Here is a 71,388-nt window from a genome sequence, read left to right on the forward strand (position 1 = left end):
AAACCTCACTTCTCTGGGCCATTCCTTTGGGCACAGGCAGCCTTTGCACACTTGTAGGTTCCACTTGTTCCGCCTTCCCGGGGCTGGAGGTCCCTGGGGGTGTTGGAAAAAAATGAAATTTAGTAAAATGTGTAATTATAGTTTAGTTATGAGTTGTGTGTGAATTGGTTTGTTAAAAGCAGTTTTGCAGTTTTGTAGCCATTGATAGTGTGTGTGTGGGGTTTGTGCGTAACCTAGCAGGTAGTCATAGGAATTTAATAAATAATTAAACTAGTGCAGGAAAGTAAGAATGCTAACCTGTCTGGAGGCAGCATACAATGCTCTTAGAATAAGATAAGCAGAAGATTTATGATCTTGCTTGTGAACTAAGGAATGTATTACAAGAGGACCATGACTAGGCAAGGGGAACTATTTCTTGGAGACTTTGTTATGAATCGCATGTATAAGAGGGAAGCACCCATATGTGAAATTGGGGGCCCGGGGCTTTTTTGGGATGTGAGTCCCCCCAGCTCCCCGGGCCCTTAATAAAGCACCCACAAAACTTATTCGAGTTTTGTGTCTTTTATCAATCAGGCAACAGGGGTGCTGGCACGGCGACCCCGGGGCTGGGGGTCCCTGTGCACAGGGGCTCCCACTGACACCACTCCTGGCACTGGGCACTGCTGCTCTTCCTGGCCTGGGGCACAGCGCTGTCCCCAAGAGCTCAGCTCTCACCAGCTCTCACACAGGGGGCTCTCCCAGCACTGGCCCCTGCAGCCATGTCACCAAAGCAGGCAGCAAACCTTCAGCCACCCTTCCTGCTGCAGCCACAGGCACTCCTGGGCCCAGAGCCACCATCAGGCCACAGCCATGCAAAATCCACCTGCACACTCTCAAGGCCACCACAGCCTTGGCAACTGGGCCGCCTGCCTCTGGGCTGCTGCAGGGACTGATCTTTAGGCTTTGAAACCTCCAAAGGCTTTGGACTCTGCTTCCCAGCCTGCTCTGCACTGCCCTGAGCCCGCTTTGTTCCAGAAACAAAAGCCAAGGAAGGGCATCCTCACCCTGCCCGCATTCCTGCTGCTTCCAGCGGCCACTGGCCCCTGGGCCCCACTCAGGTGACAGCTGCAGGGACAGTGCAGCCTTTGCTGGGCAGGGGGAATGGAGCTTTGGGCCAAGGGGATGCTGCTGCTGCTGGGGGCCATGGGCCCAAGAGGGCCCCGAGCTCAACCCCTTCCTGGGCTGCTGCCCCCAAAGCCCCACACTCCCCGAGCATCCCCATGACATCTGCCAGAGGGAAATCCCACGGGCTTCAGGAAAGAAATTCCCCATAGTGACTAAACCAAGGGGTCCAAGGGGAAAGTCAGCACCAGCTGATGTTTACAGCACCTTGACAATGGTGGCTGCCGGGTAGGTGAGATCTCCAGGGCCTCTGGCAGTGCCTGCTCTGCACGTGAGGCTGTGGGGCTGCTCCCAGTGGGACACAGCACTGGGCTCAGGACAGCCCTCAGCCCCTCACAGCTGATCCCAAGGAGCAGGCTCAGAAAGCAGTTTCAGACCACTGCCTGCAGATATTTCAAAGGACTAAATGTCATTCAAAAACCCAAAATGCCGATTTATTTTTGGTGTCGTGGCATGAGAAGCCATGAAGGTGCGTCTAAATGTGCACTCAGGGCATTTCTACTGCCATTCCAAACGGATCACAAAGGATAGGCCTGTGCTTTCAGCACTGATGAGTTCCTCACCCAGCAAAGAAATCTCAGGAAGATGCAGGAACAAAGTTCACCAGAGAACCTGGCCTCTAATAAAAGGCATGAATCCCGTTGCCCACCCAAACCAATGCCTTACGTTTTCCTATATTTTCCGTCTTCTCTCATCTCTCGTGTCACTTTCCCCATTTTCTCTGACTGGGAACTTGGCTTCCCTGTCCTGTCTGCAGGTCCAGCCACACGTGTGACCCTGCAGGAACAGCCTGACCCACAGGGAAGTGGAAGAGGACTCTTGGTCAGGAACTGTTGAGACAGGATAAGGGGGAATGGGATCAAACTGCAAGAGGTGGAAGAGATTTGATGATGGGAAGAAGTTCTTTACTCTCAAGGTGATTGCCCCCGACACAGGGACCAGTGCAGAGAGGCTGTGGATGCCCCATCCCCAGCAACATCCAAGGCCAGGTGTGACAGGGGACGCAGCAACCTGCTGTGCTGGGAGCTTGCTCAGCTTGGAACCAGATCATCTTCAGGGTCCCTTCCAAGCCAAACCATTCAAGGATTTGATCAATCTGACATCCCCATCTCCCACTGCACAGCAGCCCTGAAACTTCAGTGACATCACAGCTCCAAGAGGGTTCCAGGTGGAATGTCCAGGACCTGGAAACGAGCACAGCAGACACTTCACCGGCTGCCAAGGGTCAGTTGCTGCCCGCCCTGCGCTCTGACCCTCAGCGCTGAGGTGCTGCTGCTGCCTGGGCTTTTCCTGCCGCCTGCTCTGGAGTGCCAATGCCAGCACAATGTGCTCTGCTGTGCCCGTGGAGGTACAGTGCCAAGCCAGGCAGGGGGCACCCGGCTTGGGCAGGCTGCAGCCATGTGGGAATGGATGGTGTGGGACAGAAAGCCCACTGGGAGATTGTGCTGCCCCTTGCAGAATGACAGAGACACTGTGAAGGAAATGGATGTGGACCAGGGGCTGGATAAGGAAGAAATGATGGAGGTGGACTCCTCCTCTACTTCCATGTCCAACCTGGTTGAGGACATGGAAGTAGAGGAGGACGACAACATTGACAAGATGGAGGTCGATGAGGAGGATAACATCAAGGACATGGAAGTAGATGAGGAGGATGAAAACGAGCCCATGGTCCTTGGATGAAGATGCAGCCCCAGAGGTAAGACAGGCAGATGCTTCCCACACCCTGCCCACACACACACTGGGTGCCCTGGCGCCAGGCTGGGGCTGGGCTGGATGGCCCCGCTCAGGGACACGGTGCCCGCAGGGGGCCTGGATTGTGCTGCCACAAGCACCAGCCCCGGCCTGCCCTACGCTTGCCTGGGGCCACGCCAGCCCTGCCAGCCCCGGCCCAGCCCCTGGGGCCCAGCTCCCAGCCCTGGTGGTCCCAGTGCTTCCAGCTAAGTCCAGCTCCGCTGCTTCCTTTCTTCCAAAACTCATGCTTATTATGGCACAGATGCAACGCCTTTGTAAATACATTTTAAAGTTTTGAAGATTTCTGTAAACATGTTTGAAAGTTTAGAAGATTTCTGTAAATACGTTCACTACTTTTGAAGGTCTCTGTAAATACGTTTTGAAGATTGTTAGCCCATCGGATCCCATGTAAATATGTTCTGTACATTGTTGTTCTTGTTGTTGTTATAACAATTCTTATAATGACACATATTCTGTAAATCCTAGATTTGCCAATCTTTGGCAAATATATCCTGTTACTGTTTAAAATCTGACTTTTCTCGGTCATTCCTTTGGGCACAAGCAGCCTTTGCACACTTGTGGGTTCCACTTCTTCCATGTTCCTGCGGCTGGAGGTCCCTGGGGGTGCTGGCACGGCCACCCCGGGGCTGGGGTCCCTGTGCACAGGGGCTCCCACTGACACCACTCCTGCCACTGGGCACTGCTGCTCTTCCTGGCCTGGGGCACAGCGCTGTCCCCAAGAGCTCAGCTCTCACCAGCTCTCACACAGGGGGCTCTCCCAGCACTGGCCCCTGCAGCCATGCCACCAAAGCAGGCAGCAAACCTTCAGCCACCCTTCCTGCTGCAGCCACAGGCACTCCTGGGCCCAGAGCCACCAGCAGGCCACAGCCATGCAAAATCCACCTGCACACTCTCAAGGCCACCACAGCCTTGGCAACTGGGCAACCTGCATCTGGGCTGCTGCAGGGACTGATCTTTAAGGCTTGCAGCCTCCAAAGGCCCTGGGCTCTGCTTCCCAGCCTGCTCTGCACTGCCCTGTGCCTGCATTGTTCCAGAGACAAAAGCCAAGGAAGGGCATCCTCACCCTGCCCGCATTCCTGCTGCTTCCAGCGGCCACTCATCCCTGGGCCCCACTCAGGTGACAGCTGCAGGGACAGGGCAGCCTGTGCTGGGCAGGGGCCACAGGGCTTTGGGCCCTGGGGCGGCTGCTGCTGCTGCTGCTGCTGCTGCTGCTGCTGGGCCATGGGCACAACAGGGCCCCGAGCTCAGCCCCGACCCGGCCAGCTGCCCCCAAAGCCCCACACTCCCCGAGCATCCCCATGACATCTGCCAGGGGCAAATACCATGGGCTTCAGGAACAAAATTCCCCATAGGAACTAAACCAAGAAATTCTCCATGGGGAAAGTCAGCACCAGCTGATGTTTACAGCACCTTGACAATGGTGGCTGCAGGGCAGGTGAAATCTCCAGGGCCTTTGGCAGTGCCTGCTCTGCACGTGAGCCTGTAGGGCTCCTTCCAGTGGGACACAGCACTAGGCTCTGGCCAGCCCTCTGCCCTTCCCAGCTGATCCCAAGGAGCAGGCTCACAAAGCAGTTTCAGACCACTTCCTGCAGATATTTCAAAGGACTAAATGTCATTCAAAAACCCAAACTGCCAATTTAGTTTTGGTGTCGTGGCATGAGAAGCCATGAAGGTTCCTGTTAATGTGCACTCAGGGCTGCTCCCATGCCATCCCAAACGGATCACAAAGGACAGGCCTCAGCTTTCAGCACTGCTGAGCTCCTCACACAGCAATGAAGTCTGAGGCAGAGGCAATGTTCTGCAGGCCGGGGGGCCTACCACTGGAATAGTAATACCTGATGACAATGATATAGAATTAAAGTAAGGTGAATAACCCCTCTGAATACTATGATCTTGCTCATTGTCTTTTGTGGGATCATGCAGATTCCGCACATTTCCTTGTTATCATGAACTTCCTTTCCTTATATATACTCCCCTAGGATGTTCTCCCCTCTCCTAACCCCTGTTAGTCCTGAATTACTGCGTACAAGGTCCTTTTTTCCCCCATGGAAATCCTTGTGTGCCCACCCCTACTTTTTCTCCTTCCCTGGACCCTCTCCAGTGCAATCCACAGTATTTGCAGTTCCACACATAGATCCCTCTCTTGCCTCATCCATCATGCATTCTAGCAAGTCTGCTCCTAGATCTGGGAGTGCAGGTCTCTCACAGTGTCTGGCTGTGGACATGCCACAAGGGCTGCCCAAATAGGGACCTTCTTTGAGAATTCCTGAGAGCCACTCCAGTGAGAAGCCAGCTCTTCCACCGTCATGGGACAGAAGACGCCTCGGGTCAGCCACCGCCTTGGAGTGGGACCTGAGTTTTATCAGGGCTTGCTGAAGGAAGCATTGGAACCCTGCAGCAGCAACAGGGCCAGCTCAGCTGGTGAAGCCCAGGGGACATTTTGAAACATCTGCATCCAGAGGAACCAGAGCAGTGAGCTGGGGGACAGCCACCTGCAGTGCAGGATCCTTGGGAGATATTTTAGTCCTGTGGGTGGGCCACCCTTTACATCAGGGGCAGCTCTGGGTAACAAATTATCCAATCCTTAGAGAGATAAATATCTTCCAGGTAGGTAGTCTCTCTTTTCAGAGTGGAAGACTTTTACTAAGGGAAGTTGAAAGTCATTTGTTCATTGGCTTTTAAAGGAGTTCCCAGACATGTCTGTTGATTCAGTTTGTCATGTAGCATTTTGGGACTGAGTAAGGGAAAGACTCTATCATTTGCAAACTCAGAGAGTGATAAGAGTGGCAACATTTTACCCAATTTTTCATATGATTTATGGAATTTTCTCAAGGGTTCAAAGTTCTAATACTCAATCCAGTCTTTGAGTTCTGCCCCCGCATTCCGAAACCGTCTGACACCAATAGGATGAGAGACAGAAACTGCTGTAAAGCACAGACAAGCAACTGCTGTCTGACATCTCCCCTCCTTCTCCACCCCCTGCCCACGTCTGTAGTGATCACACCGGCCTGGATTCTACCCTAACCCATTCTCCAGTACCTCTCCTCACTGGATCCCCCTCAGATAGCTCACAAAATGGAGTCCCTCCTTTGGAGGGGGTTGTCAATGTCAAACTCCCTCCCACCCCCAGCTCTCTCATCGGGTCTTCCCCATGTTGGGTCCTACCCCTGCATCAGGAAACACCTCTGCATTGGGATCCAGCGCTTCCTTGCCTACTCCCATTGGCCTACCCCCTCATACACAGCCCCTTGCGGATCCCACACTGTCAGAGCTGGAAGTGTGAGGGGCGGTAACCGGAAGGCCGCCATCTTGGCTACCAAAGGCCCACAACACCGGGCCTGGCCAGTCACCCCAAGGCCCCGCTCCTCTGCCAAAGAACAAGTTCCCTCTTCTGGAGAGGAGAGGGAAGGTTCATCTGACGTTCAGCATGAGCCTGAGGATTCTTGGCAGAGGATGCGGAAGCTGGCGGCTGAAGAGGGGGACTGGGAATTGGTAGCTAAAATTCAAGCAGCACCGGTGCAGTACCAGAGTGGGGCTAACCCTGGATGGGAAGCTGTCACACACGGGAGATGAAAGATCTTTCTAAAGCAGCGAAAGACCATGGGAGGGGCTCACCGTATTTCAATAATTCGTTAAATGCCATCTTCACTGCACATGTTATGGTGCCTCACGATCTGCTCCATTTATGAACATCCTACTTTCTCCCACTGAAATTATTCTGTGGGAAGAAATGGGGAAAAAACCAATAAAACAATTATTAAAAGACTATACTAGGGAAGACAGGTGGACACACCTAACACTAGTCCATCTAGCCTGGGAGGAAGACTTCACAAAACCTCATTCAATAGACCTTCCCAGAGCTCTGTTAGAAGAGATAGAAGTGCTGCAAAGACAGCTCTCATGCAGACACCCAATGGAACAACACCTACTCTAGATTTCACAGACATTCTGCAGGGACCTGGGCAATCCTCTCTAAAATGTATTGACCACCTTACACAAGCAATAGAGAAGCAAGGTGAACATCCAAAAGCCAGGAAGGTACTCCATATTAAACTTGCTGAAACAAATGCTAATAACACCTGTAAAGACATTTTACCTTCTCTACCAGTCACCACAAAGCCTACCATTGCACAAATGGTCGAGGCATGCACGCTTAGGGCATCCTTACACTGTGATGCCAGCCTAGCTAAGGCTACCAGTCAGGGTGTAGTATAGGTCCTAGTAGCCTCCCAAGTTATTCTCTGACATACACATGAAAAAGGACCTGGCTTTAAGTGTAGGGAGATGAGGCATTTTCAACAGAATTGTGAACATAAAGCCTATTACCAGGGACCTTCTAGCTGTTGCAGCCACTGTCCTCACTGCCCCCCTCATCCACATGCTTTCCAACACCAGCAAAACCGGTGGCCTGCGGGAAACCCTAAGCAGACACAGAAAGGCCCTGCGCAATGACACCAAACGCGAGGCTGTTCCGCCCTACTCTCCCCAACATCTTGGAAAACCAGCAGAGTGACCTTCTCAGATGCAGCGGGACAGCTCGATCGCTGCAGAAAACTCGACAGAAGACAGCTCTGCCCTGGAACCCAAAGGCAGCTGGTAAGAGCCTTTTCAATTCCAATCCACGATATTTATGTTCACCATATTCCAACAGGCAAATACAGGCCTGAAGAACAGGCCAGAGACATTTTGGTTTTAACCAACACCAGGGAAGGGATGGAGACACTCAGTACCTGAGGTACTCGCCTTGACATCTTTGCAGGAGATAACTGTCCAGGCTCTATGCTTAGACTCTCCCCTTTTCATTCCAAAAGGAACAGTTACAGTCAGAGCCTACCTCCTAAGGGACATGATCACCACACCAGCTGATCCAATGGCGATGTGGGCACAGACAACATGCAGAAATAGACCTGTTCTAAAGTGTGCTTGGTCATTTAAAGTGAGAAAGAGATGTCTTTCAGGACTATTAGATACAGGAGATGACATCACCATAATTTCCCACTCTGATTGGCTAAAACAATGGCCCCTGGACCCAGCTGCTGGGGTAATTATTAGCTACCAGGGGAGCCACTACCAGCATCTGGAGTCAAGGTACCATCTGCATGGAAGGTCCTGAGTCCACAGTGGTACAGGAAGATCATTCGTCACCCAGGCACCAATAACAATTTGAGGAAAAGACCTCTTGTCCCAAAGGGGGACAAGGCTAGAGATCCTATCAACACCTCAGGATTTCTAGACGGGGCCACCCAGCAGCGTGCCACACTTCAGTCAACCTGGTAGACCAACGACCCCATATGGGTGGATCAGTTGCCCCTCCCAGGCAGAAAGTTAAAGGCCCTGCAATCCCTCGTGCAGGAGCAGCTGTCTGTGGGACACATTGTACCATCTACTAGCCCCTGCAATGCGCCTTTGCTTGAAATACGAAAGCCTGGCAAAGAAAAGTGGCAGCTCCTGAGGTCCTCAGGAAAATCAACGAGGTCATTGAGGACATTGGTGCCCTCCAGTCCAGCCAGCCCTCAGCCTCCATGTTACATCGAGTTTGGCAGATGGTTGTTATACATCTAAATTACTGCTTTTTTGACACCCCCGTGCACCCCAATGAAAGCCTCTTGCTCGCCTTTTAATCCATAAGTGGACAAGCACCTTTCACAGAGGTACGAGTAGACCGTATGGCCTCAAAGAATGAAGAAGAACCCAAATACTGATCAATACCTTGGAGCCCAAATTCTCTTGCCCCACTGGAAAAGACAGTCTAATGCTATAATTTTTCATTACATGGACAATACAGTTATTTGTGCAGAAGCTCAAATAGTTTTGGATGTTGCAGTACAAGATGTCATCACGGTGGTACAGGAGAAAGGTTTTAAGATTACAGCAGATAAAGTCCAAAGACAGCGCCCTGGAAGTAGCAAGGCCTAAAAAGCACAGAGAAAACCATCACACCCTAAACACTGCACATCAAGGACAACCCAAAGACTCTGCAGAGACTCCACCAGCTCTGTGGAAGCATCAGTTGTGTACGTTCACTGCTGGGAATCACCAGAGAAGATCTCACGCCACTATTCCTGCTTCTCCTTAGAGGCCATGAAGGACTCGATTCCTGTGATCACTGACACCGGAGGCCGAAGCAGCTGTACAAAAGGTATCCTGGGTGATTCAAACTAAACAGGTACACAGATACCACCCTAATTTTCCTTTCTCCCTGGCAATCCTTGGTGTAAGTCCAAAATTCCATGCATTATTGTTTCAGTGGGACTATACTATCTCAGATCCTGATAATATTTGAATGCGTTTTCAGAGCACACCAACCTACTAAAACGATAACAACCCAACAGAAAGTTATTGCAGAACTGTTGCAGGAAACCTAGAGCGCATCTGTGCTCTCTTGCAGGAATAGACCTTGTGAATATTTACTTACTTCTCACTCCAGAGCACCACAATTGCCTACTTCAAACATCTGAACCACTGCAATACGCCTCAAATCAAATTTACACAGACTAGGATCAGCCACCAATTCTACCACAAAAAATATTCCTGCGCTGCTCAGGATGTTCAAAATTACCTGAGACCAGGCAAGGTCCATTGTAGCCACCTGCCCAAATTGTCAGGAACATGGCCTTGCTTCTGTCAGAGCAGGAGTCAGTCCAAGAGGATTAGAGAGTCTCCACATCTGGCAATCAGACATCACACCCTAAGCCCCTTTCGGCACACTAAAATACATCCACGTCTCATTCGACACCTTTTACTGTGTAGTTTTCGCCTCTGCCCATGCTGTTGAAAAATCAGAAGATGCTATAAAACATTACTTTTTAGTTTTTTCCACCTTAGCAATCCCACAGGAAATTAAAACTGATAATGCTCTTGCTTATACCTTGCACTGATTCCAACAAGCTTCTGACCAGTGGAGTATAAAACATGTGACAGACATACCACACTGTGCCACAGGACAGTCCATAGCCGAGAGGGCAAACTGATCCATCAAAAGGATCCTTGATCAGCTGAGCAGGGGAGTCCAGATATTATCTTCCATTGAGAGACTGGCCAAGGCCTTTTACGTATTCAACTTTTTGGACAACCCATTTATGGAGCCAACTCCCCCAGTCATCAGGCAGTTTACTAATTCAACTGCAGCCCAATTACAACACCAGCAACCTGTGCTGAGCAAAGACCCTGAATCTAAACAATTTATGGGCCCTTTTCCATTAATTACTTGGGGAAGCAAAGATGCCCTTGTCTCTGCAGCAACACTCTTAAAATGGATCCCAGCAAAATATATAAAAACTCTTTCTGGGAACGGTGAGGCAAACACCAAGGCTACCATCAGAAGAACAGAATGAAAGCCTGAGAGAGACAGCAGCAGTGTGGAAGAGAAGGAGAAGGACAGAAGAAGATCTCCTAAGCAGCGTTGACCACACACACCAAGACCAAGATAGCTCAGACACCACTAACCAGGATATATGTCTTAACATTTGTAAAAACTATATTTTACCATTGATACATGATTCTTCTAATAAGCTGTGTTCACGCCCTTGCCTTACAGAAGAGAAAGTTTAGTGGGAACACAACTTACGTTTCACTTTCTACTCGCTTTATCTGTTTACTTTTAGGCCATCAATGCCTCCAGATAACAAATTATCAAAGTCAGAGGATGCTGGCATTGGTAGCTGCTGCAGCAGGAATCTGGATGCTCCTCACTGAGCCGCATGCTTTCAACTGGTTGCTTGCACAGACAAGCCACAATTTCTTGTCCATGGCCATGCCTGTCAGGCTTTTGATGGCATGTGTTTTTTCTACCTGCTATCATATAGGGAGTCAGTATACCAGGGCATCCAGCTGCTAAAAGATCAAGGAAAAAAGATCCAGGTGGAAGGCAACAACGACTGGTTCACCTGACTTTTAAAATATTGGGGGATGAAAGGCTGGCTTTCATCTTTAGTTAAGACCGTTTTGTGGACTTGGTTTATTGTATTCATTGTGTTGGTTATTTTATCCTTTTTTGCTAAATGCCTGCAAAATTCTATGGCAGAAGACTTGTCTATAGACAACAAAAAGGGGGGAGTTGTTAGGGCCCCGTGGCCTACCATTGGAGCTGTAATACCTCAGGGCAAAGTGACCATGGTAAAAGAGAGACACCGCTCTGAATGCAATGGTGTTGCCCATGGGCATTTGCAGGTTCATGTTGATGCAGCACGTTTTCTCCATATCACCCAGTTCAACTGCTGTATTTTCCATATATGTGTTCCCCTAGACTGTTCCAACTCTCTTTACCGTTTTGCTCCTGGCTTACTGTAATGATCCTGCGCTGTTCACCCCCATATTGTGTGCCCAGCCCCATTTTGGTCTCCCTCCCAGGACCCTCCTAATTGCAATCCACAGTGGTTAGAGTTCCACAAAAATCCCACACTCACCTCGTTAACAAGCAGTTAAACAAGCGTGCTCCCAGCTCTGGGAGTGCAGGTCCCTCACACAGGCTGGCTGTGGACAGGCTGCAACACAAGAACTGAGTGCACAGGGGAACGTGGCCTCTAATGAAAGGCATTAATCCCACATCCCACGCAACCCAAACCAATGCTTGCATGTCTCTACTTTTTCTGTCTTCGCTCAGATCTCAAGCCACTTTCCCCATTTTCTCTGACGGGGTACGTGGCTTTTCTCTCTCCTGTCTGCAAGTTAAGCTACATGCGTAACCCGGCAGGAACAACCTGACCCACAGGGAAGTGGGAGAGGACTCTTGGTCAGGATATGCAGGGGGAGGAAACGGAGGAATGGGATCAAACTGAAGGAAGTGGATCAGATTTAATGATGGGAAGTTCTTTACTCGCAGGGTGCTTGTCCCTGACACAGCGACCAGAGCACAGAGGCTGTGGATGCCCCACCCCCAGCAACATCCAAGGCCAGGTGGGACAGGGGCTGCAGCAACCTGAGACGTTGCTCAGCTTGGAACCAGATCACCTTCAGGGTCCCTTCCAAGCCAAACCATTCAAGGATTTTATCATTCTGCCATCCCCATCTCCCACGGTGGTGTGGCCCTGAAACTTCAGTGACATCACAGCACACAGAGGGTTCCAGGTGGAACATCCAGGACCTGGAAACGAGCACAGCAGACACTTCACCGGCTGCCAAGGGTCAGTTGCTGCTCACCCTGTGCTCTGACCCTCAGCACAGAGCTGCTGCTGCTGACTGGGCTATTACTGCTGCCAGATTTGGAGCGCCAATCCCAGCCGGATGTGCTCTGCTGTGCCAATGGAGGTACAGTGCCATTCCAGGCAGGGGCCACCCGGCCTGGGCAGGCTGCAGCCATGTGGGAATGGATGGTGTGGGAAAGGAAGCCCGCTGGGAGATTCTGCTGCCCCTTGCAGACTGACAGAGACATTGTGGAGGAGATGGATGTGGACCAGGGGCTGGATGATGAAGAAATGATGGAGGTGGACTCCTCCTCTACTTCCATGTCCTCCACTGTGGAGGACATGGAAGTAGACTAGGAGGAGACCATCGAGGGGATGGACGTAGATGAGGAGGATGACACCGAGGACATGGAAGTTGACGTAAAGGATTAGGAGGAGCCCACGGTCCTTGGATGAAGATGCAGCCCCACAAGTAAGACAGGCAGATGCTTCCCACACCCTGCCCACACACACACTGGGTGCCCTGACGCCAGGCTGGGGCTGGGCTGGATGGCCCCGCTCAGGGACACGGTGCCCGCAGGGGGCCTGGGTTGTGCTGCCACAAGCACCAGCCCCGGCCTGCCCTGCGCTTGCCTGGGGCCACGCCAGCCCTGCCAGCCCCGGCCCAGCCCCTGGGGCCCAGCTCCCAGCCCTGCTGGGTCCAGTGCTGCCAGCTGAGTCCAGCTCTGCTGCTTCCTTTCTTCCAGGACTCATGAACATCAAGGCAAAGATAGGATGCATTTGTAAATACGTTTGAGAGCTTAGAAGTTTCCTGTAAATACGTTCCCTTCGTTTGAAGTTTTCTGTAAATGTTTTGAAGATTGTTAGCCCCTCGGATCCCACGTAAATATGTTCTGTACATTGTCATTGTTGTTGTTATAACACTTGTTCTGACACATGTTCTGTAAATCCTAGATTTGCTGATCTTCAGATAATTAATACTCTTTAAAACCTCACTTCTCTTGGCCATTCCTTTGGGCACAGGCAGCCTTTGCGCACTTGCAGGTTCCACTTGTTCCGCGTTCCCGGGGCTGGGGGTGCCTGGGGATGCTGGCACGGCCACCCCGGGGCTGGGGGTCCCTGTGCACAGGGGCTCCCACTGACACCACTCCTGGCACTGGGCACTGCTGCTCTTCCTGGCCTGGGGCACAGCGCTGTCCCCAAGAGCTCAGCTCTCACCAGCTCTCACACAGGGGGCTCTCCCAGCACTGGCCCTGGCAGCCAGGCCACCAAAGCAGGCAGCAAACCTTCAGCCACCCTTCCTGCTGCAGCCACAGGGACTCCTGGGCCCAGAGCCGCCAGCAGGCCACAGCCATGCAAAATCCACCTGCCCGCTCTCAAGGCCACCACAGCCTTGGCAACTGGGCCAGCTACATCTGGGCTGTTGCAGGGGCTGATCTTTAAGCCTTGCAGCCTCCAAAGGCCCTGGGCTCTGCTTCCCAGCCTGCTCTGCACTGCCCTGAGCCCGCTTTGTTCCAGAACCAAAAGCCAAGGAAGGGCATCCTCACCCTGCCCGCATTCCTGCTGCTTCCAGTGGCCACTGGCCCCAGGGCTCATTTGGGTGACAGCTGCAGGGACAGGGCAGCCTGTGCTGGGCAGGGGCCACAGGGCTTTGGGCCCTGGGGCTGCTGCTGCTGCTGCTGCTGGGGGCCATGGGCCCAACAGGGCCCCAAGCTCAGCCCCTGCCCGGCCAGCTGCCCCCAAAGCCCCACACTCCCCAAGCATCCCCATCACAGCTGCCAGGGGCAAATACCACAGGCTTCAGGAAAGAAATTCCCCATAGTGACTAAACCAAGGGGTCCAAGGGGAAAGTCAGCACCATCTTAGGTTTACAGCTCCTTTACAATGGTGGCTGCAGGGCAGGTGAGATCTCCAGGGCCTCTGGCTGGGCCTGCTCTGCACGTGAGGCTGTGGGGCTGCTCCCACTGGGACACAGCACCTGGCTCAGGCCAGCCCTGAGCCCTGCACTGATGATGCCAAGGAGCAGGCTCACAAAGCAGTTTCAGACCACTGCCTGCAGATATTTCAAAGGACTACATGTCATTCTAGGAAGCCACCGTGCACATTTAGTTTTGGTGTCGTGGCATGAGAAGCCATGAAAGTGCCTATCAATGTGCACTTAGGGCACTTCCACTGCCATCCCAACACAGGGAACACAAAGGACAGGCCTCAGCTTTCAGGACTGCAGAGCTCCTCACTAGCAATAAAGTCTCAGGACAGGCAGGAACTGAGTGCACCGGGGAACCTGGCCTCTAATAAAAGGCATGAATCCAACAGCCCATCCAAACCAATGCCTTGCATGTCTCTACATTTTCCATCTTCTCTCATCTCTCGTGTCACTTTCCCCATTTTCTCTTACTGGGAATTTGGCTTCTCTCTCTCCTGTCTGCAGGTTAGGCCACACGTGTGACCCTGCAGGAACAGCCTGACCCAAAGGGGAGTGGGAGAGGACTCTTGGTCAAGAACTGTAGAGACAGGACAAGGAGGAATGGGATCAAACTGCAAGAGGTAGAGGAGATTTGATGATGGGAAGAAGTTCTTTACTCTCAGGGTGCTTGACCCTGACACAGGGACCAGTGCAGAGAGGCTGTGGATGCCCCATCCCCAGCAACATCCAAGGCCAGGTGGGACAGGGGCCGCAGCAACCTGCTGTGCTGGGAGCTTGCTCAGCTTGGAACCAGATCACCTTCAGGGTCCCTTCCAAGCCCAACCATTCAAGGATTTTATCATTCTACCATCCCCATCTCCCAATGCACAGCGCCCTGCAACATCAGTGACATCATAGCTCCCAGAGGGTTCCAGGTGGAACATCCAGGACCTGGAAACAAGCACAGCAGACACTTCACCGGCTGCCAAGGGTCAGTTGCTGCTCACTCTGCGCTCTGACCCTCAGCGCTGAGGTGCTGTTGCTGCCTGGGCTTTTCCTGCCGCCTGCTCTGGAGCACCAATCCCAGCACAATGTTCTCTGCTGTGCCAATGGAGGTACAGTGCCATGCCAGGCAGGGGGCACCCAGCTTGGGCAGGCTGCAGCCATGTGGGAATGGATGGTGTGGGACAGGAAGCCCACTGGGAGATTGTGCTGCCCCTTGCAGACTGACAGAGAAACAGTGGAGGACATAGAAGTTGACCTGGGCCTGGATGAGGAAGAAATTATGGAGGTGGACTCCTCCTCTACTTCCACGTCCTCCACTGTGGAGGACGTGGTAGTAGACGAGGAGGACAACATCGAAGAGATGGAGGTGGATGAGGAGGATAACACCGAGGAGATGGAAGTTGACGTAAAGGATGAGGAGGAGCCCATGGTCCTTGGATGAAGATGCAGCCCCACAGGTAAGACAGGCAGATGCTCCCCACGCCCTGCCCACACACACACTGGGTGCCCTGGCGCCAGGCTGGGGCTGGGCTGGATGGCCCCGCTCAGGGACACGGTGCCCGCAGGGGGCCTGGATTGTGCTGCCACAAGCACCAGCCCCGGCCTGCCCTGCGCTTGCCTGGGGCCACGCCAGCCCTGCCAGCCCCGGCCCAGCCCCTGGGGCCCAGCTCCCAGCCCTGCTGGGCCCAGTGCTGCCAGCTGAGTCCAGCTCTGCTTCTTCCTTTCTTCCAGGACTCATGTACATGATGGCACGGATGCCACGCCTTTGTAAATACATTTGAAAGTTTTGAAGATTTCTGTAAATATGTTTGAAACTTTAGAAGATTTCTGTAAATACGTTCACTACTTTTGAAGGTCTCTGTAAATACATTTTGAAGATTGTTAGCCCATCAGATCCCATGTAAATATGTTCTGTACATTGTTGTTTTTGTTGTTATAACAATTGTTATAATGACACATGTTCTGTAAATCCTAGATTTGCCAAACTTTGGCAAATATATCCTGTTACTGTTTAAAACCTGACTTTTCTTGGCCATTCCTTTGGGCAAAGGCAGCCTTTGCACACTTGTGGGTTCCATGTGTTCCACGTTCTCGGGGCTGGGGGCCCTGGGGGTGCTGACACGGCCACCCTAGGGCTGGGGATCCCTGTGCACAGGGGCTCCCACTGACACCACTCCTGGCACTGGGCACTGCTGCTCTTCCTGGCCTGCACCACAGCGCTGTCCCCAAGAGCTCAGCTCTCACCAGCTCTCACACAGGGGGCTCTCACAGCACTGGCCCCGGCAGCCAGGCCACCAAAGCAGGCAGCAAACCTTCAGCCACCCTTCCTGCTGCAGCCACAGGGACTCCTGGGCCCAGAGCCACCAGCAGGCCACAGCCATGCAAAATCCACCTGCACACTCTCAAGAAAACCACAGCCTTGGCAACTGGGCCAGCTACATCTGGGCTGTTGCAGGGGCTGATCTTTAAGCCTTGCAGCCTCCAAAGGCCCTGGGCTCTGCTTCCCAGCCTGCTCTGCACTGCCCTGAGCCCGCTTTGTTCCAGAATCAAAAGCCAAGGAAGGGCATCCTCACCCTGCCCGCATTCCTGCTGCTTCCAGCGGCCACTGGCCCCAGGGCCCCACTTGGGTGACAGCTGCAGGGACAGGGCAGCCTGTGCTGGGCAGGGGGCACGGGGCTTTGGGCCCTGGGGCTGCTGCTGCTGCTGCTGTTTCTGGGGGCCATGGGCCCAAGAGGGCCCCGAGCTCATCCCCTTCCCGGGCAGCATTCCCCCAAAGCCCCACACTCCCCAAGCATCCCCATCACAACGGCTAGGGGCAAATCCCACGGGCTTCAGGAAAAAATTCCCCATAGTGACTAAACCAAGGGGTCCAAGAGGAAAGTCAGCACCAGCTGTTTATTACAGCACCTTGACAATGGTGGATGCAGGGTAGGTGAGATCTCCAGGGCCTCTGGCAGTGCCTGCTCTGCACGTGAGGCTGTGGGGCTGCTCCCACTGGGACACAGCACCGGGCTCAGGCCAGCCCTGAGCCCCTCACTGATGATGCCAAGGAGCAGGCTCACAAAGCAGTTTCAGACCACTTCCTGCAGATATTTCAAAGGACTACATGTCATTCTAGGAAGCCACCGTGCACATTTAGTTTTGGTGTCGTGGCATGAGAAGCCATGAAGGCGCCTCTGAATGTGCACTCAGGGCACTTCCACTGCCATCCCAAAGGGATCACAAAGGACAGGCCTCAGCTTTCAGCAGTGCTTAGCTCCTCATTAGCAATGATATCTCAGGAGGACGCAGGGTTTTTCAGGCCCATGGGCCTCTTACGGGGACTATAATACCTCATGACAAAAATGATAAATTCAAGTGAGGCATCCCTTTGAATGCAATATTTTATCAGTTTTATCAGGGCTTGCTGATTGCAGCGTCGGCACGCTACGGCAGCATGAGGGATGAGGGCTGGCTCAGCTGCTGAAGCCCAGGGGACATTTTGAACACCTGCATCCAGAGCAACCAGAGCAGTGAGCTGGGGGACGGCAGCCTGCACTTCAGGATCCTTGGGTGATTTTTTTAGTCCTGTGTGTGGGCCACCCTTTACATCAGGGGCAGCTCTGGGTAACAAATTATCCAAAGTTGAGAGGGACATATATGTTCCAGTTACGAGGTTCTCCTTTCATGGGGCAAGAGTTTTATTAAGGGAACTTGGAAGTCATTTGTTCATTGGCTTTTAAAGGAGTTCCCAGATATTCCTGTTGATTCAATTCGTCATGTAGTTTTTTGGGACTAAGTTCGGGAAAGGCTCTTTCTTTTGAGAACTCAGGGAGGGATAAGAGTCGCAAAATTTTACCTAATTTTTCACATGATTTATACAGTTTTGTCAAGGGTTCAATGTTCTAATACTCAAATCATATTTTGAGTTCTGCCCCTGGCATTCCTGAACCCACTGATACCAAGATAAGGGTGAGAGACAGGAACTGCTGTAAAGCACAGACAAGCCACCTGCAGTCTGACATCTCCCCTCCTTCTCTACCCCCTGCCCAGGTCACACAGGCCTGGATTCTACCCTAACCCATTCTCCAGTACCTCTCCTCACTGGATCCCCCTCAGATAGCCCATAAAATGGAGTCCCTCCTCTGGAAGGGGTGGTCCATGTCAAACTCCCTCCCACCCCCAGCTCTCTCATCGGGTCTTCCCCATGTTGGGTCCTACCCCTGCATCAGGAAACACCTCTGCATTGGGATCCAGCGCTTCCTTGCCTACTCCCACTGCCCTACCACCTCCAACTCAGCCCCTTGCGGATCCCACACTGTCAGAGCTGGAAGTGTGAGGGGTGGTAACTGGAAGGCCGCCATCTGGGCTACCAAAGGCCCACAACACCGGGCCTGGCCAGTCACCCCAAGGCCTCGCTCCTCTGCCAAAGAACAAGTTCCCTCTTCTGGAGAGGAGAGGGAAGGTTCATCTGCCATTCAGCATGAGCCTGAGGATTCTGGGCAGAGGATGGAGAAGCTGGCGGCTGAGGACGGGGACTGGGAATTGGTAGCTAAAATACAAGCAGCACTGGTGCAGTACCAGAGTGGGGCTAACCCCCAATGGGAAGCTGTCACACACGGGAGATGAAAGACCCTTGTAAAGAAGCGAAAGACCATGGGGAGGGGGTCACTGTATTTTAATAATTTGTTAAATGCCACCTTCACTGCACATGTTATGGTGCGTCACACTCTGGTCCATTTTATGAACATCCTACTTTCTCCCACTGAAATTATTCTGTGGGAAGAAATGGGGAAAAAACTAACAGAACAACTATTAAAAGACTATGCTAGGGAAGACAGGTGGGCACACCTAACACTAGTCCATCTAGCCTGGGAGGAAGATTTCACAAAACCTCATTCAATAGACCTTCCCAGAGCTCTGTTAGAAGAGATAGAAGTGCTGCAAACACAGCTCTCAAGCAGACAGCCAATGGAACAACACCTACTCTAGATTTCACAGACATTCTGCAGGGACCTGGGCAATCCTTTCTAAAATGTATTGACCACCTTCCACAAGCAATAGAGAAGCAAGGTGAACATCCAAAAACCAGGAAGGTACTTCTTACTAAACTTGCTGAAACAAATGCTAATAACACCTGTAAAGACATTTTACCTTCTCTACCCCTTAACCCAAAGCCTACCACTGCACAAATGGTCGAGGCATGCACACTTAGGGCATCCTTACACTGTGATGCCAGCCTAGCTAAGGCTACCAGTCAGGCTATAGTTGAGGTGCTAGTACCCTCCCAAGTTATTCGCTGACATACACATGAAAAAGGACCTGGCTTTAAGTGTAGGGAGATGGGGCATTTTCAACAGAATTTATAAATAAAGGCTATTACCAGGGACCTTCTAGCTGTCACAGCTACTGTCCTCACTGCCCCCCTCGTCTACATGCTTTCAAACACCAGCAAAACCGGTGGCCTGCGGGAAACCCCACACAGACACAGAAAGGCCCTGCGCAATGACACCAAACGCGTGGCCGTTCCACCCCACTCTCCCCAACATCGTGGAGAACCAGCACAGCAACCTCCTCAGATCCAGCGGGACAGCTCGATCACTGCGGAAAACTCGACAGAAGACAGCTCTGCCCTGGAACCCAAAGGCAGCTGGTAAGAGCCTTTTCAATTCCAATCCACGATATTTATGTTCACCATATTCCAACAGGCAAATACAGGCCTGAAGAACGGCCCAGAGACATTTTGATTTTAACCAACACCAGGGAAGGGATGGAGACACTCTACTACCTGAGGTACTCGCCTTGATGTCTTTGCAGGAGATAACTGTCCAGGCTCTATGCTTAGACCCTCCCCTTTTCATTTCAAAAGGAACAGTTACAGTCAGAGCCATCCTCCTACGGGACATGATCACCACACCATCTCATCCAATGGTGATGTGGGCACAGACAACAGGCAGAAACAGACCCATTCTAAAGTGTGCTTTGTCATGTAATGGGAGAAAGAGGTGTCTTTCAGGACTATTAGGTACAAGAGCTGATGTCACCATAATTTCCTGCTCTGATAGGCTAAAACAATGGCTCCTGGTTCCAGCTGCTGGGGTAATTATTAGCTACCAGGGAGGCACTACCAGCTTCTGGAGTCACAGTAACATCTGCAGGGAAGGTCCTGAGGGCACAGTTTCTACAGTAAGATCTTTTGTCATCCGGGCACCAATAACAATTTGAGAAAAAGAGACCTCTTGTCCCAAAGGGGGACAAGGCTAGAGATCCTATCAACACCTCAGGATTTCTGGACAGGGCCACTGAGCTGCGTGCCACCCTTCAGTCAACCTGGAAGACCAACGACCCCATATGGGTGGATAAGTGGCCCCTCCCAGGCAGAAAGTTAAAGGCCCTGCAGTCCCTCTTGCAGGAGCAGCTGTCTGTGGGCCACATTGTACCATCTACTAGCCCCTGCAATGTGCCTGTCATTATCATATGAAAGCCTGGCAAGGACAAGAGGCGGCTCCTGCAGGACCTCAGGAAAATCAATGAGGTCATCGAGGACAGTGGTTCCCTCCAGTCCAGCCTGCCCTCAGCCTCCATGTTACCTTGAGATTGCCGATGGTGCACCATGCTGTAGTTGTGGGTAGCAGTTTTTGTAGTCCTCCTATTTTTTGGATATCTTGTTCGACATTTAGGCTGTGATTGATGGAGCCTGAGCATAGGAAGAGCATTGCTTTGAAGATTGCATGGGTAAGATCTGAAGGAAGGCTAGTTCAGGGAGGTTTAATCCAATTGTACCTATGATTACACTGTTATTGGCAGATGGTTGATATAGATCTTAATGACTACTTTTTTGACACCCCCATGCAGCCCAATGACACCCTCCTGGGTTGCCTTTTCCATCACTAAATCGACAAGCACCTTTACAGAGGTACCAGTGGACTGTATTGCCTCAACGACTGAAGGGTAGACCAAATATTTGTCAATTGCTTGATGTCCAAATTCTCTCGCCCTAATGGTAATCGCTTTGCATTATATGGACCATTAAATGAACATCCTAATGCTATCATTTTTCATTACATGGACGACACAGTCGTTTGTGCAGGAGCTCAAATCATTTTGGATGTTGCAGTACAAGATGTCATCACTGCGGTACAGGAGAAAGGCTTTAAGATTGCAGCAGATAAAGTTTGAAGGACAGCCCCTTCGAAGTGTCTTGGCCTAAAAACTGCAGAGAGAACCATCACACCACAAGCACTGCACATCAAGGACAACCCAAAGACTCTGCCAGAACCCCAAATGCTCTGTGGAAGCATCAGTTGGGTACATTCACTGCTGGGAATCACCACAGAAGACCTCACGCCGCTGCTCCTGCTCCTTAAAGGCAGTGAAGGACTCGATTCCAGTGATCACTGACACCGGAGGCTTAAGCAACTGTACATAAGGCATCCTGGGTGATTCAAACTAAACAGGCACACAGATACCACCCTAATTTTCCTTTCTCCCTGGCAATCTTTGGTCTCAGTCCAAAATTCCATGCATTATTCTTTCAGGGGGACTCAACTATCTCAGATCCCCTCAAAGAAATTGAATGCGTTTTCAGAGAACACCAACCTAGTAAAATGATAACAACCAAACAGAAAGTTATTGCACAACTAATCAGGAAAGCTAGAGAGCATCTGTGCTCCCTTGCAGGTACAGACCTTGTGAATATATACTTACTTCTCACTCAAGAGCACCTCAATTGCCTACTTCAAACATCTGAACCACTGCAATACGCCTTAGATCATTTTTACACAGGCTAGGATCAGCCAAAAATTCTACCACCAAAATATTCCTGCCCTGCTTAGGATGTTCAAAAACACCCAAGACCCGTCAAGATCCCTTGTAGCCACCTGCCCCAATTGTCAGGAACATGGCCTTGCTTCTGTCAGAGCTGGAGTCAATCCAAGAGGACTAGAGAGTCTCCACATCTGGCAATCAGACATCACACACTAGGCCCCTTTTGGCAGACTAAAGTACATCCACGTCTCAATCGACACCTTTTACAGTGCGATTTTCATCTCTGCCCATGCTGGTGAAAAATCAGAAGATGCTACAAAACATTACTTTTTAGTTTTTTTCCACCTTCGCAGTTCTACAGGAAATTAAGTTTGATAGTGCTCTTGCTTATACCTTGCACTGATTCCAACAAGTTTCTGACCACTGGGGTATAAAACATATCACTGGCATACCACACTCCACCACTGGAAAGTCCACAGCGGAGAGGGCCCACTGATCAATCAAAAGGATCTTTGATCAACTGAGAGGGGTAATCCAGATATTATCTTCCATTGAGAGACTGGCCAAGGCCTTTTACGTATTCAACTTTTTGAACAACCCATTTATGGAGACAACTCCCCCAGTCATCAGGCAGTTTACTAATTCAACTGCAGCCCAATTAAAAGAACAGTCACCTGTGTTGAGCAAAGAACCTGAATCTAAACAAATTATGGGCCCTTTTCCATTCATTACTTGGGAAAGAAAAGATGCCCTTGTCTCTACAGCAACATTCCTAAGATGGATCCCAGCAAAATACATAAAAACTCTTTCTGGGAACAGTGAGGCAAACACCAGAGCCACCATCAGAAGAACAGAATGAAAGCCTAAGGGAGACAGCAGCAGCCTGGAAAAGAAGAAGGAGAAGGACAGAAGATCTCCTAAGCAGCGTTGACCACACACACCAAGACCAAGATAGCTCAGACACCACTTACCAGGATATATGTCTTAACATTTTTAAAAATTATATTTTAGCATTGCTCTATGATTGTTGTAATAAGCTGTGTTCACACCCTTGCCTTACAGAAGAGAAAGTTTAGTGGGAACACAACTTACGTTTCACTTTCTACTCGCTTTATCTGTTTACTTTTAGGCCATCAAAGCCTCCAGATAACAAATTATCAAAGTCAGAGGATGCTGCCATTGGTTGCTGCTGCAGCAGGAATCTGGATGCTCCTCACTGAGCCGCATGCTTTCAACTGGTTGCTTGCACAGACAAGCCACAATTTCTTGTCCATAACACTGCCTGTCAGGCATTTGAAGGCATGTGTTTTTTCTACCTGTTGTCACATAGCGAGTCAGTATACCAGGGCATCCAGCTGCTAAAATATCAAGGAAACAAGATCCAGATGGAAGGCAACAACGACTGGTTCACTGGACTTTCCAAACACAGGGGTTTGCGAGGATGGCTTTCATCTTTAGTTAAGACCGTTTTTTGGGCTTTGTATTTTGTATTCATTGTGTTGGTTATTTTATCCTTTTTTGCTAAATATCTCCAAAAGTCTATGGCAGAAGCCTTCTTTATAGATAACAAAAAGGGGGAGATGTGAGGGCCCAGGGGCCTTCCACTGGAACTGTAATACCTCAGAGCAAAGTGACCAAGGTAAAAAAAGTCACCGCTCTGAATGCAATGTTGTCGCCCATGGGCATTTGAAGGCTCATGGTGATGCAGCACATTTTGATGGCATCACCCAGTTCAACTGCTGCACTTTTCTTATATGTACTGGCTCGGAATGTTCCAACTCTCTTGTATCAATTTGGTCCTGGCTTACTGTAATGATCCTGCGCTGTTCACCCCCATATTGTGTGCCCAGTCCCATTTTGTCTCCATTCCTGGACCCTCTTCAGCGCAATCCACACTATTTGGATTTCCACACAACGATCCCTCTCTTGCCTCATCCATCAGCCATCCAAGCAAGCCAGCTCCCACCTCTGCTAGTGCAGGTCCCTCACAGAGGTTTCTGTGGGCAGGCTGCAACACAGGAACTGACTGCACCAGGGAACGGCCCTCTAATAAAAGGCATGAATTCCACAGCCCATGCAACAAAAAGCCTTGCATGTCTTTTCTTTTTCCTTATTCTCTCAGTTCTCAAGCCACATTCCGCATTTTTCCTGACTCGGAACTTGGCTTCTCTCTCTCCTGTCTGCAGGTCCAGCCACAGGTATGACCCTGCAGGAACAGCCTGACCCAAAGGGAAGTGGAGGAGCACAATTCGTCAGGAACTTTAGAGAAAGGATAAGGAAAAATGGGATCAAACTGCAAGAGGTGGAAGATATTTGATGATGGGAAGAAGTTCTTTACTCTCAGGGTGCTTGACCCTGACACAGGGACCAGTGCAGAGAGGCTGTGGATGCCCCATCCCCAGCAACATCCAAGGCCAGGTGTGACAGGGGCCACATCCACCTGGTGTGCTGGGAGGTTGATAAGCTTGGAACCACATCATCTTGAGGGTCCCTTCCAAGCCAAACCATTCAAGGATTTGATCATTCTGCCATCCCCATCTCCCACGGCGGAGTGGCCCTGAAACGTCAGTGACATCACAGCACCCAGAGGGTTCCAGGTGGAATGTCCAGGACCTGGAAACGAGCACAGCAGACACTTCAGCGGCTGCCAAGGGTCAGTTGCTGCTCACCCTGCACTCTGACCCTCAGCACAGAGCTGCTGCTGCTGCCTGGGCTTTTCCTGCAGCCAGATTTGGAGCGCCAATCACAGCAGGATGTGCTCTGATGTGCCAATGGAGGTACAGTGCAATTCCAGGCAGGGGGCACCTGGCCTGGGCAGGCTGCAGCCATGTGGGAATGGATGGTGTGGGACAAGAAGCCCACTGGGAGATTGTGCTGCCCCTTACAGCCTGACAGAGACACTGTGGAGGAGATGGAAGTGGACCTGGGCCTGGATGAGGAAGAGATGATGGAGGTGGACTCCTCCTCTACTTCCATGTCCTCCACTGTTGAAGACATGGAAGTAGACGAGGAGGACAACATCGAAGAGATGGAGGTGGATGAGGAGGACAACATCGAGGATATGGAAGTTGATGAGAAAGACGAGGAGGAGCCCATGGTCCTTGGATGAAGATGCAGCCCCACAGGTAAGACAGGCAGATGCTTCCCACGCCCTGCCCACACACACACTGGGTCCCCTGACGCCAGGCTGGGGCTGGGCTGGATGGCCCCGCTCAGGGACACGGTGCCCGCAGGGGGCCTGGCTTGTGCTGCCACAAGCACCAGCCCCGGCCTGCCCTGCGCTTGCCTGGGGCCACGCCAGCCCTGCCAGCCCCGGCCCAGCCCCTGGGGCCCAGCTCCCAGCCCTGCTGGGCCCAGTGCTGCCAGCTGAGTCCAGCTCTGCTGCTTCCTTTCTTCCAGGACTCATGCACATGATGGCGCAGATCTGATACCTTTGTAAATACGTTTGAAAGTTGTGAAGTTCCTGTAAATATGTTGACTACATTAGAAGTTTCCTGTAAATACGTTTTGAAGATTGTTAGCCCCTCGGATCCCATGTAAATATGTTCTGTACATTGTTGTTCTTGTTGTTATAACAATTGTATAATGACACATGTTCTGTAAATCCTAGATTTGCCAATCTTTGGCAAATAAATACTGTTTCATTTTAAAACCTGACTTCTCTTGGCCATTCCTTTGGGAACAGGCAGCCTTTGCACAATTGTGAGTTCCACTTGTTCCACGTTCCTGCGGCTGGAGGTCCCTGGGGGTGCTGGCACGGCCACCCTGGGGCTGGGGGTCCCTGTGCACAGGGGCTCCCACTGACACCACTCCTGGCACTGGGCACTGCTGCTCTTCCTGGCCTGGGGCACAGCGCTGTCCCCAAGAGCTCAGCTCTCACCAGCTCTCACACAGGGGGCTCTCACAGCATTGGCCTCTGCAGCCAGGCCACCAAAGCAGGCAGCAAACCTTCAGTCACCCTTCCTGCTGCAGCCACAGGCACTCCTGGGCCCAGAGCCACCAGCAGGCCACAGCCATCCAAAATCCACCTGCACGATCTCAAGGCCCCCACAGCCTTGGCAACTGGGCCAGCTACATCTGGGCTGCTGCAGGGGCTGATCTTTAAGCCTTGCAGCCTCCAAAGGCCCTGGGCTCTGCTTCCCAGCCTGCTCTGCACTGCCCTGTGCCTGCATTGTTCCAGAGACAAAAGCCAGGCCAGGGCATCCTCACCCTGCCCGCATTCCTGCTGCTGCCAGCAGCCAGTGGCCCCTGGGCCCCGCTCGGGTGACAGCTGCAGGGCAGCCTGTGCTGGGCAGGGGGCACGGGGCTTTGGGCCCTGGGGCTGCTGCTGCTGCTGCTGCTTCTGGGGGCCATGGGCCCAACAGGGCCCCGAGCTCAGCCCCTGCCCGGGCAGCATTCCCCCAAAGCCCCACCCTCCCCAAGCATCCCCATCACACCTGCCAGGGGCAAATCCCACGGGCTTCAGGAGAGAAATTCCCTATAGTGCCTAAACCAAGGGGTCCAAGAGGAAAGTCAGCACCAGCTGATGCTTACAGCACCTTGACAATGGTGGATGCAGGGCAGATGAGATCTCCAGGGCCTCTGGCAATGCCTGCTCTGCACGTGAGGCTGTGGGGCTGCTCCCACTGGGACACAACACCGGGCTCAGGCCAGCCCTCAGCCCCTCACTGATGATCCCAAGGAGCAGGCTCAAAAAGCAGTTTCAGACCACTGCCTGCAGATATTTCAAAGGACTACATGCCATTCTAGGAAGTCACCTTGCACATTTAGTTTTGGTGTCATGGCATGAGAAGCCCTGAAGGTGCCTCTGAATGTGCACTCAGGGCACTTCCACTGCCATCCCAAAGGGATCACAAAGGACAGGCCTCAGCTTTCAGCACTGCTGAGCTCCTCACCCAGCAATGAAATCTCAGGAAGAGGCAGGAATTATGTGCTTGTCCTGGTTTAGGACAAATTAGGGGAAATCTCCAAAAGGGTGTCCCCCCAAAAAAATAAACCTCCAACCACCCCTCCCCCCAATACCGGGTTCGGGAAGGAATTTCTTGGAGGAGCAAAGTGGAAAACAAAACCTGTTTATTGACAAATGACAAAAGAACACTCCCCAACACAAGAAAAGGAGAGAAACCAGTCAGTGTTGTGGAGGGCGCCGAGCTTCTCTCGCAGACTCCGGGGATCCCGGACGTCCCAAGTCAGGTCCGGAGCCGGTCCAGTATCTTCAGGGTAGGGTAAGAAAGAGAGGACGAAAGAGAAGGAAAAAAAACAGCGCAGAAAGCAGAAAGCAGCAAAGGGAAAAAAGGCAGCTATCAGCTAGGGCTAAGGCAATAGCAAGCAAGCAAAGCGTCAAGCCAAGCAAGCAGGCCAGCCAGCAAGCAAGCAGCAAGCAAAGCCAAACAGCCGAAAGCGAATGTGCCCCATTCCCCCTCACTCCTCCCTCCCCGCCCCACCGCGGCAAGACGACCGGGGGGTGGGGGGGAGAGAGAGAGAGAGAGAGAGAGAGAGAAAACACAGCTGCCAGACCAATACACGATACTGGGATAAAGGCTGTCACCCCATGACACTCTACCCCTTATCCCATATCGTGAACATACAATAAAAAACTTTCATTTTACTTACTCACACCTTTGACACTTACGCATTCCTCTCATCTTACTTGCTCAGACCTTTGACACTTACAGTTTCCTTCTGTCTCACATTCAACAAACAATGACATTCATATATGAGTCTCACCCCACAATCGGGTCTCCCTGAGGTACACACCGTGTTGTTCCATCTTTCTGCATTATCCACCATGTATAACCTGGTCCTTGAGGAAAAACAATCCCACGGATGGGTTTGTCTGTACTCGAGGCATGGTTGATCCATACTGTCTTTCCCAACAAACCTCTGACATGGGCCACTGGGGCTTTATCCCCATCTACTATATTAAGGAGCTCAGACTGAGCAGGACCCGCTCGGTTGGTGGAACCTCGAGTGTTAACTAACCAGGTAGCCTTTGCCAAATGCTGCTCCCAGTTTTTTAAAGACCCCCCACCCAATGCTTTTAAGGTGGTTTTTAACAATCCATTATACCTTTCCACTTTCCCTGCAGCTGGTGCATGATAGGGGATATGGTATACCCACTCGATGCCATGTTCCAGTATGTCCGGTACAGCCGCACTCAGTGGTGGAGTCACTTCATTCAAGGCACGATAGTCCACAGTCAATCTCCATTCTCCGTCAGATTTTCGCACGGGCCAGATAGGGCTGTTAAAGGGTGAGTGGGTTTTACTGACCACCCCTTGGCTCTCCAGCTCTCGGATCATCTTGTGGATGGGGATCACGGCATCTCGATTTGTCCGGTATTGCCTGTGGTGCACTGTTGAGGTGGCAATTGGTACTCATTGCTCCTCTACCTTCAAGAGTCCTACTGCAGATGGGTTCTCTGATAGTCCAGACAAGGTATTCAATTGTTTAATACCCTCTATCTCCACTGCAGCTATTTCAAAAGCCCACCTGAATCCCTTAGGATCTTTGTAATAGCCATTCCGGAGGAAGTCTATGCCCAAAATACACGGAGCCTCTGGACCAGTCACAATCGGATGTTCCTGCCACTCCTTCCCAGTCAAGCTCACCTCAGCTTCCAATAAAGTCAACTGTTGTGATCCCCCCGTCACTCCAGCAATGGAAACAGGTTCTGTCCCCACGTGTTCCGATGGCATTAAGGTACACTGTGATCCATTGTCAACCAATGCTTCATAGTCTTGTGGCTCTGATGTGCCAGGCCATCTGATCCACACCTTCCAAAAAACCCAGTTTTCCAGTGCCTCTTCCTGGCTAGAGGCAGGGCCCCTCTAAGCCAGACTGTCCTTCTTTCCTTGGGCGTATGCCTTAGAAGTTCCTTCAAGGGGATCGGACATGTCATCGTCATACTCAACATCTCAGCTACGAGCAACCAGAGCTGCTCTCTTTTTGGTGATACTTCCTCTTTTCTTCAAATCACGCACCCGTTGTGCCAAAGCAGCGGTGGGTTTTCCATCCCATCTCCTCATGTCTTCTCCAGACTCACGCAGAAAGACCCATAACTCAGCCCGTGGGGTGTACCTTCTCTCCCCATCAAAGGAGCACCAGCGTTGGATACCAGGGCCTCTAATTTGCACAGCTGAGATTTGAATAAGGTCCTCCTTAATCTCTTCCCGGAGTTTCTTATGATTCTCCTCTATTTTGTCCTCTAGTTTCTGCAGTCGGGTTTCCACTGCTGCAATTCTGGCATGAGTTGGTCCATGCACAGCATCTGCATACACTCGAAGCTTCTTCGCCATATCGAGCACAGTCTCATATGTATAATCCCGCTTCATTATTGCTAGGACAGAAGCGTATTCAGGTGGCCCAAGTCGCACAAGTTTCCTCCACATTACGGGTGTGCATGGTACCAGGTCCGGATTCCTAGTTGTTATATCATCTGAGAAAATGAGCTCTGCCACCGCCATCTCTCTCAGGCGTTGGATCCCCTGTTCTATGGTTTTCCACCGTGTCTGCTGTATATAGAGATCATCTGCACATAAGTATCTTTGTGCTACACTATCCAGGACCCGTTCCCAGAGGCTGTGAGGGCTAGCCCTGCTCATCATACCTTGATCGATGACAGGATCATGTGACAGGGATCCCAAATGTCTCGCTTCAATACCATCCAAAATCGTAACCTCCCCTGCAGCATCCCAAAGGCGGACTAACCAACTAATTATAGATTCGTCAGGTTGTCATCTGTAATCCTTTCTTAGGCCTCTGAGGTCCTTCAGAGAAAAGGAGTCAATATTAGCTCCAGAATCTGTGCCCTTTGATGTGGCCTCTGATTTTGGTGAGGGTCCTTCTCCTGCATCATCATCATCATCTTCCACCTTTCGATCGGTCTTGCCTTTACACTTTCCACCTCTTGTATTAGCTGCGACAGCCATGGGTTGAGGCCTATTGTCTGATTCAGCTGCTAGCCTGGAGCCTGGGATGTTAGCTGCAGCCTGGGTCACTGGGATAGTAACTAACTTATCTCCCTGTTCCCTTTCTGCTATCTGCTGCTCCACAGTATCTAGCAGAGTACGGTAAACAAGCACCAAGACCCAGCTCACTGCAGTAATCCTTTCCTCCTTAGTCTTACCATGGCACTTCTCCCTCAAATACTTTGCCACCTCGACTGGGTTCTGAATTTGATCAGATGGAAAGTCCCAGTCTATAGGATCAGAAAATTCCTTTAAAGTCTGGCCCATATCCTCCCATTTCCCACTCCAGTCAAGATTTTTCCTGCTTTGTTTTACTCCTGAATCAGGAGTCTCTCTAACCCCTCTAGAAATCTCGGCTTTCATTTTATATACACTCCAGACAGTATAGAAAAGGCTTAATAAATTAAATGCCAGAAAGATGGTTTCTTTTAAACTCAGGGGAAATTCAATATTTTCTAATAGAGATGTCAACAATTTGGAGGAGAAGAAGGAAGACAAAAGCTGAGAAGCCCCTTCCCCTTCTTCTCCCCAAACAAACTGAGTACACAGCCATGACAGCAATCCATACATTCCTGAAACAAAGTCTTTCATAAACCTCCGACAAATCAGCACACATACGACCAGCCCAATGACTATTCTGGTTAGTGCCCCCCGCTTACAAAGGTTACTTATTAGGGACAACACCAGAGCTATTTCTGGGTAAGGAAATAACCCTAGGGACCACAAAGGTATTAAAGCTTCAAAAACCCCAAGGGACCAGAAATACCAGCAAGCTTTCAACCCAAATGACATTATGAATTACCAATATGCCCACAAAACAACCAAAACCAAAATATTATTGTTATAGGTTTTTTTCCACTGTCTTTGGCCTCTGTTTCCTGGCCAACGCACCAAAAAGATTGTCCTGGTTAGGACAAATTAGGGGAAATCTCCAAAAGGGAGCCCCCCAAAAGACAAACCTCCAACCACCCCTCCCCCAATACCGGGTTAGGGAAGGAATTTCTCGGAGGAGCAAAGTGGAAAAGAAAACCTCTTTATTGACAAGTAACAAAAGAACACTCCCCAACACAAGAAAAGAAAAGAAACCAGGCAGTGTTGTGGAGGGCTCTGAGCTTCTCTCGCTGACTCCGGAGATCCCGCCGGACGTCCCAGGTCAGGTCCGGAGCTGGTCCAGTATCTTCAGGGGCGGGTAAGAAAGAGAGGACGAAAGAAAAGAAAAAAAACAGCGCAGAAAGCAGAAAGCAGCAAAGGGGGAAAAAAAAAGGCAGCTATCAGCTAGGGGAAAGGCAGAAGCAAGCAAGCAAGCAGGCAAGCAAGCAGGCCAGCAAGCCAAAAGCGAAAGTGCCCCAGCCCCACTCACTCCTCCCTCCCTGCCCCGCCAGGCAAGACTGCCGGGGGGGGGGGGGGGGGGGACCAGGCAGTGCCACTTGTGCCCTGAGGTGCCCAGCTAGGATTGGATCTCTCCGAAAGCACCTGAGGGAGAGCAGAGCACCTTGCAAGCTGCAGGTCCCTGACAGCCCCACAGGGCTCCTGTCCCATCAACATCTGCTCTGCTCCAGTCTGAAACAGGGCCCAGCATGGTGCTGGGATCATCAGAGAGCTGAGGTGTGTGCTGGAATTCAATGCCCTCCCCATCCTGCAGCAGCCCTGCATTTCCCTCCTGCAGCCTTGGTCTCCAGCACAGCCATGGAGGCTCTTTGGGCTCTGGACTGTTGCTGCAGCCCCCAAGGGCAGCTGAGCTCTGCCTTTGGCACAGTCAGGTCTGGTCAGCACAGGCCATGCTCAGCAATGTCTTGTGTGAGCCTGGCCTTGCTGTCAGCCCCAGCAGCGGCTGGGCCTGTGCTGGCCCAGCCATGGTGGCCCAGCCCCTGTGCAGGCCCAGCCCAGGCCAGGAGCATTGCGGCTGGGAACAGCCCCTGTGCCGTGGTGCCCACAGCAGCCTTGGGGCTCTGTGCCCCATGGCCTCCCTGCTGGGCAGCCTCTGCCAGCTCCTGCAGAGCCCCTGGCACCTGTGGGACTGCACAGACAGCCCTGTGCTGGGCTCTGCCAGCCTCTGGGCCAGCAGAGAGGCAGCCAGGGCTGGCCATGACTGGGAACAGGCCCTGACCCTGCAGGAGGATGGAGCTGGGCCACAGCCAAACTCAGCCCAGGCGGAAGCTGGGCTCAGCAGCCAGGGCTGCAAAGGCCTGGGCACAGAGGCTGGTGCTGACAAATGTTCTGGACCCCCTCCCTCCTCCATCCCTGCCACCAAGGGCACAGAGCAGCCTCCTCTCTGGGCCACTTGCCTGTTTGCAATGCCTTGCACAGGCGCTGGCCCTGCCTCACAAGGCCTGGCCTGAGTCCTGCCCCTGCACGCTCAGTCAGGCTGAGATGGACACTGATGTTTTCTAGGCCAGGCTGTCTGAGCCCAGCCCAGCTCCCTGCAAGCTCTGCCAGCTGCCCTGAGCTCTGGGCAGCACCAAGGGCCTCTCCCCAGCCCAGCCCAGCTGGCTCTGGCCCCACAGCTCTGCTCAAGCCAGGCTGCTCTGGGCACTGCCCCAGGGCCTCAGCCCCTGGCAAGGGCACAGCAGCAGCCACAGGACTCGGCTCCAGCCATGAGGGAAGGTGCTTGGCCAAGGCCAAAGGAGGCTCCCTGGCTTCCCTGCTCCCCTCGGCCTGAGGTGCTGAGAGCTCTGCAGCCCCTGCTGCCATCCCATCTACCCAGGGCAGCACAAGAGCCCCGGCCTTGGGGACCTCAAGAGCTGCTCTTGCTCCAGGCCCAGGGCCCATGCCAAAGCTGGGGCAGCCACAAAGCTGTGCCCATTTCTGTTCATTGCTGCTCTGATGGAGATGGATCCTCAGCCACTTGGAGGGTGCTGATGAATTTTACTACTCCAGAGGCCTCTTCTTTCTTGAGCTACTCAGTTGAGGAATTCAGTGAAAAAGGCTATTAAACATTTGTTTAAAACATTTCAACAAGAAAACCCCGTGGGAAATATTGAAGTTTTCAATTGTTCTGTGGTTAATTAGTCAGATTTCAGAGGTGTATTTAAAGTGAATATGGTATATTGAAAACTAAACAGAGAGAACTGGTTTTGTCCAGTTTTCTTTTCTTGTTTATAGATTGGTATCTTGTTTATAGATTGGTATCCAGTTGATATGGATCCCCAGCACCTCTTGACTTCAGGAATTAAGTAAGAAAAGCTCATAAACATTTGTTCAAAACACCCAAAACAAGAAAATCCCATGGGAATAATCTAAGTTTTCAGATCTTCTGTGGTTAATTAGACAGATTTCAGAAGGCTATTCAAAGTGAATATACCATATTGAAAACAATGCAGAGAGAACTCTTTTGTCCTGTTTTATTTTCTTCTTTATAGATTGATATCAGCAATCCCCAGTTGATATTGATCCCCAGCACCTCCTAATGCAGTTTGAGCAGATATGAAAATCAAGACCCTTCATGGCTTACAGTCAATCACACTTTGTTCCTACCCCAACACCACCATTTCTCTCATCCAACCCCTGGCAGTCAGAGCAGCTGAGGAATGGGGTCACATCCAGGGGTGTCCCCAGGGCTCAGGATTGGGGCCAGGTCAGCGAAATCTCTTTATTGCTGATCTGGATGAGGCCATTGAGGGTACCCTCAGTCAGTTCCCAGGTGAGCCCAAGCTGGGTGGGAGTGTGGCTGTGCTGGGGGGGCAGGAAGCTCTGCAGAGGGATCTGGCCAGGCTGGAGCCATGGGCCCAGGACAATTGGATGAGGTTCACCAAGGCCAAGGTCTGAGTCCTGCCCTCGGCTCACAACAGGCTCCAAATCCCTGGCTGTGCCCTGCCCCTGATCCCCAGAGCCTGTCCTGTTTCCTTCATCCCTGCGTTGCCAAGAACTTTCTGGGACAAGGGAGCTCTGCTCTGGCTATGGAGGGAAGTGCAAGTGCAGCCACTGGAGTGGGAAACACAACTCATCGGGTTTGTGTCCTTTGGGGGTCAGGAACTGGTGAGACTCAGAGGCACAGAAATTTTCCCTTCATGGCCAACAGACCACAGTTGAACAGGAAACAATTTATTAACAATTATGAAGGGCAGACTTTGGCTTATTTAGGATGCAGATTTGGGGAGTAATGAATCAGGCACTGATTTCTTTTTAAGGAAAATATCCCTTACAAACAAAGGGGTCCAGGAAGGATGGACACATTTCAAGAAAGTAATCTTAAGGGGGAAGGAGCAGCCTGTCCCAGTGTGGCAAAAGATGAGCTAGTGAGGAAAATGACTGGCCTGGCTGGCCGTGGAGATTTTGTGGGAACTCAAGGGTAACAAGAGGTGCATCAACTTGGGACAGAAGGTCAAGCAGCTTAGGAAATGTTTAAGGATGTTGTAAAGTCGTGCAGAAAAAAAGTCAAGAGGTGAAAACTCAATTAGAGTTTAACCTGACCACTTCTGTGAAAAAAATTAGACAATGTTTCCACAATTAAATTAATAGCAAAACATGGGATAAGGAGAACCTCTACTCTTTATTGGATGCAGTGGGGAATATAGTAACTAAAGATAAGGAGAAGGCAGAGCTACTTAACATCTTGTTTCTCTCAATTTTCAATATTAGGACAGGCTGTCCTCAGGACAAGTGCTCTCCTGAGCTGGTAGATGGGCACAGGGAGCAGAACAGCCCCCCTGGAATCCAGGAGGAAGCAGCTGGTGACCTGTTGAGCCACTCAGATGCTCACAGGTGAATGGGATTGGATGGGATCCATCTCAGGGGGATGAGGGAGCTGGTGGATGAGCTCCCCAAGCTGCTCTCCATCATTTACCATCAGTGCTGGCTCAGCAGGGAGGTCCCAGAGCACTAGAGGTGCCAGTGTGAGCCCATCCTCAAGAAGGGCTGGAAGGAGGAGCTGGGGAACTCCAGGCCGGTCAGCCTGACCTGGGTGCTTAGCAAAGTTATGGAACAGATCACCTTGAGTGCCATCTCAGGGCACCCACAGGATGGCTGAGGGGTCAGAGCCAGCCAGCGTGGATTTCAATGTCTGCATGGAATGGTCTGGATGACGGGATTGTCTCCAACATCAGCAAATCTGCAGATGACACCAAACTGGGTGTGAGTGTGGATCTGATGGAGGATGGAGGTAGGAAGGCTCTGCACAGGGCCCTGGACAGGCTGGATCCAGGACCCAAACCCAACAAGGTGAGGTTTAACAAGTCCAAGTGCCGGGTCCTGCACTTTGGCCACAACAACCCCTGCAGCAATACAGCCTGGGGACAGAGCGGCTGGAGAGCAGCCAGGCAGAAAGGGACCTGCAGGGCCTGATGGACAGCAGGCTGGGCATGAGGCAGCAGTGTGCCCAGGTGGCCAAGAAGGCCAATGGCTCCTGGCCTGGCTCAGGAATGGTGTGGCCAGCAGGAGCAGGGCAGGGATTCTTCCCCTGTGCTCAGCACTGCTTGGGCAGCACCTCGAGTGCTGTGTCCAGTTCTGGGTCCCCTGAGGAGGGCAATTAGAAGAAATTTGTATCAGGAAGAGTAAAGAAAGCAATGGTGAAGCAGAGGAAATGCTGAGGGCAGTTTGGGGGTGGCTGCCAGGCAGCCCTGGCTCTGAGCAACAGCGTCTGCAGTGGGACAGGAAACTCCCAGCTGATGGGAACAAACTTTCTGGCTGACTGCAGAGGCCAGGACAAAGCTGAGTGGTTTCCCTGGTGTTCCCCAGCCCTTGCTGGCCCCAGGGGCTGATGGCATTTGTGCTCCCTCAGGTTCATGTGCCCACACCAACAGCATGGGGGTGCTCCCGCTGCTGTGTGCAATGCAAACAGGGGCTGCTGAGCCAGTGCTGCCGTGTCTGTGCCTGCAAGGATGGGGCACCTGTGTGAGCTGGGGGAGAGGCCAGGGCTGCAGAGGGGGGATGTTGTTGGCAGCTCCATGTGGACGCTCTGGGACGCTGCCCTGGGCTGTGCAGCGCACTGGGGATGGATCAGCCCCTGCTCTGCTGCTCCTTCCCATCTCCCCCAGGGCCCTTGCAGAGCCCCAGCTGTTGCTGCCCTCAGCTGCCATTGCAACCCTCAGGACAAAGCGGTGCCAGGGCTGTTCCAGGTACAATTGCAGTGACACTTGTTGGTGCCACCAGGTGCCATGCCAATGGCCATGGGGCCCGGTCCTTGGTTTGGTGCCATGGCAACCAATGCCCAGCCCCGTTGTGATGGTTAGTGGCCATAGAAAGCTGCCCTGGCCCCTTGCTCAGGGCTGGTGTCAGTGCCCAGAGCCAGAGGGGATCCCTTGCTGGGGGCTGTGCCATGGCCACATGCCCTGTGCCGCGCTGGCCGCTCAGGCACCAGGAACCAGCAGCCAACGGCACTGCCAGGGCCAAAGGCCAGGTCAGCCAGACAGAAAGGGGCAGGACTGGGCACTGTTTCCATGGCAATGGGCACTGGGGGCACACCTGGGTCACCCGTCCTGGCAGTTGTCATGGAAACCCCTGGCAGGGACTGAGGGCACAGCCCTGGCACTGAGACACTGCTGGGCCGGGTGCTGAGCACAGGGCTGAGCACGCAGAGATGGTTTTGTTCTTGCTGAGCTGCAGCACAGCCAAGGCCTGTCCTGCCCCTCGTCCAGCCACGCTGGGGAGGGGCTGCGGCTGTGGGGGAGCTGGGCAGGGGACACAGCCAGGACAGGGGACCCCAACTGACCCGGGCATAGCCCAGACCAGAGCACATCATGCTCAGTGTATGAAGGGGGGAACAGGGAGAAAGGGGGGAATTTTGGAGGGAGGGCTTTTGCCTTCCCAGGGAACACCTAGGCAAGAGGGCGCCCTGTTTCACCAGTGGGCAGGCTCACTACCAAAGACACAGACACCAACTGAAGGAATTGTGTCATTTATATCATGCACAGCTGCAAAGATTTACAAAAGGATAAGCTCAGCAAAGCACATCATCATTAGCAGAGAATTACAAAAGAAGCTCAGCAATCCATCAAAACCCATCATTACATTTTGATGACCAATCCATTGGTGAAACACTAGAGGTGTTTGTGGCAGAAAAAGATTCTGGCTGACTATCAAGGTACACCTTACAGACATCAGTAGTACTTTAGTGACACCGTTCTTCATTCTTTTTTCTCAATCTCATTCGAATTAGGAACAAGAATTCTGTTGCCCATGGAGCTGGCACCTTTTTAATTCCAGAATAATGCCCCCAGGCCCTTTGCTGTTCAGCTTTCCCATGCTGTCTGTGGCTAACAAGGCTTGGGGGGCCCTTTCCCCTCTGGCTGGAAGGGGCCGGGTCCCAGTGCCTGAAGGGCACCCAGGCTCCTGGATGGAATTCCTGTGCAAGTCCCTCAGTGTCACAGCAGCCTTCACATTGAGCCCTGTGGATCAGAGCATTTTCCACAGGGGCCCTTGGGGCAAACAGGGAGATCTGGTCTGGCAGGATGTGTAAAACCATATCCTGTCAGATCTCCTTGTTCTCACACAGAATCCTTGGCTGCAGGGACACATTCCCATTGTTCCTGCCCAGGTTTCAGGACTCAGAGTTGTCTTTCCTAGGAGCTGCTCCTTCAGCTGCCTCGGGAGGGCCATTTGGCCTCCGACCCACACTCTGGCTCCATTATTAGGGCTGCTGGATCCAAACCCTTTATCTCCACAAATGGTGGTGACTGGAGCTGGATCTCCTTTTTTATCAATTGCTCTTAGAGTTGCAATATCAATAATTGTGCTACCCTGTCACAGGGTTGAATAATCCAATCTTGTTCATTATTGTTTACAGAATTACTGTAATTTCTCCTTGATATTCTGCATCATTTCCTCCTGCCATGACAGGAACACTTTGCAAGGCCAAGCTCCAAGGGAGCAGTTACCAAAGCAAAGTGTCCTGGAGGAATCTGAATTCCTGTTTCAGTATTGACAGCTCTCATTTGCTTTGAATTTCTCCTAATGAACTCCAATGCATGAAGGCCCAGCCCTGCAGCCTCTGGGCCGGCCCTGCCAGGGGCCATCACAGCCAGAACAATTTCCCAGGCAGCCCAAGTCTCACTGCCAATGGTTGGATTTGCAAATTGGGGGCAGCCGTGCACAGCCAGGGGGTTTCTATTTCCCCATGCGCCATTGTGAAGGGCATGGAGCACATCTGGGAGATGGGTTCTCCATGGGCAAAGGTTCCCTTCTCCTCATCTTTCCAACTGCTCTTTTAACAACCCCTTCACCCTTTCAACCAATCCTGCAGCTTGTGCATACTCTGGTACATGAAAAACCCTGCAGACAAAATCGCTGTATTTTTCACAGGAACAGACAAAGCACTCTGCATCACAGTATCAGCACACCCTGTAAAAATAGCCAATTTCCTCCCTTCCTCCTTTTTCCATTGTATACAATCTCACAAAGTTGACCACTGACATTAGGGTCCTGGCCAATCCTGTTCTGTAGGGTATTTCGTGTTACATCCCTGAGCAGCCAAAGATACCAAATTAGTATTGTCAGCACTATTTCACATTATTATTATATGTACATATTTATATATAAATACAGATATAGACATGTAGATATAGACATATATACATTAAAAGCTATAAATATAAACATGAAGGTCTTATTATACTATAAATATGTATATAGTTATTTGTTATATTGATATTTCACTTGCACAAGGGCATCTGAGCTCAAGCTGAAAACCTTCTTCTGTTGCTCCTTGTGCGAGCATTCCAACAATCATTGTTCCTTCTGAAGGTGCTGTTTCCTATGTACTCTCAACAAATTCATCTTTGTCTGCCCAAATCCACAAGGTCTTTTCCTTTTCCATATACAATTTTTGGATGCATTTGAAGACATCCAGGGGTGCAGCTTCTTTTACCCGACTGCCCCACTGCTCCCACGGGGCTCCGACCTCAGCCCACTCCAGAGCCAGGGAACTCCAGGGAAGGGCTTCCCAGCTGGGAATTTCTGATGGCACTGATTCCTCACATTTACACTGAACAAGTGACATTTTGTTGGGATCTGGCCAGACTGTGCCAGTTTTGTTTTACCAGTGGGCAGGGGCAGCACCAAAGGCACAGACTCCAACTGAAGGAATCAGTGTCATTTCCTGCAGTTCAGAGCAGCAAAGAATCACAAAAGGAGCAGCTCAGCAATGCACCCAACCATCCCCAACAAAGATTGCCTGCAGAGATTAACAAAGATCCAGCAGCATTTACCCTCAGCCTTTACCATCCCCCAGACCCACACAGCAGCTGGGGAAGCTGTCACAGCCAAGGGCTGCAGAGCCACTCCTGGGCACTGGGAATTCCTGCAGGTGCCTCCAGCCCCAGGTGAGGCTCCAACCCCGCTAGGAGAGGGCCCAGCTCTGACAGTGCTGAAGGAACAAACTGACAGCACTGCTAGTGTGGCAACATCTGCTTTCATCCACCTCTTGGGTCCCTCCCAAAGCCTGGCCAGGGCTCAAGGAGGAACCAAGGGAGCTGACTTTGACCATACAGCCCCAAACAAGGCCAGATGTCAGATTTCATGGCCTTGTCTGGCTTCTAAATACACAAAGGTCAATACATGTTTGTTGGAGAGTTTTTCAAGAATGACTTAAAGAAAAGGCCATGAGACATACAATTGAGAGAAAAGTATAGGGGAAAAGTAAAAGCAGTTTCTAACAGCTCTCAGCCTTCTGATTTGTATAAACAATTAGACTCTCTCAGGCATCATTCTATAAACAATGGAGTTCTCAGATTGTCTTCCCATAACAAGTAGAACACCGTCTCTGGGAAGGCCTGCCATCCTGAGAACAGATGAAAACGTTTTGGGAACACTGGTTTCTGTTTTAGTTTTTGGTTTCTGTTTTGGTTTCTGTTTTTAATAAACAATTGTAGGTATTCTAAAACAAAGGGAGTGGTTAGAAATTTCTCTGTTAGCCTATCATGACATTGGATTACAGAATATGCATGAAGTTCGTTAACTTTGTTATTTAAGGTGATTGATTGATCAATAAAATCGGAGTTCGATGCATTAAAGGATGGTCGTCTCCCCCTCATCTCCAACACATGTTTCACTAACGAGTGGCTGCATCTATCTCACTGCTAATGACCATGCATATTTCATCAGGGAGCAGATACAAAGATAACCTTTGCTTGGAAGGTTCATCCAGAGGCCACCTTTGTCTCAGGGCATGCTGTCCAGGCCTCACTCAGGGCTGGTGTCCAGGCCTTGGCACTGCAGGGACGTGGTTTAGTGCTGGGCTTCACACTGCTGGGTGAGCGGCTGCACTGGCTGAGCTCAGAGGGATTTTCCAACAGAAAGGATTCTGTGATTCCATGATTATATCCACTGCATCCAGCTGGGACTATTTTAGCAGCATTACTTTGCTCCAAAAGTTCCCTCTTGCCCAGCTCCTGTGGCCTGAGGCTTCAGCTCCTTCAGCTCCTGGTGCTGAGCTGCTCATGCTGAACGAGATGCCTCGGAGAGAAGAACACAGTCCATGCAATTCCTTCTGGGACACGGAGAGGGGAGGCTGTGCAAACAGGAGCATTGTTTGCTGTGGCCTCCTCTCTGCCCTTCACGCCTTTCAGTGCTTTGAACCAGCTAAGAGCTTTCTCCAAGAGTGCAATGGAGCAGCTGTTCCTGCTCCCGGGCCTGGCTCTCTCCAGTCTCTGCCCTTGCCTGGTTCTGTCCCTCTTGCTGTGCCCTCTGTTCCCCCAGGGCTCAGTGGCTGCTGCTCAGGACTGTGGCACTGGCACAGATCCAGTGCTCCAGAGCCTCCTTTCTGTGCCCTTGCAGCTGCCTGGGCACAGCAGCCTTTTCCATCTGGAAGCTCCCCATGGACAGGGAGTGCCCAGCTCCATTCCCTGCAAAGCCTCCAGGAGCCCCGGGCTGCCATCTCCAGTCCCTGCTGGCACTGGGGGCTCCCAGGTGCCTCAGGCTGCTGTGACACCACTGCACACGGGAGGGAAGAAGGGCAGGGGCTGTGCTCAAAATCAGCTCCATCTGCTGGTGCTGCTGCTGCTGCTGCTGCTGCTTCTGTGGGGTCATTTGTGCAGCCCTGGCCCAGAGTCAGGGATCAGATCCTGCCAGTCTCTTCCAGCCCTGGCTGCTCAGAGTTTGGGCCTTGGAGCCTCAGGTGGCCAAAGGCAGCTGCTGCTGGTCCCTCTGTGTGCCCGTGTTCAGCAGTGCTGCTCCATCAGTCTGTGCCCAGCAATGGGGAAAAGCCGGGCTCTGCCTGACCAGCTCAGCCAGCAGGAAGGGAGCTGCTCCACACAGGAACCAGGAGCAAAGGATGTTCCTTTTGTAGGACATGTTTTCTATTGAAAGGAAAAAAAAGGACAAAGGGAAAAATAGGTAAATGGTAAAAGATAAGAGTAAAATCCAAGTGTTAGTGAAAAAAACATAATGTTAGTGAAAAAAACCAAAATATAAAGGCAAAGTTAAATTCTGTGCATTAAGAGGTAAATGATCTTTTTAAAAAGAGAACTCAGTTATTTACATTGTAAATGTGCTGATGGCATGCATCCATCTTACTGACCTCAGCAGCCTTTTAAAAGATTTTGGGCTTTGTTTCCAACATTGGTATTTGAAATTGTGGTTGAAGCACAAGGAAATTGCTTTGTGCCCTTCCAGCTCCAAGCAGGACTGGGAGTGGAAACTCTGTCAAACCCCAAATCCTTTAGAAGATGACCTTCCTTCTCAGCCTGGAAATGAGCTGCACATTCCCTTTGAAACTGTGTCTCTAAGAAATCCCTGACAAAGTCCCACTTACAGCTTTTTGCTCTGGTTTGGCAGTGCAGAAGAGCAATTCTCCATCCACCAGCTCCAGACTGCACTGCCTCAGGAGCACGGCCCACTCGCCAGCTTTGGCCCACTTGTGGCACTTCTAGAGGAGGAAGAACGTGCAATTGCATAATTCCAGCCAATAAAGAAGGAAGAATGGGACAGACAAAAGAGATCCAGGCATTCAGCTGGGACTGTGGAGAGTTTGGGTCCTTGCCAATTGGATGTGTGTCCCCAGCTGCAATCTCTGGGCCTGCAGCAGAGTCTCACTCACCTGCCAAAGCAGAAAGCTCGGGCACTGTGCTCGCAACGGGCTCGTCTGATGCAGAGCTGTCAGAGCAATGTGAGGGCAGAGCCAGCCCAGCTGGGCCCAGGGCTGAGCCCAGCAGAGCCCTGGCAGAGCCCAGAGCAGCCTCAGCACCCGCAGAGCCCGGCTGCAAGGAGAGAAAGCAAAAAGTGCCCGTCAGCTGAGAGCTCCTGTGCCCTTGTGCCAAGGCCTGCGGTGCCCAGGCCATGCTGGCTGTGCCCAGAGCTGCCCATTCCTGCTGCCTTTGGCAGCAGAGCAGGAGGGCAGCACATGTGCCCAGCCTGCAGCCAGCCATGGCACATGCAGCCCTCAGTAGCTTCCTAGAGTCAAAAAGCAGCTGGGCAGCTGACTGAAGAATTCATTACATCTGCCCCAGCAAAGGGGGAACCTTTGGTGCCCAGCCAGGCCGTGCCATGCCCAGATCAGGGAGCATCCCCCTGCCTGTGGACTCACCTGCGAATTGGGCCTGGAGCCTGGCTTTGAAGAAGGTGCCAGAATCCAAGTCCATCATCTTCAGCTGGCCAGGCTGGGAAGAGATTGTCATCCTTGAGGTTGTCCTTGGTGTCTCCAGCAGCAGCCCCACCTGGAACAGCTTCTCCAGAGGCTCCTTCTCCTGCCCTGGGGCCAGACCAGGCTGTCAGGGCTCTGCCCAGGGCCCCAGCCATCCATGAACAGGACAAACAAAACCAGGGGGATGGTGGTCACCAGTGCTTGCCACACCAGGTCTGCAGCTCAGCTCCAGCCCAAGAGCTGCATATTCCCTTCTGCTGACCCCTGCTCAAAGCTACAGGCAGGACAAAACCAGCCTGGTTTGCTTTGCCACTGATTGCCAAGAGATGCGTGGAGCTGGTACCTGCCAGGCCCCTGGATCCAAATGTGCACGTGGATCTCTCCCATCTTCTAGGGCAGAGGAACACCCTTCACCCAAGGATGACAGAAAAGATCTTCTAAGGATGGCCTCTCCGAGGGCTGCATGGACAAACACCTCTTAATGATATCCTGGCAGTCTGGGGAGAGAAACCAGAAATCATCAGTCAATTGGAGAAGTTGCCCCCCTGTTCCCATGCCCAGGCCATGCTGGGTGTGCCCAGAGCTGGGCCTAAACTTCCCCATGGATGTTCTGTTTGGAGGACAGCAGGAGAGCAGGACATGTGCCACCTCCTCAGCAGCTGCCAGAGCGGGATGCCCATGAGCCTGCTCCTGTCTCCCAGCAATGGTACTGCCCCCGTGCCCAGAGATGAGGATCCACCTTGAGAGAGCCATCGTGGGAACAAGATCCGCCCCCGGATGATCTCCTGGCCCCTCCTGAACGGGTGCTTCCCCATGACCAGGTGGCACAGCAGGAGGCCCAGGGACCAGATCGTGGCTGCCTCGCCGTGGTAGCGTTGGTGCTGGATCCACTCTGGTGGGCTATAGGACAGGGTTCCTGTGGAACACAGACAGAGATCAGCAGGGGGATGCTGCTGCTCCCAGAGCCTGGCCCCAGCATCCCTGGCCATGTGGGGGTTGCCCCAGAGGCACATGGAGTGAGAGCTGCCCTCTCACCAGCACCTGGGACTTGTGCACAAACTCGGGGCTGGAAAAGAAGCCACCGGTGCTGGAAGAGGGCAGCACAATCCCTGGGAAGGCCCAACCATGACACACAAAGAAGAAACCCACCCAGTAGTGGAGAAAACTCACTCTCCTCCCCACCTCCATGGCCCCCAAAAATGTTAATAAGCCAAGGCAAACAAGGAGAGCGGAGCAGTCCAGCCCTTCCTCGCCTGCACACCAAACCATCTGGGGCATGGGGTCAGACTCCCATCTCTGCTACCCCCATGGGGGTTTGTGTCGGGCTGGCTGCCCCACCTCCAGCCCCAGCCCAGGCCACAGTGGGTGCTGAAGGCTGTCAGCAGGGCTGGGAGCTGGCCGCCCTCACACCCCACCCAGAACAACTCGGCTCCAGCATCAATCCTATCCCGGCTGCAATAGGGGGAAGCCCCAGTGCTGCACCCAGGCTGGGCCACAAGATGCCCAGGAGCATCCCGTGCGAGGGCTCACCTGCAAACTGGGTGTAGGCTGTGTCTTGGAGGAAGGCGCCACAGCCAAAGTCGATCAGTTTCAGCTGCCCACTGGCCAGGTCGAGCAGAATGTTCTCGGGCTTGATGTCCCGGTGCAGGACCCCGCAGCTGGTGCAGTGCCGCACGGCCTCCAGCACCTGGCGGAACAGCCCCCGCGCCTCCTCCTCGGGCAGGAACCCCCGCTCCGCCAGGAAACCCGAGAGTTCCTGGCACCGCTCCGGACGCTCCAGCACCAGCAGGAAGCTGTCGGGGAGCTCAAGCCACTCCAGGAGCTGAATAACACCACCACAGCCACGGGACACCTTGGCCAGCAGCACGATCTCCAGCGGGGCGCTGGTGCCGTCGGGCTGCGGGAGGAGCGCGGTGCCGTCAGTGGGGCCGAGGCCGTGCCGGGGCTCTGCGAGCCCTCAGCCAGCCCGGGATGCTCTGCCCGCCCCGCTCACCCCACGCCCGCTCTCCCCGCAGGGCTCCCGGCGGCTCCCACCCTGCCGGGCCCCGGCTCCTCGCCGCCTGGCACGGCCCGGCTGCTGCCGCTCACTCACCAGCTCGCCCCAGTGCCGGATGCGATCCCGCGGCACGCGTTTGATGGCCACCTGCGAGCGAGGGAGAGCAGCGGGCTGAGCTCGCCACCCGTCCCGCCGCGCCCCGACCTTCTCCTCCTCCTACCTCCTCCTCCGCCCCCTCCTCCCGCGCCCGCGGCCGGCCCCGCCGCTCACCGGGGCGCCGTCCGAGAGCCGCGTGGCCGCGAAGACGCTGCCGAAGCCGCCGCGTCCCAGCAGCGATCCCAGCCGGTACCGCTCCTGCAGGGCCTCCTGCGCCTCACCTGCGGGCGAGACGCGGCTGTCAGCGCTCGGCTCGGGGCCAGCAACGACCCCCGAGCGCCCCTCACCCGCCCCGGGCCCGGCATCCCCACCCGCCCCGGGCCGCGGCGGCTTGGGGCTGGAGGCCGCGCTGCCGAGCGGCGGAGCTCGGGCCGGGGAAGCCGCAGCGGAGGCGGCGGGAGCGGCCGCGCCGCGTGTGTCCTCCGCGGGCCGCGGGAGGAGCCGGGGCCGGGGCCGGGGCCGGGGCCGGGGCCGGGGCCGGGGCCGGGACTGGACCCTGCGTCGGGTCCGGAGCCGGGCTCGGGCCAGGCGGAGCCGAAGGGCGGCGATGCCGCCCCCGCCCCAGGCACTGATGCCTGCCCAGCAGCGCCACCGCCAGTACGGCCAGAGCCAGGCGGAGGCGAGACCGCGGCGGGACGGTCGGGGCCGGGCTCGGGGCAGCCCCGCCCGGGGCCGGGGGCGGGCCGGGGGCATGGCCCGGCCCGGCAGGGGAGAGGGAGGCGGGGAGAGGAGAGGGACGCCGGGCAAGGGACCCCGAGAGAAGGGTGCCCGACAGCGGGAAAGGGAGAGAAAGAGAAAGAAAAAGAGAAATGGAAAGAGTGTTGAAAACTCTCTGTTTGCTGCTGCTGCTGTCGCCGCTGCTGCTGCCGCTGCTGCTGCCGCTGCTGCAACTGAGGCACCGGGGCCGTTCGTCCCCGTGTCCGTTCCCCGCTCGCCCCACGAGCCCCACGTTCGAGCCCCGCGCGCCCCGGGGACAGCCCCTCCGTCTGCCCAAACACGGGAACTTTGCAGCCTTGAGCCCGGATGCAGAGCCCTGACTCCTGCGCACTGGCACAGCGATCCCCTCGCCTGCTGCTGTGCATTGTCCTTGCTGAGGGTCAAACACTTTCGGGGCACCTTCCCTTGGGGTAGGATTCCTACCTGAGCCCAGCACTGCACTTACATGTCCAGTGTTGCTTTCCAGTAAAAACAGGAGAAGGAAAACTGTGTGTGGCTCATGGTATTTTAGAGTGTCTAAAAATCCCTAAGTCACTGATCTTAGAGGTGAGGTACATCTGGAATTACTGGGATGCAACATGGAAAAGGGGAGCATAGAAATAAATAGAGGAAAACATCTTGGATTGTTTCTTCCATTTTCATTTCACTTCTGGAAAGCTGTTTCAGTTTTACAGGAATCTTCTCCTGTCTGCTCTTCCCAAGAATTTCTCCTGGAGAACAAGGTCAAGCTTCTGTCACAAGATTTGCCACCCGGAAATTATGCCACTGGTGCAATTTTCATTGTGACAGTTTGTGCTGGCTTAGGGCAAATTTTGGGAGGAAACCTCCAAAAGGAATCAATCTAGAAAGGAAGTTCAAGCAGCCCCTACCCCTACTAGTTCAGGAAAAGACTTCCCTCGAGAAAAGTGAAAAAAACCCCAGTTTATTAAACAAGTAAAGTATTCACAAGCATGAAAAATGAATAATATTAAATAAAACCTCGGACAGTGCTGAAGAGATGGAAAATTCAGAAAGTCCTTGTTGTGGGTTGTAGTTGGCTCACTCGGTCTCTTTTAAGTCCCTCTGGTGCTGGAATGCAGCGTCCCAGAGCTCAGGGGGCCACAGGTGTGAGCTGCCGGTGTTTGTCTGGGTTTTCAGTCCAGAGCAGGTTTAAACACTTCCAAGAAAAAGGAAAGTCACAGTCCGAGGAACTTCTCTGCCTAAGCTAGCTAAAACCAAATTGCTAGACCTGGGCTGTGAAGGCATCGGGAAATTTCCAAATCTGTGCAATGGCGGTCTCAGCAAACACTAGATCTGGATGGTGCTGGAGTCAGAACCTTGAAATTTCCAAATTTTAGATTTCTGTGCCAGCAAATCACTGGACTTGGGCTGTGCGGGCACCAGGAAATTTCCAAATCTGGGTACTGAGGCAGCAAACACAAGACATGGGAGGTGCCAGACCCAGTAGCAGAAAGTTGCCGGGTTTTGGATTTCTGTGCCAGCAAATTGCTGCACTTGGGCTGTGCCAGAATAGGGAAATTTTCAGGTCAAGGCACTGGCAGTGCCAGCAAACCCCACATTTCAGGAAGGATTGGATCTGGACCCTTCCCTTCCCTTCCCTTCCCTTCCCTTCCCTTCCCTTCCCTTCCCTTCCCTTCCCTTCCCCTCCACAAGGTGCCAGAGGGGCTGGAGAGCAGCCAGGCAGAAAGGGACCTGCAGGGACTGATGGACAGCAGGCTGGACATGAGCCAGCAGTGTGCCCAGGTGGGCAAGAAGGCCAATGGCTCCTGGCCTGGCTCAGGAATGGTGTGGCCAGCAGGAGCAGGGCAGGGATTCTTCCCCTGCGCTCAGCACTGCTTGGGCAGCACCTTGAGTGCTGTGTTCAGTTCTGGAGCCCCCAATTAAGAAGGACATGGAGGGGCTGGAGCGTGTCCAGAGAAGGACAACAAGGCTGAGGATGGGTCTGGAGCACAAGAGCTTTGAGGAGTTGCTGAGGGAGCTGAGGTTGTTTATCCTGCAGAAGAGGAGGATCAAGGGAGACAGGGCAGTGTCAGGACACAGGGTGGACTTGATGATCTCCAAGGTCTTTTCCAGCCTTGCTGATTCTGGGATTCTCTGGAACCACCCTTGGAGCAGTTGCAGGAGGAGCCCTGGGCCTCCTCTTCAGAAGCTCCAGCAGCCCAGGTCCCTCAGCTTCTCCTGCCAGCCCCAAAGCCCATCCTGTCAGTCCTGCAGAGCCTCTGCAGCTCCTCCTCACTGCCCAGAACACGGAGTCCCCAAGCCAGACACAGCAGCCCAGATGTGCCCCCCTGGCCTGGGGTGCCTCTGGCAAGGGAGCAGCACCAGGCACTGCAGGAGCCTGCAGACAATTCCTGCAGCACTTGCAGGATGATCCTGCTGCCCAAGGGACGTTCCCATGGTGCCAAGTCAGGAACTGCAATGGGGAGTGGGGCCAGAGAGGAAAGGGCAAACAGGGATGAGCTGTTTGCAGGGGAGGGGACAGGGCTGGGCAATAGGAAGAAACTTGCAGCAGGAAGAGTGAAAAAAGCAAAGGTGAAGTCAAGGAAATGCTGAAGGCATTTTGGGGGTGGCAGCTAGGCAGCCCTGGCTCTGAGCAACAGCGTCTGCACTGGGACAGGGAACTCTCAGCGGATGGGAACAAACTCTCTGCCTGACTGCAGAAGCCAGGAAAAAACTGAGTGGTTTCCCCGGTGTCCCCCAGCCCTTGCTGGCCCATGGGGCTGATGGCATTTGTGCTTCCTCAGGTTCATGTCCCCACAACCACAGCATGGGGGTGCTCCCTCTGCTCTGTGCAATGCAAACAGGGGCTGCTGAGCCAGTGCTGCCATGTCTGTGCCTGCAAGGATGGGGCACCTGTGTGAACTGGGGGAGAGGCCAGGGCTGCAGAGGGGGGATGTCATTGGCAGCTCCATGAGCATGCTCTGGGACGCTGCCCTGAGCTGTGCAGCGCACTGGGGATGGATCAGCCCCTGCTCTGCTGCTCCTTCCCGTCTCCCCCAGGGCCCTTGCAGAGCCCCAGCCATGCTGTTTGCCCCCAGCCTGCCCACGGCCAGCCTGAGGCTGCTCACGGGGTTTTCTGTGCTGGGCATTGGCCTGGCCGTGTTCTTGAGAGAGCCTGGGCAAGGAGCCTGGAGCCCCCAGGCCCTGGGCTGAGGCGTCAGTGCCGCCCCAGCAGTGCCCATGGCCTGTCCCTGCTGCAGCCCCGGCATTGCCACCCCCAGGGCTGTGCCCGGCCCCGAGAGCACTCAGGCCCTGCATCAACACCAGGGCCACCAGGGCAGCGGGGCAGGGCCCCGGCAGCAGCACTGGCAACACCAAGTGCTGCTGCTGCTGGGCACAGCTGCTGGGCCAGCACTGATCTGCCCCCAGCTCTGCACACAGACATTGCTGCTGCACCTCCAGAGAAGGCAACAAAAGGGCATCTCTGCAGAAAACTTGGCTGGGAGATCCTTTAGTTCCTTTAAAGCCACCAAGACTGCAGCCCCTCCTTGACACAGTCTGTGGCCACAGGAACTCTTGAGATACACAAAATGTGAAATGGAATGAACTGTGGCTTTTCTTTTGGAAAATATGGAAAAACTACAATCAAGGGAAAAAAAAACACCAGCAAGAAAACCAACAAGAGCTATCTAAGATGACTTTTATTACAAGTGATTTGCAAAAACTGTCATCTAATTTAGTCTTTCTGAATGCATCCAGCCATCAGTCTCCACACGGCAGCCTTGAGCTCCTGGTTCCTCAGGCTGTAGATGAGGGGGTTCAGGGCTGGAGTCACTACCGAGTACAGAACTGACAGGGTCAGATCCAGGGATGGAGAGGACATGGAGGGGGGCTTTAGATAGGAAAATATACCAGTGCTTATAAACAGGGAGACCACAACCAGGTGAGGGAGACAGGTGGAAAAGGCTTTGTGCCGTCCCTGCTCAGAGGGGATCCTCAGCACAGCCCTCAAGATCTGCACATAGGAGAAAACAACGAACACAAAACAACCAAAAGCTAAGGAGGCAGTGAAAACAGAAACTCCAAGTTCCCTGATGTAGGGTTTGGAGCAGGAGAGCTTGAGGATCTGGGGGATTTCACAGAAGAACTGGCCCAGGGCATTGCCATGGCACAGGGGCAGGGAAAATGTATTGGCTGTGTGCATGAGAGCAGTTAGAAAGGCACTGGCCCAGGCACCTGCTGCCATGTGGGCACAAGCTCTGCTGCCCAGGAGGGTCCCGTAGTGCAGGGGTTTGCAGATGGACATGTAGCGGTCGTAGCACATGATGGTCAGGAGAGAAAACTCTGCTATGATAAAGAAGAGAAAGAAAAAGAGCTGAGCAGCACATCCTGTGTAGGAGATGTCCCTGGTGTCCCAGAGGGAATTGTGCATGGCTTTGGGGACTGTGGTGCAGATGGAGCCCAGGTCAGTGAGGGCCAGGTTGAGCAGGAAGAAGAACATGGGCGTGTGCAGGTGGTGGCTGCAGGCTACGGCGCTGATGATGAGGCCGTTGCCCAGGAGGGCAGCCAGGGAGATGCCCAGCAAGAGGCAGAAGTGCAGGAGCTGCAGCTGCCGCGTGTCTGCCAATGCCAGCAGGAGGAAGTGGCTGATGGAGCTGCTGTTGGACATTTGCTGATCCTTGGCATGTGGACCTGTTCATGGAGAAAAAGACAGTGTAGAGATAGAGGAGACACCCGTAAGCAAAATCAAAGCAATATCCCATACGCTGTCCCCTGTAAGTGACACAGACCTCCTTTTGTGTTCAAGTGTTCTGCAGTTTTCTTTTTAAGCTCCCTCCATGTCTGTCTTGGTATTCTTGGATATCATAAGCCCTCAGCATTTTTGCTGCCCCCCGGGAGAATAGAGTGATTTCTCTGAGACAAAGTGATGAGTGGAGACTAAGGGGAGGTGTTCTTTCATTCTGATCTGTTCAGATTTTGTCAGGGGTTTAAACTTTAGCAGGTGGAGGGTGATCAACTTCCCATGTTTATTCCCAAAAATGCCTTAGGTACTGCTGAGAGCAGATGGATCCACCACAGCCCAGCTCCACATTTGTGGCCAAGGACTCTCTTTGCTCATTTCACCAACCCAGCAGCATTTTCAGTGTAACAACACCGCTGCCTTTCCCCACCAATCTTATATCTCAGAGATACTCCAGGACAGGTTTGCGCCCTGGATTGAAGCTCCCAGCTTGGACTGAAATCTCAGGGACACTTCCAAGTGTCCTTATGATGGTATTGGATGAAGGGAGATGCAGCTCCTTCCCTGGCTGCACTGACAGCATTGCCCAGAGCCGGGCACTGGGGACAGCGTCACCCTGAGCCAGCGGTGCCCCCTGCCAGAGCCCCCAGGGCCGGGCAGATGCTCCCAGCCCTGTGCTCTGCGGAGGGAACTGGGCCCGGGGCTGCAGAGCTGCCCCACGGCTCTGCTGCAGTTCTGCCTGCACAGGAGGGGCTGCACACCTTGGAGCCCCGGCCCTGAGGGCAAAGGCTGGGCTGGGGCACAGGAGGGAGGGGGCTTGTTCAGAGGGAGGGGCTGCACTGGAGGGGATCCTGTGGGCATCTCTAAACTCTCCCTGCCACAGCATTGCTGGGTTTTGTTTTCTTTCATTCCCTGATCTTCTCTCTGCTTCCTGCAGATTTCCCTGCTGCAGGTGTTTCCCTGTGCCTGATCTCTCTGTGCCAGCACTCACAGACCCCAAAAAATCTCAGTGCACTCTCCTTGGTCCTACAGAACCCTGCCTGTTTGCAGGGCACTGGATGGGGCAGGTTCTGTTTGCAGCTTGGAGAAAGGACAGCTCAGACTGAGCCTGATGGGTCATGCAAAGGTGATGCTGGTGCTGTCCATGGGCAGAGGAGTGGCTGAAAGTACATTAGGAATCTCCTGTGAACCTATTGATCACTAAAAGTAACAGTTCAGATTTCTCAGGTACTTGTCAAAATTCATAATCATCCTTTAATATTTATACCCCCTCCCCGTCATCCTCCAATAGTAGGAAACTGAATACAGTCTTAGGAATTTTCCTCATTTTTATCAAAATCCTTGTCTTGGAAATATTCTGTGACTGATCAGAACCCCTCAGTACATCAGAGCTTCATGAGCATTTCACCTCCCCTGCACCAGAAATACCCAGAGTTGTACTCACAGAGTCTATAGGCATTGGAATGGTCCAGCAGCAGGAGATGGCTCCAGGAGCTGCAGCTGCATTGTCCTGCAGCCAGAGGTTCCTGTGCCAAGGGCCGGCAGTGATTCTGCCCCAGGCACTTCTCAGCACCTTCCCAGCCCTGACTGATTGAAGCTCTCTGTGCCTCTGTGCTGTGCCTGGGCTGGCTGCAGGCAGTGCCCCAGCCCTGCTGGGCTGGCAGAAGAGCTGCTCATCAGGAGAAATGTGCTTTTGAAGCTCTTCTTGGTTACCAGGAGCTGCATCTGTACCAGGAGCCCAGCTCAGCTCAGCAGCACAGACACAGGACTAGGACTGTAATGAGCCTCTGGGGCTTTGTGCTCAGGCCCTGAACATCAGTCCCTGAGAAGGAGCTGAAGAAACCTCTCCAGAACTCCAAGTCAGAATCCAACTCCAAAGTTTCTTGGACTTGTAATGGGTCCCACTGAGGGACACGACTGAAAAAGTGTCCCCAGGCCCCAGGCAGAGCAGAGAACTGGAGGCAGTGATGACAGGTGGGGACAAAGAGAAGCCAGTTCTTGGTGCCCTGGGGCACAGCAGGGTCTGTACCACCAAGGGCTGGGAGGAGACACCTTGTCCTGAGGCCCTGGGGCCTCCTGGCGCAGCCCCAGCCAGGCTGGGCACTGTCAGCCCCTTGTCCTGTCCTCAGCATCCCCCCCTAGCCCACATCCCAGTGGCCTCCAGGATCTGCTGGAAGGAGTCCCTGGGGAGCCTTGCTCAGGAATGGGGACTACTGAATGCTCCCTGCAGGGATTGCAGGTTTTTCAAAGGACTTTGGGTTTGGCTTTTGCCTTGGAGTCTCTGAGAGCTTTGTGCAATCATGGCCTCCAATTATCTGCTGTAATTAGTCCCTGGAGAGGCTTTGTCAGTAACAACACTCAGTGGGGCTCATTAATGCTTCAAGGTACTTCAGTTCCTTTAAGGTACTTGGTGTTTCTGTTTTGATACAGACTCTGTGAGAGGTTTGTGGATTCATGACCCCAATTATCTACTTTAACAAGTCCCTTGGGAGCTTTGTACTGACACTCAGTGGGGCTCATTAATACTTTGAGATACTCAAGGTTTTTAAGGTACTTTGGAATTTCCTTTCCACGCTGAGTCTCTGAGAGGTTTTTGTGCCATTCTGGCCTTCAATTCTGTCCTCCAAGGAGTCCACGAGGAGCCTGTGTTGGGGATGGACCTCAGTGGGAGCCATGAATGCCTTGAGACACTTTGCGGTTTTCTTCTGACTTTGACTCCTGGAAAGGTTTGTGCAATCTCCTCCCAGGCCCTGAGGTTCAAGGGCTCAGCTCCAAATGCACAGTGAGGCGCATGAGGATCAAGCAAATCCTGACAAACCATGGCTCTGCCTTGATTTCCCTCTGCTCTCATGGAGCTCATCAGGAAGCTGTCTGTAGTGGTTTTTGTTCACTAATTTGAGATTTCTTGGAGAATACAGCAATGATTGTGATAGGTTCAGTGTTGGCTATATACCAGTACACTCACTAGATTATACGTACTTGTTTCCTGCTGTGAGGTAGGATTAGGAGAAAGGCAAAGTAGCCTCAAAACTTTAAAAGGGTATAAAGAAAAGTTTATTACCAGTAACTAGAAGAAAGAGTAATATGAATGCAAAAAAAACTTTTGGAACACTTCTCCTCTCCCTGCAAGCTTTTCTTTCTTACTGACAATGAAAGAGACAAAACCTAAAATTTTCAGTCACTTTGCCACCTCTAGAATAGTTTTTCTTCAATTCACATAGGGAAAGGAGTCTCTCCCATGCTATGGAAGCTTTACAAGAAAACATATTTCTCGTGGCTCTCAATTCCCATGAACATCAGCCTCCCAGAAAATCTGCAATCATGAAGTCCCTCCCATTTTTTCACATCTTTTGCCACATCTGTGTTTATGGGCATGTTAGTTTATGGGATATTAGTTTAAAGATGAGCTGCTTAGGAACAAAGGTTCTCTTCATCTATTTCTGAAATCATCTTCATATCTACAAACAGAGGTCTTCTTCTCTTCATGAGGCACAGGGTCTCATCACTAGTCTCTCTTTCTCTGTTCAAATTTCTCATGGGATCATAGCTACTTCAAGGTTTGCTTACTTTAGCATGGAGGTTTTTGCTGAACAAGTCATCTTCCCATGCTTTTCAATGCCTTATAGGGAAAAAGAGAGTCTGATGTATCAATTACATCCTTCTCCATTGCTTTACAAGAGGATTTCAGCTCCAAGATCAAGACATCTCCTCATCCCTCCTATCTGGGACTCAGCTTCCACTTCACTGACCTCCATGTCTTTGTGCTGCTCATGTATGTATCTGCACTTTGTCCTTTTCTCTCCCTCGAGGGAGGATGGAAGCACTGAAAGAGTTCATATCTCACCCGGGGCCTGCAGATGGTTCTGTGACCCCGGCCGGGCTCGGTGCTTGTGGCCGGAGCTGTTTTATGATGCAGGTTTCTGCAGCAGCTGCGCTGGGGCTGTGTCAGGATGGGCCATGCAGGGGCAGGGCCAGGATCTCAGCAGCCAGGCCAGAACTCAGTAGCAGCAGCATGGCCGGGGCCGATGGCTTCTCCTCCCCCTGCCTGGGGCTTGCGGCTGAACCCCAACGGTGGCAGAATCTTGGCCGAGCCGGCCCGGCCCGGGGCTGCTCCTGGGGCCCGGTGGATCATGGCTCAGCCTGGGCTGGCGGCGGGGCAGGGCTCAGCAGAGCCCAGATGGTCACAACTGCAGCCATGGCCCGGCCGGGCCTCGGCCCCGCGGCCTCCCCTGCCCTGCCCGGCAGCCGATGGGGCCTGGCGGGGTCCCTGGGAATGGGCCCGGCCCCACGGCAGGAGCCGCCCGGCCCGGCCTGGCTGAGATGGGGGCCGGGTCGGCCTTGTTACCTCTTTGCCAGCCAGAAGGGAAAGAGACCCTCTGTCCTGGTTTGAAAAGCAAGTGAGTTTTTTGGGATGCTGTAGTTAAACCAATAGGTGCCCAGATTTGAATATTGGCACGTGGTGTGGCCACTGAGGACATGGATACGCCTCTGAGAACACAGGGGGTTAAAAGCAGAGAACTGCCAAGAAAACTCTCTTTTGGTTCTGGTGGGTGAAAGAAACCTATGTTGTTAGCTTTTTCTGCTATTTGAAATATTCCTGATTGTTGGATCCAAATTATTCCTAATTGCTGTAAGTTTCTTGTTCACTGCATGTATTATTTTGCTATGATGTTTCATCATACTTATAAAAAAAGACATGCATCTCATTCTTAAAAAACAAAAAAGAAGAGGAATGAACGCCTTATGAACATTCAAGTAATGCAATATGTACATGAGAAATTTGGACAACTAATCATTTTGAATAATGCAATATTTACATGAGAAATTTGGAAAAAAGATCATCACATCTAAATCCCAATAGGCTCTATCACAGTGAAGCCTAATTAATTCATTAACTTCAGGAGAAGATGTGCCTGTGTTTTATCATTAGCAGTTCAAAGCAGTCACCTGGTCATTCCATCAGATACTGATCAGTTCTGAAAAAATGAGGCCCAGTGAAAGGAGAAATAACCTCATCACCCTGCAGCCTTTGTGGCCAGAGCAGGAGCAGAAGGAGCACTGCCAAGACATGGCTGTGGCTGGAAACTGACAGAGGCAATTTGCCAACAAAAGCCTCATGGCATCCTCATGGTACAGTGCTCCTACGAACCTTCTGCAGTTATTCCCTGTTCCAGTGCCCAGGAGGACATTCAGTGATGTCAAAGATCAGCATTTCCAGCTCACAGACTTTCTCATCCTTCTCAACTAATTGGAAACAATGGTCATTTCTTTTCATTTCCCTAAGAGACATTGGACATTTTTCTTTTGTTTTCTCATGCTGCAAAACCCTGTGTCAATGACTTGATAGAATTTGGTAAGTTTTGTTGATTGTAATTGGTCATTTATCTATCTTATCCCATATCTAATAGATAACCAGTGACAACTGTGATGAGATAATACCCTCACAAGAGTGAGCTGTTTCAACATCAGAACATAGGAGCCTTTTTTAAATGAACGAAAAGGGGGAGATGTCATAGACCAGTAGAATAATGATAAAAGAAAGGCCTTTTGAAATCAGGCCTTCTTCTGCCATATTAATAGCTAGCCTGTCATCTCTTCTGAGTGCAGCTAAGCAGTTACAAGTTCCCATGTGAAGCTATTTGGAGAATGAGACTTTGTGAACAATCTATTCTGAGGGTGAAAAACTGCAAAAATGCACCTGCAACAACAAGGGATTAGTCCCATGAGACTCGGTGAAGAGAACAGGTAAACAATACAATAGAGAGATTTGATGCACAAGTAAAATCTAATTTATTAACCAATAACAGAAGAACTGCTAAGAAATCTATGAACTAACTAATGTTGCACACGAGGTCTGTCAAACTGTGTAAAACGAATTTTGTGAATAAAGAGTAAAGAGTTCTCCAGCTCAGCTGGGTCTTCTGGGATTGCAGTTCCTCCCTTCTTTAGGGCTTTGCTTTCGCACTTCTTAGGGCTTTGGTTTCGCTCTTCTCTGGAGCTTTGGGTTCCTTCTTCTTTAGGGCTTTGGTTTCCTTCTTTTCTGGCGCTCTGGTTTCCTTCTCTGGGATTTTGGTTTCCTTCCTCTCTGGGAATTTGGTTTCCTTCTTTTCTGGGATTTTGCTTTCCTTCTTCTCTGGGATTCTGCTTTCCTTCCTCTCTGATGCTTTCGCATGGGCTTCTTTCTTCTCCCGGGTCTTGGTTTTCCCCTTCGCTGGTTTTGGAGCTTGCTTCCCAACAGAGACACTCTTCTTTTCCTTCTTCTGCCTCTCTTCCTCCTTCTGCCTCCCTCGCTCCTCTAAGGCTTTTGCCTCCTCCTCGACCTTTTGAGCTGGCTCCTTCAGCTCCCTTCTGCAGACAAAACAGAAAACATGGCTGAGAGTCCCACCAGAAACTTGGGCTCCCTAGTCCTGGCTGGCCCTGCACTTCATTCCTTGACCCTGAGGCCATTTCCATGAATTCTCCTCAACCCACATAGGTTGGGAACATCCCAAGTGAGGGCATGGGTGGAAGGGGATCTCCAGGGCCAGCCAAACCTGAGCTTTGCCATCATAAGGTGTTGATTATGCCAGCTCCCTCTGAAGGCACAGCCAGACCCCTCCAGCCCCTGCCAAAGGCTGATCCAACAGCTCTCTGCGCTGGTGCCTGGAAATGCCCTTTGTCTCTTGGCTTCCCAGTTTAAATCAGAGCACAGATTGCTGACATCTGCTTAGCTCTCCTACAGTTCTTACTCAGCTCATTCAGCTCCCTTCTCCCTGGGCATAGCTGAAGCATGATTTTAAAGAGTTCAGATTTCAGCTGAGGGTTAGAAGCAATTCCCATTGATCAGGATGTAGGTTAGATAGGCAGACCATAGGTTAATGATTATGAGATGCTTAAGCTGGAGCTGATTGTGCTATTGTTTACCATTAGGAGCTTCTTTCTAGAAGGAAGTGGAGGAAGTGAACTGTTATAAGAACATCTTGAAACCAGTAGAACAATGGTTAGCACCTGGGCTTGATGTCAATCAATCACTAAGTTGGGGACCTTGGATGGTGCCAGAGGGTCACAGAGATCTGATGAAGATATTCCTGACTTCATCCCTTAAGACCACTGACCCAATTCGAGACCATTGACCCAATTCAAGGGAAGAATTGCACAGGAGTGAAGGACCAATGACCTCATTTGAATACAGAGCAGGGATGGGAGGTGCTGGGGTTGTGCAGATGTATTGTATGTAAGATCTTGGGAAATAAGGAGAGGGCAAAGAACCTTGGACAGCGTGGTCATGCCTTTTAGGGACGGCTCTGGTGCCGCCCGCCGGTGTTATTAAACATCCCACAATCTAACTTTAATTAGTTAGAGAGTCTCTGTCCGTGATCTTTGGTTTTAAGGACTCCTAGCCTGCTCCTTCATGAGAACAATCCTATCAGTCAGAAAGCAAAGGCTGCAGGAACTCCTCTCCTGCAAGACAGGCTCTTGTCAGGCAGATTTCCTGCTGGAACCCAGCTGGGACCAAGCAAACCAGTGCTGGCTGCCATGGAAACCATTGGAAGCAGCCTCATCCATCTCCTCCCCATGAAACCAACTTCAGTCTGGCCTGAAGAAGTCCTGATGCACAGGCTTGCTTTAAGCAGCCTCCACTCCCAGCTCCACACTTGTGCCTGTGTGTCCTGAGCTGGGCTGCCTTGCTGGAGCTGAGCTTCTCCTGTGCTTGCCTACGGCTGCAGCTGCAGGGGAGCCTAAAGGACAGGAGCTTTTCTGGCTGCTGCGCCACCATAAGGAGATCCCTGGCAAATCAGCAGTGCAAGGACTTCATCTGTGGCAGGAGCAGGACCCAAAGCAAGGTTTGCTCTGTGCCCCACGCCTGCCCATACTACAATTCCACTGTTCTGGTGAAGAAGGCAGATGATGAAGAAGATGCCACTCAACACCATGGACTTCAAGACACCTCTAGAGGTGGTGCCAAGGCAAGCCCAGAGCCCAGCTCTCTGCAGACAGGAGCTAAGCCAGGACGGCTCAGAACTCAAATAGAGAAGAAGATGTTCTGTCTCAACAGAAGATGGTCCTTCCTGTCTTGGCAGCCAGGGAGCTCAGAGTGGCCATCCCTGTGTTGCTGCTGGCCTTTGCTCTGCAGCTCCTCTGAGCTCAGAGGCCTTGGAGCAGGGAAGCCCTGCAGGGACAATAACCCATGGCAGAGCAGGAACCCACGGAAGGCTGACTCACCTGTCCCTGAGAGGGGCCTGAGAGCCACAGCTGATCTCCTGGGGGCTCAGGGAGGAGCTGACACATGAGGCCGCCCTGGGCACCAGCACCTCGGAGGTGGAGCCTGCCTCCATGTGGCACAGCTCCGGGACATTGCAGGTGATGTTGAGGTTGCCAGAGAAGGTGGAGGAGACCTGCTGGCTCTCTCCTGGCTGCAGCACACCTGGCAGTGGCAGGATACTGAAAGCCTGGACGGAAGACAGGAGAGATTGAGGTGTTGAGCATGGAAATGGAGGCAGAAGAGCATCTTGGAGCAAACTGCCGCTGTAGCCAGAGGGGCTTATTCCCCAAACACTGCCAGAATCACCCTCACCTCATCCTGCATCCATGCCATTGACCAGTGCAGGGACCATGGGGAAAATCTTCTCCCATACTCATGGGTCAATGCATTAATTAGTACATGACATGAAAGTGAACTGGGATGGCTCCTGGCAGTAGAAATTCTCTCTGATGCCCAACTTGCCTTTAAAAAGTTTCAAAACTTCCTGCTTTTAGAAAAGGAGGAGACTCAGAGTGAGAGCTCTTGGAGCTGAGGGAAGGAGTCCAGCCCAGCTCATCTGACTCCTGAGGCTCTTCCCCTCTCTCTCTGATTTAAATGCTTCTTTCTCAAGGTGCTACAGCAAAAGCTCCTGCAAAAATTTCCTATGGAGCACCTGAGGAGTTCCAGGGGGAGCAGTGCCCTCCACAGGTGCCGCACAGCGTCCTTGGACAGCCCTGCAATGTGTCCTGCACGGCATCTCCAACAAGCAGCTGCTCCAGCAGCACTTTGTGATGGGCCTGCAGGGATGGGAGGCCCCTCTGTGGCCAATGCTGAGGGCCCCCAGTGGCACTGGCAGCTCCAGCCCTGCTTGCCACACTGACAATGGGCAAGGGAGACAGATTCCCTCTTGCCTTCTCTGCTCCCAGGGCAGTGTGTGCCACGTCCAGGGAGCACCTGAATCCCTCCAAGCCTCGAGGCAGGTGAGGGTGCTCAGCAGTTGGTGCTGGCACCCAAAAAACAAGCCACTTTCTATGCTGGGAGGAAGAGACAGCCCCCCTGCAAAGTCTCCCTTTGTCAGACAGCTCCAGGGCCAGCAGTGCAATAGCAGCTCTGGGTGAAAGCAGAGCCCTGCAAACAGGGAGTCTGGCTGCTTTGGGAAGAGGTCCATGGAGATCAGGATCATCCCAGCTTGCTCTGGGAGGGAAGCTGGAGGTGTTACCATGATGATGCAGAGAAAAGCCTCATCTTACATTGGGAAGGAAACAAGGCAAAAAATCCCACACTCAGCACAGGCCTGTAGGATCTGAGTCAGCTTCTCCAAGGAAAACTCTCCTATTTCTCCCTCCCCCTCAGCCCATGTCCAGCCACTGGCCCTGCTGCCCAGCCCACTGTCAGGGCACAGCACAGCAGGGCAGCAAAAAGGGAGCTCAGCATGAGCAGGACTTGGTGCTGGCAGGCTGGGGAGGCAAAGCAAGCAGTAGGTGCACCAGTAAATCCACCTCTGCTCCTGAAGATTGGCTAAAATCCTGCACTTCTTTCAGGGCTCTGGCTGCCTCCTCCTGTCCAGTCCTGAAGTGCCTCCATCGAGTTGCTGCACAATCCAGACTGGTTCTCCTCTCCTTCGGTGGCTGGGGTTTGAATTTAGGTGGGTGGAGCTCATCTCTGGAAAATAAATAACTATGAACAGGGACCTGCAGTGGGAGGGAGGGAGGGACACCTGCACGAGCAGCTCCTGGCCAGGATGCAGCCCCTGGCTGAGTGCTCGCACGTTGAACTGAGAAATGGTTTGATCCAGCCCTTCCCAATCCAGGCTGGGGCAGGTCTGTTCTAAAGGCAGCCCAGGGGTGACACTGAGGTGCTGCAGCAGCTGCAACTGCTTGCATTGAGCAACTACAGAGGACAGGCATGAACACCTGGTGGGGATGCAAAAAGCACAGTGGGAGAGGAAAAGACAGAGAAGGCAGCAAAAAGGTGACATTTGAGACACCGAGGGGCAGACCCAGCCAGTGCCAAGCCAGCACAGCCCCCCCAGTGCCCAAGGCCAGAAACTCTGCAGCTCCACCTGGGATTTATCAGGAACGTTCCCCTGACACCGCTGGGGGGTTGGTTGACATTTTCCAACACTCCCAGGTGACTCAGGTCGCATTCCCCATCCATCCATCCTTCCTTCCATACATACACAGGCTGTGGTGCGGGGACCCTGCCAAGCTCTGCCAGCCTTGGGCTTGGGGAGATTTCTGCCAGCCGTCCTGAGCTCCATAATTGTGCCCTCTGTTCCAGGAAGCAAGCAAGAAAGATTTTAAAAAACCCAAAACAAACCACAACAGACAAACCTAAAAAAGCTTCAACAGCTCAACCCTGCTCAAGTTTTTTCTTTAGGGACAGCTACCACTCTCCAGCTGAAATGCTGGGCTTTTGGGGAAAAAGAAAATTACATGTTCACCTCCAAATTGAAAAGGATTAAGGTAAGAGAACCTTTCCAACTAAAAATTATTGGCCCAAAGCTTTTATCTTTCCAAGAAATCTCTAATGAAGACCAGGCTGACAGTTAAACAACAGGTTCTTCTGGTGGGGAGAAACCCTCCTCTTTAAGGGAAGCAGCCTGATAGTTGAAAGCAACTGTTTGGTCAAACTTCAGGCTCCCTGGCACAGCCTGCATTGCCTTTCCTTCCTGTTCACTGATTTACAGGCAGTGCCACAATGGCCCAGGTTCAGATGTTTGGTGCCATCCAAGGAATTTGGCATTGCCATTTCCATATGTTTTAATCGAAGTTTCAATCCTTTCAACCTGTCGTCAAATGCCAGCTTTCCTTTCTTTTACAGAAAGCTCAAGGTTCCTAGAAGACTTTTGACATCCTTATTTGTGCTCAGAGAGATGACATTTTCAAACAGATGTTTCCAAAGTTAACAGCATTTGAAAGAATAATGAACTCAAATGCCCCTGGATTCCAGCTTCGCCCAACTCCATTCTGTGTCAGACACTGAGATTCCCACCTCTAAGGCAGGAGCTGTTTGTGCCCCCCATCCCTCCTGTCCTTCTCCCCAGCAGCCTGTGCCTGTTTTCCCCGGCAGAATCCCTGTCCCTGTGCACCCTGCCAGGAGCAGCTGCACACAGGCTCACATCTCCCCTTGCCCTCACCAGGGGGTTTCTCTCATCCCCGAACACGCCGATGAGAACGTTGGTGCGATGAGTGCCCAGGGCCTGCACTGCCACCACAACTGGGATCTCTGCTGTGCTCTGGGGCTGCACAATCCCACAGGGCTTGGGGCTGGAGTAGAGCACAGCAGAGTCCTCCTTGCGTTTCTGGAAGGGACACAATGAAACGCAGATTCAGAGGGACCTCTCAAGAAACTTTAGGCTCCTTAACATCCACCACAACAGCAACTAACACACACCTTTAAAACTCCCCAGGACAAAGGTCAAAGGCACAAACAAGATGCCAGAATTGTAGGGTTAGCACTCCCAGGGCATCCTCCAAGGAGGCTGCCAGCACAGGCACTGGTGTCTGTGGGTGCAGCAGCTTTTCACAACCCTCTAAGATCTCCCACAGGAAAACACCCTGAGGACTAGAACATCAACTGTTTCCTCAGGAGCTTAAACTGCCTCCTCAAGTTTACAGTAGGAAGGATCCTGGTCTCAGCAGATCTTTAAGACTGATTAGAAACCAGCAAGGTCTTATCCAAACCCTTTTTCCCCTAATAATCTCCTCAGGAATATTTGACAGGAGGAGGTGGATGTGATGCCAAACCTGGGGAATAAGCCCGTAGCAGCCAGGAAGGTGGCTGGGATTCCTAATGAAGATCTTCCTCTCATAGGGCACCTTCAGGTGGCACTCATCACACAGCAGCACTTGGGGGGACACTTGGAGCTCAGGAACGAGACATCTGGGCAAAGAGATGACCCCAGAACAATCAGAGATACTGAGAGAATGCAGAATGCCTACCCCCAAAGATTGTGAAATGGAGCAGAACACATTGGTCACTGTCAAATGCACATTGAAGAGCCCTACAGGGATAAATTGCCTTCTACCTCTTCCCACTCCAACATGTCTTGCCAAGGAGGGGCAAACCCTGAGAGGCAGCACCCAGAGGCTGCCAAGTGCCCCAGGCAGAGCACTTTGCCCCACAGCTGCCTCAGCCCCTCCTTTACCCAAGAAGGCTGGCAAGGACTCCTGGAAGAGTCCCAGTGACCCACGAGCTCTGGGGGAGCCTTCCCAACAAGGATCAGTGCTCCCTAAGGCTCAAGGAACACACAGCTCCAGGGTCTCAGTAAAAATGACTCCCTTCTCTGCCATGGTGCTGTTGCCCTGCCTGAGAACTCAGCTCTTTGCCCCAGCCCTGGAGGGCACGAGACAGCAGCTGCCCCACAGAGGGGCTGATCAGCCCCTGCCAGGCCCTGCAGCTCCCTGGCTCCTTCACTGCACAGCTCCAGGCACTGCCTGGCCCCAGCTCCACCTGCTGTACACAATGGCAGCCCAGGCACTGCCTGGATGGCTCTGCCTGGCACAGGGAACAGCACCAGGGAGCTGCATCCCTCTGGGCATCACACTGACACCCACAGCAGCACAGCAGCATGGAATTCTGCTGCAGCAACAACGACTTTTGGTCTCAAATCTGACAACATTAAAGGTCAAAATGGGAAGCAGAGGGAAGGACAAAAACTGGAGCTGACCTGCCACATCAAGGGCTGCTTTCCCCTTGTCAGACCTTGCCCTCCCCACTCTTGCTGGGAGCCACTTCCCCCCTGCCATGTGCCCTCATGGACAGAGCCAGAGCCTGACTCTCAGCAGCTGCTTGGTGTGGCCCAAACCAGTGCACGGTGCTCACAACCAGCACAACCCCACCTCTTGCAGCCTGAAGGAGAGGAGGCCCTTGGGAAATTTGTTCCACCTCAAGCACCAAAAACAAGGCCAATCAATGATATCATTCCTGGTGCCTTTAGAAGAGGGCCCAGGACCATGCTGGGCTGTGAGCAAACGTGCTTTTCACCACGGGCTGCTGCCCAAGCACTGCTGTTCTCGTGTCCAGATGGCACAACATGAGGGCATTCAGCAGCACTTCTCCTTGGCAGCTGCAGCCAGCACAGCCTGGGCAAGGCAGTGCCTGCGGGAGGCCAGGCAAGGGCTGGTACCTGGCTGTGATGATCAGGGCTGCCACTCCCTTGCCAATACCCTCCAGGTCCACCAGCAATCTCCGGTAGAACTCCATCACCGTGTTGGAGCACAGGGTCACCTGGTGGAAGAGAAGAACAGTCAATTCTTCCTTCCAAAAGCTCATTACCCACGGGTGATATCCTCCAGTTCCTGAGGGAGGATTTGCCCTTCATTCTTCTGCTGCTCCATGTGTAGAGCACAGTCTCAGAGTAACAAAAGCCTTCTGGCAATACCAGATTTGTTAAACACACCTTGCGATCAGGGCACAGGTCAGCTACATTAAAACATTAGACTACAGCTCCATGCACCACTGCATTCAAATTAAGGGGCCAATTGCTCATCTGACTACAAAGACATCCATGCAGAGGAAATCTGACTCGAATACAATGAGTTCAGCTTTACAGCAGGAGGCTGAGGGCAAAGTGTGGCCCAGCAGGTGCTGGGCAGTTCATGGCTGCCCTGGCACCCCGAGCCCAGGCTGGCTCTGAGAACTCCAGCCCCAAGCCAGGAGTGGGGAACTGCGCCAGGGTGGGCATTGACCACAGGTAGAACCCTCAGAACTGCCCCAGGGTGGGCATTGACCAGAGGCAGAACCCTCAGAACTGCCCCAGGGTGGGCATCGACCACAGGCAGAACCCTCAGAGCCAGAACTTCCCCAGGGTGAGCATTGACCACAGGCAGAACCCTCAGAACTGCCCCAGGCTGGGCATTGACCAGAGGCAGAACCCTCAGAACTGCCCCAGGGTGGGCATTGACCAGAGGCAGAACCCTCAGAGCCTATTGCTCAACACCGCAACAGACAAGCCACCAACGGGACCAGGCAGAGAAGAAAGGAGGAGGATCTCTGTCTTGAAATTCCACAAGAAAGGGTTTATTCCAAGCAAAAGGATCAGAGCCAAAAGAGCCCTGCACACTCCTGTGCAAGGAATTTTGTACAGACACAAAGCAGGGGGTGGATACAAACAGCAAACCAAAAGAGAATCCTCAGCAGAGCACTGAGGGGATTACATCAAGTGTCTGGGGCCACTTTGGATAGGAGGGTGGGGAGGATGGCTCACATGGGCCAATGGGGCCTCCAGGAATAGGGGAATTCCAAAGAGGTGTTGCAGACAGAGATTGGCTCCAGGTTAAATTGGCAAAGAAGGTTGGGGAACAAAAGGGGCTGGGTTTGACAGGAAGGGAAAGAGCTGGAACAAAGGGCAGGGAATGGCATGAGGGACAGCTTTGAGGGAGGGTAAAACCCAGGGGTAAACCAACTCGGGGAGAACACGGGGTACAACAGAACAAACCACTTAACAAGGAATCAATACAATAAATTTGAACCGCTACACATGGCTGCAGATTTTTTTGTCTCCACTGGAGCTTCCTGCAGTGAACACAAATCATTCTGCTCCGCAGGAGGGGGGAAATGAGACCAAGAGGAAAAGCTAACTGCTTGATACAATGACATCTCTCTAACAGCCACCTTCTGCCCTCATCCTTGCTCTGCCCCGTTGCAATCAAATCAATCCCTCTCAAAAACACAAGAATGGCTTCAGGCCTTGGCCATAAGGTCTGTAAGCTCAGCATATGATTTTGGAAAGCAAACAGTGCTCCCTGAGGAACATCCCGAGTAAGCCAGCTAGCAGAGGCCTCCCAGCAGTGCAGATCTCTCAGTGCCAGGATGCTCCAAGCTGGCACCAGAGCTAAAGCCCTCCCACCCTGCAGTGCAGCTCCAGCCCTGGTGCTGCAGCGGCTGTGGCTGGGCTCTTGCCGTACCTCGATGTCCTGGTGTCCCTGGGGGAGGATGGTGCCTTGGCTGGGATTCAGGGTGAACTCCTTGGGCTCCACATGGAAATGGATTCCCTTCCTCCAGGCCGGGTCGGTGTCCCTGCGGATCTGATCCACGCTGTCCACAGCCGGCTGCGTGCCATCGTCCGACATGCGGAGCTGGAACGCCAGGGGCACCGCGGAGCTGTTGGTGAGGCGGCAGCGCTGCGTGTAGGGAAAGCCTGGGCAAGGACACAAATATCCATTCAGGCACCCAGCAGGGCATGATCCTGGGGGCAAGATCCTGGCAGGATCCAAGTGGGATTGGAGCTGAGCTCTTTATTATCTGAACTACAGCTCACCTAGAAGCTGCATGAGGAATTAATCGTCACTTAGTTCCCTTTGACACAGATTCCAGACTGCAGCCTTGAAAATGCCCACTCCTAGCCCTGCTGAACCCTGCAAGCTTCTCTCTTTGGGATGGGGACCAGCTCCCTCACCTGCCCCAAACCAGCACCAGTTCTCTCTCAGTGATGAGTGTGCACCCAGACCCAGCATTTACTCTGAGAATTCAAGCTGTCCAATTCCCTGCTCAGCCTGCCAACACTCCCACCTTTTTCAAGACATATAAAGAGTGAGTTGTCAGTGAGAAGAAGCTACAGCAAAAGAAAGTGAGGATGGAATCAGAAACTAGAACGTGATGCAAAGCACCCTAATGCAGCTTCTCTCTGCAGGATCCTTAAGGCATCTCTTGCTTTGGGCCAAACAGCTGAGCACGTGACAGCTCAGAGCCCACTCAACTGGGGGCACAGCCAAGCCTTGCTTTGAGATCAGCAATTAGGAACCAGGTCCCACCTCAGCCCACAAACAGGGACATCACAGCCATGATGCTCACTGAGAGTGCTGCCTGCAAGGGTTCACCCCACCTTGGCTCTGAGATTTGCTTTCCATCCTGCAAAGCCAGAGATACAGCCACTCATGGTGGGGATGTCCTACAGAGCGCGCAGAGCAGCCACAGCCTGCTCTGCACTGCACATCTGGCTGGGCTGACCAGCTCTGTGGGGAGGAGACTTCTCCCCAGGCCTGCTCACCAAGAGTCACTGGGACACAGATGGGGAGAAAAAACAACTGCAGCTGCAGCCCAGAGCTTCTCTGTGCCCATCCAAGTGACCACTGCCAGCTCCAGCAGGGACTCCAGCAGGGAGGCAAGACAGGCACAAAAAGGACAAACCCACATGTCAAAACCTCCAATGAGACTGAGGCCAGCACATGCAGACAACAGTCAACAGTTACAAAGAAGCAAAGATACAACAGCTGCCTTCAGCCAAAGAGCCCTTAGGAATGAAATTGGATTCAGCAGGATCTGAATCTCCTGCTTCAGACCCATATTTCCATCTCTTGCCTTTCGTGTTTCATTCCTTCCAAAGGCAACTTGACAAGTGCCTCTGTGGTAAAGCAGGCTGGGGAAGAAGCAGCTCAAAAAAGGCAATGAGTTTCCTTCAGAAGTTCATGAACTTCATTGTTCTGGGTTTAGGCTTGGCAGTGAATGTTGCCCTTGGTCTGGGAAGGGGGATAGGGGTTCTGGGAGGTTCTGGGGGGTTTTGGCCCTGAGCTGGGCTTTTCCCTTGGGGTTTTTTGGCAGTTGTGGCGTGATGCCGTGGGCGGCTGTGCAGTGGGAGCTGAGGCTGGGCAGGGAGCGGAGCTTCCCTTCCTCCCGCTTCGGGGTCGCAGCTCGGCCGCTGCTGCTGCGGGAGGTTTGTGCTTGGCCCGGGGCTGCCCTGGCTGCAGCTCAGCGCTGGCACCGACCCTGCCTGCCTGCCCCGCTGCTGCTGCTGCTGCTGCTGGGCACTGCCCACATCCCCCTGCCCTCTGGGGCTGTGCAAAAGGAGCATTTCCTCCTTCCCTTCCCTTCCCGCACCGGCTGGGGGGGGATCACTGCCCTGCCAGAGCCCACAGCTCCTCCTGCTGTGACCACAACTCCACCAAAGGGGAAAAACAGGACTTGGCATCTGGGAAATGACTGTTCTTGTCTTGTCTGTGCTCTCCTGAGATAGTCTAGCAAAGAACTGTTATTCCTTTTCCCACAGTTTTGCCTGGGAGCCCTGTCATTTCAAAGGGATAATCATTTCGAGGGAGGGGCTCATCTTTCCATTGCAGCAAGATTCCCACCTTCCTTGGCAGACATCTGTCTTTTAAAGCAGCACAGAGACACCAGAAAATACTGCCTTTCTATTCCTTGCTTCCATTGGATCTCACAATGGCAAAATGCCCCCTGAGGCAGCAGCAGCAGCCCTGCAGTTCACAGCCTGAAGAGGCTGCTGGGGCAGAGCAGGAGTGAGGGATGCTTTTCTGTTGGAAGGCACAGAGCCCTGAGGCTGTGTCCCAGCCCAGGGAACACTCACCAAAGGAGATGTCCCCGAAGTCGAGCTCAGCCAGGTCGAAGTGTAAACTCGGTGCAGTGACGCTGCCCCTGGAGGCCGAGGACAGAGCAGGCAATGGCTCGGTTAAAGGCACAAGACTCTGTGCTTTGATGCTCAGGGACAGCTCATGGGAAATGTGCTTCTGCCCAGCAGCTGCTGGGCTTTGTGCCCTTCTACAGCCCCAGTGAGGAAACAAAAGTTCCTGGCCTTGGTGCTTTGTTGCTGATCAATCTGTCACTTCAAATGTGTTCTGGGGACTTTGCTGATGAATGCATCACACACAAAAACAAAGAGAAAATCTGCCAAGCTGAACTTTGTTCATGTCAGTAGTAACAGCTGATGAACTCACTTCAGGTTCTGCTCATTAGGGACCTCTTGCTGTAATTATGGGCTGACCTGTTCCCATTGCCACTGGTGAGAACATTGCTGGCTGATGGAGAAGACTTGGGCCAGCAATGTTCATGTGCTGGACGTGCGACTTTGGAGGCAGGGGAGGAAAGACAAGGCCCCAGCAGCCCCAGAGCCAGATCAGTGCTCGTGCTCCTGCATCTGCCCCGGGGCTGATGCCAGCACGGCTGCAGCTCTGCTGGGGCTGGGGGGATCAGGGCCTGCTGGGGGCAAGGCACAGCATTCTGTTCTTAGTCTTTGGCCAGAAATTTCACCACAATAGAGAAGTTGCCAGTTAGGGGAATCCCTGGCCACGCTTCAGCACTACCTTCCATTCCATTCCCTTCCCAATCCTGCCCCATGTTACATGCTCCTGCCTTCAGGTGGCAGGATGGGAATAACATTCCAGGGATGACTTCAGGGCTTGCCTGAGAAAGAAGGTGTCTTCTTCTTTTCAAATTATCAGGAGAAGAGGATCCAGCCAAGTTCAGGACTCAGCTGTCAGCACTGAAAAACTGAGTGCAAATCAGCCCCCGCATCTCTTCAATCCCTGGGCGGTACCCACCAGACTCCTCTGTTCCTGCTGTAGCACTCATCTCTCACACACACCTGGCTCCCCAAGACCCAAAGACACAAGCTCTACAAGTCTACAGCTAAACGTAACTCCTCTGAATTTCAGCCAACACCACTAAACTGTTCCCTGAGCCCACAGCTAGAAGAGCTGTGAAGGAGATATCCCTGACACTGTAAGAACCAAAGGAAAATCACTGCCAAGAGATAGGCCTGGAAAGCTAAATTTTGGGCTTTTCTCTGTTAATTGTGAGCTGCTCCTTAAGACACTTCTCATCCTGTTAGATCCATCCTCTCAATGAATCACTACTGCACCTGACAGGCAGAAAAGATAAGGTATGGAGGGGTTTTAAAAGGTTGTTTTCTTCTGCTTTTATAACTAGGTCCATTGACATGTTTGTTTTCTTGTACGGCATCTAAAGACAGGTCCATGTCTCCCAATGGCACCTTGCAACCCCCAGACACTGCTCTTGCTTTGAGCAGTGTGTTTGCTCATATGATTTCCAGAGGTCCCCTCCAGGACCACTGCAAAGCCACGTGCCTGTGGCCTCCCAGAGAATGGCTCTGTTTGGCTGACAGTGCTGAGGAAGCATTTCAGAAGCTGCTTGTGCTCAGCAGGGTGCAAGCCAGCTCCCAACATGTTCCAGCAGCCTCCAGGGAATCTGGGACACAGAAAGCTCCAAGGCCACTGAAAGCAAGAGCAGATGCCTTCCATCCTGCTCACTTCCAGCCAGGCTGCAGGGCAGCAGATCCGATGCTTGGTTCCGTCTGTAGCTCTTTCCCAACTCCGCTCTCACCCAAAGGTGTTTGCACAGGGACAGATGAGCTGCCTCACCTCTGGGTGCTCAGCTGGTACCGAGCTGCCCGGGCACCGACAAGGCGCACCAGCCGAGTCTGCTGGGCGCTGACCTTGACTGGACACTTGGAGAAGTCCAGCTGGGCAGGGAAGTCCAGCACAGCTCGGGCACCAATGGCCCGAATTGGCACAACGATCCTTTCCCTTGCAGTGAGGCACACCAGCTCGTGGCAATAATCCTGCAGGAAAAGAAACTGGCTCAGCACAGGACATTTAGTGCCATCCCCATGGCAGAAGAAAAACCATTTCCTATACCCCTTCAAGGCCATCAATTTACCTATTGCACCCTCAAATGAACACTAAGTTCTACTACTATGTCACATTTTAAAGGCACCAGTGCACTTTGCAAAATCTGTCTCAGTGGCATTCAGCTCTTGTGTCACTTGGCTCATAGAGATAACAGCCTTAGGCCACCATCATTCCTACTCTAAACTTTAATGATGTTAAAGAATTCCTAAGCCCCTTCTAAGCAACATGGAGCTGGGGAACACAGGACATTGCACTTTAGGGTTCTATATTCCCACTGTCTGAGAATAGGACAAAGTGCTCAACTGACTCTAAGCAGCAAAAGGAAGAGGAGAAAACAGCTGCACCCAAAGACATCCTGCACCTCTGGCCTGGTGCAGAAACATCAGTTGGCTCACAACTCCCCTCTAACTTTGCCTGTCCAACCAAGTCAGCAGAAGAACAGTGCTAAGAGGTAGCAGGATGCTGTTGGAAAGGGCCTCTCTTTGTTTCCCTGCAAGGCTTCCTCCCTTCAATGCATGCCCTCAACCCTTCTGTATGAACAAGTCTCCAGATCAGAACATGAACCCTCCAGATCCCAGCACTGAGATCAGACTTGCCAGGGCCTCAGCACTGCCGTTCAAACCTCCCCACAAAAGCACCTTTGGCACGGAATGGGTGCCAGCTGACAGAGCAAGCACAGCGACAGGCATGAAGACAGAGCCCCAGCAGTGTCACTGCCACGGGCTCTGGCCCCACAGCTGTACCTGCAGCTTGTACCTGCCCTACACCAGCTCCTGCAGGCAGGTGTCCAAGTCCCCTGCAGCTCAGCAATCTCCTGCTGACCAAGGGCACCCAGAGCCCAGTGTGCCTGTGCCAGGCCGGGCTCACAGGCACAGCACATCCTCTGCCCTGGCCCTGCAGCTGTGCCATGCTCACTTGTGCTCTGGGACAGCACAGCTGCAAGGCTGCACAACAGAGGGGGAGAAAAAGCACTGGCTTTTCTCCAGCCCAGGGGCAGGCAGGGAAGCTGTTGGCAGCCCAGGAAGGAGGAAAGCTCTCTGACCTCTTTGTTCCTCTGGTGTTTTCCATCAGAATGAAACCCCTTCCACTGCACCTAGAGATGGCCCAACATCCATCAACAGCCCTCTGTCATTTTCATCCTGTTTCCTGTGCATCTTCCCTTGGCAATGCTCAGCAATGTGCACGGAGGGGAAGCAGAGCCTCTCAGGCCTGGCTGCAGTGCCTGGCAGCAGTGCCCAGGTGTGACTGGCTGCAGGCTGCCTGGCCACGCCTGGAGCCCAGCTCACAGCATGCAATGGGCTGGAGCCAGAGTGCAGGGAAAACAATGGCTGTGGAGATCATTGTGTGCTTTGGCTCCTCCAGCCTCACCTTGTTCTTGCTGGGGGTGAAGCGGATGCGCACAGGGCAGAGGCGCCCGGCGGCACGGCACGGTACGCATCGCTGGAGCTCACCAGCGGGAAGTAAGGTGAGCTCTCCATGGAGACCTTCACCACGTGAAGAAACTGCAGCAAAGACATGAAATTATCATTTTGCCACTTGTGGAAACAGGACAAGAGGAGACCTGTCCATGCCCTGCTACCATCCCTCCCTTGCCCCTTTTCCAAAGCACTTTCAGCTGAGCAGGCACAGGCACATCATTCACAAGGCTGAACTTGAATCCCTTCTCTCTGGCTCCCGCATTTTGGCCAGGGGCAGTAGGGCAGTGCCTGCTGGGAAGGAAGGGCCAAGCAGGTCAGCACCAGCAGGATGGAGACACAGCACCTGAACCAAGTCACCTGCGTATTCAACAAGGCCAAAAAACCTGCTGGCTTCTGCCTGCACACAGCCATGAAGTTGTCATGTTCCAGAGGGGGAATGTGCTACCTAAAAGCAAACCAGCACATTACTGTGGGGCAAGGAAGAAATTCCCTTCCAGCAGATCAGGTTTGGGTAGGGACCTTCTGGGGATACAGTCAGGCAGACAGAGCAGCGAGACAGGAGACCCAACACTGTGGTCTTACTGGGAATAAAAGCAAACCTGAAAAGCAAAAGAAGGAATGAACACAGCAAGACAATCCCT

General features: G+C 52.6%; 1 pseudogene; it reads right to left on the bottom strand.

The window, feature by feature from the left end:
* Positions 1 to 6,139: 6,139 nt before the first annotated feature.
* Positions 6,140 to 44,560, bottom strand: LOC128943489 (serine/threonine-protein kinase pim-1-like; annotated as a pseudogene).
* Between the last annotated feature and the right edge of the window lie 26,828 nt (positions 44,561 to 71,388).

This window comes from Melozone crissalis, unplaced genomic scaffold (genome assembly GCF_028551555.1).
Source record: "Melozone crissalis strain CALT ecotype California unplaced genomic scaffold, PUWL_Pcris_2 ptg000046l_1, whole genome shotgun sequence".
Lineage (NCBI taxonomy): Eukaryota > Metazoa > Chordata > Aves > Passeriformes > Passerellidae > Melozone > Melozone crissalis.